The sequence below is a fragment of the Miniopterus schreibersii genome, assembly GCF_964146895.1.
Source record: "Miniopterus schreibersii genome assembly, chromosome: 8".
In the NCBI taxonomy this organism is placed as follows: domain Eukaryota; kingdom Metazoa; phylum Chordata; class Mammalia; order Chiroptera; family Miniopteridae; genus Miniopterus; species Miniopterus schreibersii.
The window spans coordinates 73,975,024-74,035,971 of NC_138109.1; the positions used below are offsets into that span (position 1 = coordinate 73,975,024).

General features: G+C 40.6%; 1 protein-coding gene across 2 annotated transcripts; it reads left to right on the forward strand.

The window, feature by feature from the left end:
- Window positions 1–33,934: 33,934 nt before the first annotated feature.
- Window positions 33,935–59,105, forward strand: EEF1E1 (eukaryotic translation elongation factor 1 epsilon 1). Of its 2 annotated transcripts, none has more exons than XM_081145021.1 (4): window positions 33,935–34,055; window positions 35,436–35,636; window positions 41,291–41,386; window positions 58,971–59,105. In XM_081145021.1, exons 1-4 carry the CDS (start codon window positions 33,969–33,971, stop codon window positions 59,091–59,093), a joined length of 507 nt encoding a protein of 168 aa, XP_081001147.1. In that variant the 5' UTR covers window positions 33,935–33,968; the 3' UTR covers window positions 59,094–59,105. The 2 variants fall into 2 exon arrangements, with proteins under 2 accessions (XP_081001147.1, XP_081001146.1); XM_081145020.1 differs by lacking the exon at window positions 58,971–59,105 and adding an exon at window positions 49,481–50,120.
- Window positions 59,106–60,948: the final 1,843 nt, after the last annotated feature.

The following is a 60,948-nucleotide window of genomic DNA, read 5'->3' on the forward strand; positions in this document are numbered from 1 at the left end:
GTGGTGGCTGTTACATGAAATCTATACATGTGTTAAAATCCGTAGGACTATACGCCAAAAAGGAGTCAGTAAAAACTTTTTTTCAGCAGCGCAGATCTCCTAGTTTCTTTTAATTATTTCTGTCTTTGTTCATTTCCTCTGCCAGTGAAGTCACATCCCAGCCTCTCCATTGGCCACTGGAGTGATATTTGTACTTTTAGGAGATGACAGAGAATAGCTAATAACCATCTTTAAGCGTTCAACACTCATCAATATCTTTAAGCGATTGAAAGAAAGTCAATCTACATTTAGCGTGTGATACGGCATCCACCCTTGGTCTCTCCCTAGCTGTAGGAGCAGTGCGAACCCAAATAAATATTTACCAACAGACAGAGACCAGCGTCTCTCTGTTCCAGAACGTGCCTCTTGTCAGTTCTCCCCAGCATAGAAGCAGGCCTGCATTTAATATACTTGTAACAATAGCAAATTGCCTCTGGGATATGATGCGAAAAGTATAAGTCAGAAATCATTTTTGCTTTATTTATTTATGCTGTCATTTACTGTCATGTGGGAAAGGCCAAAGAATCTAATTCCCTTCACTACTGGGATTATAGCAGCTTGTCTTCTTTTATGCAGATTTCACATTTGAAAGATGCTTAACTGGGCTCGCCCTGTTACCTGATGGCTGGCCTCGTCTTTCTTGGCTGCCTGCGTTCTCTCTCACATGGAGGAAAGGAAACTCAACTTAAGTCATCTTGCTGTTACTTTGTCATCTCTTTTGGTGTCTGCCTGAGATAAAAATTAAATATAGTGCTTTTTAAACGGGGTGTGTTTACGTCTGTGTCCTTCATCATATGCATTTCTAAACATAGCTCATGTTATTCAGATGTCCACAGGAGAGGGTGCCAATACTGAGGGGAAGGAAAAATCAGTAATACTGATCGTGCATTTACATTTTTGATATTTTGTTAATCATGGTATTTTTCCTGAATTCTAAATTTTTTAAATACTGCCTCGGAGTGTTATTTACCTCAATGACTGAATTTTGGGTGGGCCCTTAAATTTTGCAGCCAAGGAGAAGGTCTCACTCGCCTCACCCTGATCCCAAGTGACAGCACAAGAAAATCAAGTGAAAAGTCATAAAATTTCCTTAAGAAAAAAATGTAAAAGACTGAGAAATATAACATTGACTCTGCCATTCAGAATTATGCTTCGCAACTGCATTCGTTTCCTAGGGCTGCCCTTACAAAGTACCACAAACGGGGGTGGGGGGAGTTCTTAAAACAACAGAAACGTCGTGCCTCAGAGATCTGGAGGCTGGAAGCCTGAGACGGAGGCGTCAGCAGGGTCCTGCTCGCTCTGAAGGATTTGCAGGGAGGTCCTTCCTTGTCTCCTCCTGGCTTCTGGTGGGGGCTGACAGTCTTCGGCATTTCTCGACTCTCAGCTGCACCACTCCACTCTCTGTCTCCACCGTCACATCGTCTTCTTATAAGGACGCCAGATGTCTTAGATTGGGGCCCTGATCCACTCCAGTCTGACTCCTTTTTAACTAATGACACCGCCAGCGACCTTATTCCCAAATAAGCTCACCTTCCAAGGCTCTGGGGTTAGGACTTCAAGGTATTTTTTTGGAGGATGCAGTTCATAGCATAACACCAACCAAAACAGTTGATAGTATTTATTTTCATTCTTGGCCTGTCAGCACATCAAGTCGCTGTGTGGGATCTGTGTGGGATGTGGCGGCGTGTTGGTGACAAATGAAGGTCTCACCGGCCACTTGATGGCCCCGTTCTGCTGTCCCAAGTGCCGAGTAAGCTCCCATCACACCCACTCCTACTCCCTCAGCCCTCTCCTTGCCCGTTCCACTCACGCGCTTTCACTCTGTTCTCGCCCGCAGCCCGGTCGCCGGATCTCCCATCTCTCCCTAGGCCCGCTCCTATCCAAAAGCCCACGGGGGAGGGCCCGTGGCCTACACAGTTCCTCCCTGTTCTCCTGCAGTTAATCTGAGTCTCCTACTCAACTCAGCTGCCTAAACTTTGCTAAAGCGGAGTTTGGGAGACCTCACAGAGGTGATTCTTGGGCATCACGCCCGTTTTTCTAATGTTTTTTTTCTCGTTGCGTGGGGGATATCTCTAGACCTCCTAAGGTGAGCTACCATCACACTCAAGATTTCCTGGGGGTTGGGGGAGCAGGGAGAGAGAGGAGGGGGTTAAGATAGAAATGCAGCATTTGTCTGTCAACCCCACACACTGGGTTTTTATTCTTGGGCAGCCACCACCTTAGAGCAGTAAACCATTTGTTTAATCACTTTGCCTTTCCCTGACTGCTAGTAATGAAATGCTGCACTCTCTAAAATAATTTCCTGACTATTTGCTAAGATTCATCTCTGACATTTCATTAAATATGATCATTTAACTGTACAAGTACAAATGCATTTTTAATTTAGCTTACTGCCGATATTACAGATGTGGGGAAATGAATTCGTATTGCTCTGGGACAAATATATCATTCACATATGCATGCGACAAAAGAACAAATTATTAAAAATTACTGAAACTTCCATGAAGATTTATATTTAACTTCTCCATTTTCAATCTCCATGTCATTGTGAAAACGTATAGCTTGTCACTTTGTCAGCCATGATTCCATGAAGAATGTGTGGGCAAGTCCTGAAGGATCTTGATCAATAGCTTTCGTCTCTGTCATTGACACACTGTGGCATTAAAAGAGATGGAGACTGAGTTTCAAGTGTGAAGTTCTGAGGTTAGCAGCCTTATTACTAAAGCAGTAGGTTATTTGCCTTCCTCCTCAAAGAAAACAGAATCAGAAGTTGTGTTTTCTATCTTGTACTATAAATCCAACCGTAATACATCCTAAAGTCTTATTTATAAGAAAGTACTCAAAATGTCAATTGACATTCTTGAGTGTATTCTTGGTGTCTATTGTAATTGAATTCAAAACTGACTGATGAGAGAACAAGCTTGGTTTTTGGCCTTGAGCTAAGAAACCTAGAACTTACAAGTCATGAACAAACAATCATTGTCTCACAGGATGTCGAGGGTTTCCACAGAATGAATGTACTTCAAAATTGTGGAAAGAAATAAACTTATTTTTAATATCTTTATGGTGTAGTATAAATGAAGACAAAAGCAAAATAATATAGGTCTGAGGCAATCGTGTAGAAGAAAATTTATTCCAAAAGTGGAAGTTAGAAGCTTGTCATTTTGGGGTATTAAAAAGCTAAAAGAGCTCAAATATTCTTTACACCAATAAAATGTAAATATTAGTTTCCAAGTCATCTACTAGTTTCCAAGTCATTTACTAATTATGAGATTCGAGGTTTGGAAGGGATCTTCGAGATCATGTGAATCATATCTAATTTGATTACTTTACAAATAAGAAAAATGAAGTTCAGATAATTTGTACAAACACACAAGAACTTGGTAGACAAACCCAAACTAAAAGCCAGGACCCAATTCCTGGTCAGCACATGAGCCTCAAGAATTCCTAAAAGCCACATAGTCAGGCTCACTTTGCATATGAGGATATTGACCTTTACAACAAAAGGACCAGTATGTGGCTGAGCAATTGGCATCAACTGAGTGGCCTATGGCTCCCCCGTTCACCCTGGGCAGGGATAGGAAGGGTTAAATGATAACAGGGCCTTAGAGGAATTTGTCTCATCGCCTTGTGAAAAACACATAATCTCACAGGCCTTCTGACTCCCGGTTTAGTATTTTGTTAGTTGATGTCTGTGATGGATGATTTTATGTGTCACCTTGACTGGGCCCCGGGATGCCCAGATATTTGGTCAAATATTATTCTGGGTGTGTCTATGAGGGTAGTGGTTTCTGAATGAAATTAGCATTTAAATCAGTAGGCTGAGTAAAGCAGATTGTTCTCCCTAATGTGGGTGGGCCTCATCCAATCAGTTAAAGGCTTGAATAGACCAAGATGACTGACCCTCCCCTGATTTACAGGGAATTCCTCCTGCCTGGCTGCCTTCAAACTGGGACACTGGCTTTTTCCTGCCCTCAGACTCAAACTGAAACAGTGGCTCTTCCTTCAGCCTCAGTTCTGGAAACTAACCTATAGGCTCTTCTGAGTCTCCAGCTTACCAACTGCAGATTTCAGAATTTACCAGCCTTTGCAATCACAAGAGCCAATGCCTTATAATTAAAATCTTTCTCTCCTTCTCAATATATATTGGTTCTGTTTCTCTATAGAACCCTAATACAATGTCCCTGGCATATTTAAATTTCACATCAACTATAATTGCTTTTTTAATTTGTCAGTTCTCCTTTCATAAGAAACTTTAACTCAAGAAAACATTATAGAAACCTAAAGCCCCCAAAAAGAGTTTGCAGAAATACAAAAACCTGCATGCCAGAGCTATTGGATTATATTTCTAAAATTGATGCATGTAAAAATTCTCTGTGTTTCAATAAAAAGGCTATCTTTCTCAGGCCTCAGTTTAGTGTGAAACCTACCGAACCAATCATGTTCTTTAACCAACAAAGGGGTTTTGAAATATCACAGAGTGATCACACCACTTGGGAGCTTACTGCTTCACTCACTCACATTCAATTTGGGTTTTCTCTCTTCTAATGAACAAAATGCCTTTCTCCCTTGCCAAGCTGTGAAGGGGGCTGTTTCCAGGCACAGTGTGTTAAGGTACAATTGGAGAGTCACAATTGCCCCAAAGTTCTCTTCTTTTTGAGTGGCTTGCTACTTGGTAACACAACTGGGCCAGCCAGTAAGAGCCTTAATTCATGTGCTCCAGGCTTGTACGATGCCACCACCTACAAATGTTATTGTTCTGCTTCTGTTACAAGAGATGGCACTGAATGAGGCTATTTGCTGTGAGGGCCTTCACTGCCCATTAGCAATGAAGGGGAACAAATGTTGTGGAAGAGTCCCAGGGTGCAAAGGTCGAAGCAAGATTATCAGTCACAAAGATTTTTTTTTCTAAACCACAGGAGCAAACATGTCATTTTTCAAAAGCTGAACCATAATCTGCTCATTCAAAGAGATCTTTGAATGCAATGTGTCAGAACATTAAGAGAACAAGTCTGCCTCTTCAAGACTCAGCAAACAGCTTACTCAAAACTTAATATTTTATTTTATTGTTAGTGTATCTTTGAATCTTAATTGCCTTAAATTGAGTGACTTAGAGAGGAAGGACCATGTACTTTTAATTCTGTTTTTAGGGCATTGCAATGCTATTTCACATACACACAAGTACCTGATGGTAGTGAAATCGAGGATAGCGCAGGTGAGGATGACAATTGATTAAGATAATGATGATGATGATGATGATGATGATGATGATGATGGCAAGAATCGCAGTGATTAACCATAAATTCTTGTCCTTCAATAACTTCTGCATCACATATGTCATTTTTTATGGCTTTCAAATTTCTTTCCTCCTCAGCGACACCAACTTTCACTAAGAGGCTTTCACCTGCTCTTCAAGATGATTTGGTGGGATGAAAGAAAATGAGAGGAACTCTTGCTTTGTCACAAGGGAACTCAGCAGTAACACACATCAAGTGAGAAAAAAGAGAAGTCACAGGAAAAAAACTAAATCACAATAAGCCTCAGATGACCTCCTCTGAGTAGGAGGACTTATTAAAATAGACCAGAAAATAAATGCAAGAAAGTTTTGCCAATAAATATTTGAAACTTGAGCATGTGTAAGGAGATGCTGGAGGCAGAAATGCCATCTGATAACAGTGGCTGGTCTGAAAGGCAGGGTTAGGCCACCTCTACCCGCCAGGCGGGCCCGAGCTGATTAGTGGTGATGGGTAACTGAATAATTGCTCTAATCCCGTCAGTGAGCCCTCTACCTTGTCCCAGCAAAGGAGCGATGGCCTAGCCAGTTTTGGAGACCAGACACCCCTAAATCTGTCATCTCTAACCAAGATGCAGTTGTTGTGATGGAAGCATTATTTCCACTGCTGCTCATCAGGAGAAATGGCAGAGAATTCAACAGAAACCTCAAAGCTGGAGGTAGATAGGACCTCATCAAGTGGCTCCCGAGCTTGCATCTGTAGATTAACTTGATGTGATGACAGTTAGTGGAGACATATATAGCAAGAAGGGCAAAAATACATCCCCCAGAATTGGGTTGTGGATTCAGCTCTCCCAGGGAGCAGGGGTAATTAGATCAGCGTGTCATCAAAACTTCTCATGTCAACTATGGAACACACTCTCTCTAAATCAGATCTGCTTAAAGCTATGAGCGACAGGAACTTCCTTCCAGCCGATACCTACTCATTGGAGATGCCAGCGTACCTTAGAGAGCTACATGGTGAGATGGTTTATTGGAGTCATTTCTTGTGCATTTGTTTTGCTACAAAATAAAACGTAAATGATAAAACTTTTTAACCCTGAGGAAATTGATTTTCTATGACTTTCCCTAATTCTCAAGCATTTCTGCCTCACTACTCAGAATTTTTAAGGAAGCCAAAGTAACTTATTCTGCGTCTGAGCAACCAGTTACCCTAACTGTCCACCCAATGGCAAGGAATTTTCATGGCAGAAAAGCATTGCATGAAAATCTCTGTAATGTGCTAGGATTTCAGGAGCTCCTGGAGCTGAATCTAAGTAATCCTTTTAGTGTAACATCACGGTCCATTCACCAATGTGCAGGCTTTTCTTTATTGCAGAACTTAGCATATTTCATTAGAGATCATTTTTTTTTTTTAATATATCTTTATTGATTTCAGAGAGAGGAAAGGAGAGGGAGAGAGATAGAAGCATCAATGATGAGAGAGTCATTGATCAGCTGCCTCCTGCACGCCCCTGACTGGGGGTCAAGCCCGCAACCCGGGCATGTGCCCTGACCTGGAATTGAACCCCAATCCCCTGGATCTTAGGTCGATGCTCAACCGCTGAGCCACGCCCGGCTGGGCTAGAAATCATTATTTTTGTGTCTGTTTCCCCACATAAACTTGAGCTTCTAGAGGGGCTGGAACCAGAGCACTCACCCTTTAATCCCAGTACTTGGCAATTAGTAGATGCTGAATAACTGTTGCATAATCAATTTTTCTTTAAAGCCTGAATAATTACTTAGGTTAGCATAATGCCAAATAATCATTTTAACTAAAATTCTGTTTCTGGACTAATTTTTGTGTTATGTTGATACCATTCCTTTACTCTTTTCTTCTCTTTTTTGCCTCTCTCTCTCCCTACTTTTTCCATCCTTCGTTCATTCTGTATCACTCACTATGAGGCTTATGTAATATTTTCCTTAAGGAAAGAGTATATCAGATAAGAAAGTGAAAAGAAATGGATATTTGTTGAGGGGCTACCATGTGTTTTAAGGGATGCTAATTTTTTTTTTTAAATATATCAGAGAGAGGAAAGGAGGAGAGAGAGAAACATCAATGATGAGAGAGTCATTGATCGAGCCCACAACCGGGCACGTGCCCTGACCGGGAATCGAACCCCAATCACCTGGATCCTAGGTTGACGCTCAACCGCTGAGCCACGCCCGGCCGGGCAGGATGCTAATTTTTTATACATTGTCCCATTGTACCCTCATGAACATATGGAAAGGCAACTAATATCTCAATTCAGGACCCGGGGTTCAGAAAGTTAGGAAATTTGCCTTCATCTATTCTAACTCCAAATCGCATAAACTGCCAGGAAAAAATGGGAACATTTTTCAGGGAGGTCACATACTAAAAAGTCGCAGTGGATTTCTTCATTATTCACATATTGTATAATAACAATAATAATAATTAATAATAATAATCTACACACACACACACACAGCACCTCTGCCCTTCTCTCCAGGGATCAGATGAAGAGTCTAGTGCCTTTTATAGAGGGAGGAAGGGAAAAGTGAAGGAAGGAGTACAATATATCTGAAAATTAGTTAGCAAAACACTTTTAATTGTAGACATGACACATTAGAGCATAAATGTGTCGTGTTAAAATACGACATTTTTAAAATACTGTTAAAGCTGCTTTTATGAGTGTTACACCCAGTGGGAAGTGGATACTGCATCAGGAATGAAGAAAAGTCATTTTCAAAAGGAAACGTGATGGTACATTCAGAGCTTTAGTCCAAGCATGAGACTAAAGCCAGGTGAGCTTGCCCGGGGATTGTGGGGTCACTGGCTGCAATACAAGAGTGCTCCCCAGTTGAGCGAGCTAGGCCTCACACACACACACCCCCACTGGAGCACTGTTCAACCATCTGACAGTTATCTCAGGGAAAAGGTAGTTAAAAGCATAAGCTTTAGTAAAGTAACTGCATTTTCTCTTCAGCACACAAAGGCAGCCTGGAGGCCCCCTACAGCCCAGAAACAAAAAAGAAACAAAACTTTGTGCTTCTAGGTAAACCCAAACATTTTCATCAGTGCCCAGCTCTCCTACTTTTTTTTTTTTTAATATATCTTTATTGACTTCAGAGAGAGGAAAGGAGAGGGAGAGAGAGAGACAGAAACATGACACTGTCACAAAGAAAAGGCACAAAGTCGTAAGCCACTTCCACAAAAATTCTGATGAACTGATTGCAAGATATTCTGTCTTTTAAAGGTAGCAGTTGGCTTTATTCATCTGTGGGTGATAACTCTAAATAAATTTCACTCGTATGTAAAAAGATATTAATGCATCTTCTGCACAGGCATTGAGAGGCTGAAGCTGAGCCAGGGAGGCAAGAACCTGGCAAATTAGGACCTTCACTTACAATTCTTAGGCCATGACCTTGTAGGCTTGGTTTGTTTGTTTTTTAATCTGTAAGACAAATATTCATAAACTGCTTCAAATAGCTTGGGGATGATGAATAAATAAATTAAATATCTAAATATTAGGAAAATGGAAAGGAAGGTCTCTAGGAGAAAACATGCTTCTCCGTAACATGGGAAAGAAGGTAACTTGTGAGCCGTGTTTCCCTTTCACAAACTTCGCTGTAGACTTCCCTCTTCTTTCTCCAGCCTCATCTTGCTGCTCCCAGCTCCGCCTACACACACCTCACCCTTCCCTTTCCATTTCTTAAATAAGCCTGCCATTAGGCCCCTTCACATGCTATTATCTGCCCGGAACATGAGCAACTCCTCCCTTCTTTCCATCCCCAGCTCTCAAAAATCTCTCTACCCTTGGCCTGGGCAGCTTTTTCCTGCACCACCTGCAGTTGCAGTGTGAGAGCAGCTTTCCCCAGGGACCAGAGCCTGGGCTCAGCACCCTTGACTTACAACCTCCACCCCCATACTGGGTACTTCCTCTGTCACAGTGCTCATTGCACTTTGTTCTAATTCTATGTTTAATTGTTTGGCTCCTTGAACAGACTCTAAGGAGAGAAAGTACTGAGAGAACCATGGCCCAAGGAGCTCTGGGGTCAGTTCAAAGAGATCTCCACGGTGAGGGACCACAGAATTCTGCACTAGGCACTAGGAGGATGCCTTGGGACCATGCAGGACCCGCCATTCTTCAGCAGATCCCTGTTGAGGTGCAAAGTGACCAGGAAGGAATGGACATATCAGCTCCAAGAGGATCCATATGATGAAAGCACGGTTGCCCAGATGATATGAACCGAATCTGGGCTACAACAAACATTCTGACTCATTCAGATGCCATCTTCAGGAGTGTGAGCAGGGAGAGAAAGACCCTGAAAGGGAAGGTTTGAGTACACCCAGTTTATCCAAATAGGACTGTTTTAAAAAGAAAGAGATCTTTATCTTTAGTTGTCAAATTTAAATGTCTTCTGGCATCAGTGAGAATGGGGAACCAAAAGTAGTGCACGTACAAGTTAAAAACAATAAAGAAAACCACTTTTCGGTCTTACACGTCTCCATTGTAGTGTATGGGTGTGACCCTACTTCACCAATGGGAAAGTATCACCCAACACCTCTGACCGAACTACTGTGTGTGAACATCACAGGTGTGTAAGATCAATTAAATAGCACTTTCAAGAAATACCCAACATCCTTAACAAGAGATTCTTTCATTGTGATCGACTCGTGTGATTTATTTAGAATTACACCAAGGGTGCCACTGACCTGTTGCTACTATCTCTCGGTACCAGCACCCCACGCGGTAAATGAACTGGAGGCGGGGGAGGGGGGAGTACCTGGTACAAGATCACACAATAGCGCCTGGACTTTAAGCCCAGTTCCGTCCAACTACAAAGCCCATGCACGTTCCAGGAGGTTCTGTCTTCAAGGCATGTAGTGAAAAATAATTTTTAAAACCTTTAATACAAGATGTAAAGTTCTAGAAATATGGAGTGTCATCCGTATCAGTAAACCCCGTGGTTTTCTAAAAAAAGATAAAAGTTCTGATTTGAGGAATCAAAAGCTTAGCTCTGGTATGCGCTGCCTTGAACAAGTGGTTTAACCCTTTTAAGCTCAGTGTCTCCTCTGTGGGAGGATGAGAGGAATAATACTGACGTCGAAGGAAGTGCTTGAGGTACAGCAAAATATTAACTAAATCTTGCATTTACCTCTTCCTTTCCTAGGAGAGCAAGGAGGGAAAGGGCGTCTCTTTGGAGAGAGTGGAGGTGGACCGTGGCCTGCGAATGGCCTCTTCCGTCTGTCTGCAGTGCCCTGTGAGGTTGTTGGACGTGGCTGGTGTTTCCACGGGAAGGACACTTTTCCATGCCTTCCCTCTGGCCCCTCTGCAGTATTTCCCCCACCACTGGTCTCCCCTGAAGCCCTCAGAGCAGGCCAGAACCTGGCTGCAGGCCCCTGGAGCTAGAACAACAGAAGAAGCCCTTGTCCCCGTGCCTCCGAGTCGTCCATGGCAGGCATGTGGCTGCTCGCAGTAGCCTCCTGCTCCGCGACAACCAGAATGTGGGCCCGGAGGACAACCAAGCAGCACGGGAGAGAGCGGCCCCCGGGACGCTGATGTCTTCATTGATTAAACCTCGGTTAGCAGTGAAGTGATTTTATTTGGTCTCTGTTCGCTGTTGGGAGCCTAGTTTCCCAAACTTCACAGTCAGTCAAGCTGACCTGGTGATAAAGATCCAGTTGCCCGGGTGACCTGGACCAAGCTCAGGCTGTAACAAGTGCACGGCCTGTTCCTCAGGACGGCGGGCGCTGCCTGCGGGCCAGAATCCTGCTGGCTGGGGCTAACAGCAAAGAAACAGAAAGTCTTTCAAACTTAAAAAGAAAAGTTGCTCTTATGTTTAATCAAGACATCGCAATTCTTTAAATAAAATGAATCATCACCCATGAGAATAAAAAGGAGTATAAGTCAAATGTTATGTTACATCTACTATTTTCAGGGGGTTTTAATGCAAGTCTCAACGCATAGCTATTGCCTTGCCACTTAATAAATGTTTTAGAATAAAAATTAGAAGCAGTTCAAAGAAATTAAGTATAAATAAAACTCTCAGGGGTTAGAATCGGGGCCTTTGTTAAGAATTAAGGAGGAAATTTTCCCAAAAAGTGTATTTGAATTTGAGGGATATTTGATAAATAATTTATTTATTTATACTAGAAAATAAATAGAGTAACAATGAGAAAATTTCCTACGAAATATGCAGGGCAGGTAGCACTTGGCCAATGAGGAAACTGAGGCTGAGAGAACTTAAGACATTTCCCCAAAGTCACACAGGACAAAAATACAGGTGCTCCTGGTTCCTCCTGAAAACCAATTCTATCCAACCAGGGGCTGCTCTTAATGGACTGTATTTGCCCCAAATTCATAAGTTAAAGCTCTGTCCCCTAATGTGATGGTACTTGAAGGTAGGGTCTTTGGGGGGAAATTAAGTTTAAATAAAGTCATAAGGGTAGAGCTCCCAGGATGGAATTATTAACCAGAACTCTCTCTCTCTCTTCCCCTCCCTCCCTCCCTCCCTCTTAGATACAGCAAATAGGGAGCCTTTTGCAAGCCAGGGGGAAGGTCCTCCTTACCAGTAAGTAACCAAATCTACCGGCATCTTCATCTGGACTTCAGCCTCCAGAACTGTGAGAAATAAATGTCTGTGATTTAAGCCACCTAGTCTATGGTATTTTGTTATAACAGCCTGAGCAGACTAAAACAGCCTCCACATTTGCTTTAATTTATTTGAGTTTCTTATTACCGCCTGAAATAGCACCATATTTCATAGAATCTAAAACACTGTACATTGTGGCTCACACCAGTGTTTTATGGGTGCCACTAAGAGGAGAAGTACCACAAGGACACAGAGCTTCCTTATCTCACAGAAATAACTTTATATTCATTAATAGAGCTTTTTAAGACCTATTAGGCATAGATTTTATCACGTATCCTCCTGCACATACATTTTTAAAAAGTGAAATAAGTCGGTTAAAATATTTCTAAAACTTTTTCACACAGTCCCACTCTTTTGAATCTTTTTTTTTTTTTTTTTTGAGGCAGAGCCACCTTATGTTTGCTTTGCCACCCAATGCCATTTTTGGTGCCTTAAGATCATTGGTCATGCAGCATTTCTTAAAATAAATCCATAGGCGACCTTAAACCCACCAGGGCTGGGCTCCCGCCCAGCTTTGCGTCCCGTGGTGTGGGCTTATTTGGATCCCACCTTCCAGGGGGGGCTGCATTCTTCTGATTTGTCACTGCCCCAATTCCCACCCCATGACCATTTGTTCATAGAGGCTAAAAGAGTGATATATGCAGCCTCTAGGGTTCTCTTCCAAGCTCTTGACACCCATTGTGAAGTCTTTGATGTCACATTTCAGAAAGTGACCACTACAGACCAGTGGCTCTAAGACGCAGCTTAGTATCAGAGACCTTTAAAAAATTATCTGCATGTGGAATCAATGAAATGCAGCTTTTAGTGGATTTGCTATTTGCTCCACTACAATGTGAGATCAAGGATTGCGCCTAATTGTTTACAGCTATGTCTCCAGCCCCAGAACAATCCCGGCATGTTCTGTGCTCAATAAACATTTACTGGAGACATGATTGAGTTAATTCATTCATGAATTCCATTAAGTTGCCAGTTTAAGAGAGGTTTCTTCTTTTCAGCTAAACTTGTTCTCTTTTTTGAAAAGCGGTATTTATAGCACGATCTTTTCAAAGAGAAATAAAGAAAAAACAAACAACTCTATGTTAAAAGTTATAGTTCATTGAGTTGTATTCCTTTTATTTGTGTATACGTTCTAAAGCTTCTAATATGACATTATGTTATTAATTTTATAATAGAGTGTGATGTCTACACATTATTTTAATTCATGTTGCTTTATTTTTATGTAGTAAAAGGTTAAAACCATCCATACTGCATAACAAAAGCACAATTTCAATTATTTTTGTATTAGCTCTATTTTCAGTACTTTAACTTGTAGAGCATCCTAGTACAGGTTTCTAAAAATGCATATCTACAGCCTGAGGATAAATGGAAGGAGACCAAGTTACTTGGGGATCAATCAAAACCTCTTTGGGAAACCCAGGCTTGGGCCCTGGCTCCTGTGGGCTTGAGCAGATCTCTCTGCCTCCCGGGTCCTGTGGTCTTCAGGGGGGCTCCCTGGACACCCAGAAGTTCTCTATGAGCTCAAGGTGCTGAAGAAAATTGCAAGCTTTTGGCAAGCTGATAGCATGCTACTCAAAGAGGCACAGAGAAGCTAAGAAAACTGGGGGAAATATTCCAGTCAAATAATCAGCCTCCCAGACTAGTCAACTTCAGTCTAGATAGTGAGGGGTAGGAAAGGGTGCTACAGGCTGAATTGTGCCCCCCACACCTAATTCATATGTTGAAGCCCTAACCCCATTCTCTAGAATATGACTATATCTGGAAATAGGGCCATTAGGGAAGTGATTGAATTAAGATGAGGCCATTAGGGTGTGTCCTAATTCAATATGACTAGTGTCCTCATAAGAAGAGGAAATCTGGACACACCCGAGAAACACCAGGAATGCACATTTGCACAAAGGGGTGGCCTTGTGAGGACACAAGAAGACGGCCATCCACCAGCTGAGCCAAGAAACCTCAGAAGGAACCCATCCTACCTGACTCCTTGACCTTGAACTTCCAGCCTCCAGAACTGTGCGAAAACAAATTTCTGTTGCTTAAGCCACCCAGTCTGTGACATGTTGTGATGGCAGCCCTAGCAAACTAATGTGGAGATACGTGGTTAGTGACCCTGAGTCAGCAGGACTCTTCTTTTTACACAACTTTAACTCATAAAGTGTTGTCTGTTCCTGTGTCGTCTGAGAGCGTGACAGGAAGTGGTGGCATAAATGCCTTATACCTACAGATAATTCCAAAATTCTCATTAGCTCTTGCTCTCAGCCTTCCCCACGCCAACCTGCATGATTTGCAAAACTCTGCGGCCCAGAGACTGATTCGAATTCCAAGTCCAACTGGGAGTCTGTGCAGGTCCAAACAGATGGAGAGCAGGCACAGAAAAGGGAGCTGGAAGTAAGTCTAGAAAATATATCGCCCAGTTAATCGGCCCCTTAGAGACAGTCCTAAGTTAGTTGTACTAACAAGACAGAAATGGAAGCTTATAGCGCAGGGAAAAGAAACAGGCGGATGGCCAGCCTGACACTCTCCGTTTGCTAAGCACAGATCGATTCCTTATCTCACGCACAGCGTCCTCCTCAGCAGCGTGGGTTTGATGGCCTCTTGCCTACAGGTAATTCTCCATCAAAATTAAATCTGTCAGCTAGTTCTCAGTTTTATAAACTAAGAAGGCAGGGGAGAGAGGAGGTGGGCGCAGGCTGCCGTGTGGGAGGGAGGCTCTTTCCCAGGGCTGCTAAGGCCCATCCAAACTGCTCCCAGCACGGGCCTTGAAATGCGCCTGCATTCACGGTGCCACAGTGACATCAGCTGGTCAGTCCCCAAACAGCACCCAAGCGAGGCCAAGCGGCTTGAAAACATCCAGAAGTCAAGGACAGCCAAGAAGCACCGGGTACAAGTATTGTTTAGCACCTGCACATAAGCTAGATTTTTGAAGTGTCTTTTTAGAGTAATGTATAATATTAACAGCTGGTGAAGTAAGCTTTTAGAAATGGGAATTTAAACCTTCCAGTGACAACAAGTATGGTGACAAGTATGATAAACCCGAATAAAGTACGTACATTTTATAGATCCTGGTTAGATTCTAATTTTTAAAATATAAGGCGGAAACTAAGCACAGTGTGAGATGGCTTCTCATACAATATTAAGACAGAAAATGACTTTTTTCCAAGAGTTACACAGCTGTGCCACTTAGCCCAGACCGAATGTGAAATACAAGAAAATTAACAATACAAGGGTGCAAGCATAAGAAAATATAGTTGAGTCCATCTTAGACGTCATTTCAAAAATTATGTTTTTTATTGATTTTAGAGAAAGAGGAAGGGAGAGAGAGAAACATAGATAGGTCGTCTCCCGCACGCCCCCTTACTGGGGATCCAACCCAACCTGGGCACATGCCCTGACCCGGAGTCAAACCGGTGACCCTTTGGTGCATGGGACGATTTCCAATCAACCGAGTCACACCAGCCAGGGCAATGGTTAAACCCCTTTTACTGGATTACCAGATATAGGACTTTCAGTAGGAATGTTGGCACCATGCCAGTGGCTTCTTAGCTGTGGTTTGCACTTATTTTTAGTGGTACAGGAGATCCTGTGGTTGAAGCAGAGCAAGACTCCAGGGCTAGAGGGTTAAGAGGGAGATAGAAGAAGAATCTAGAACATCACGCCTACAATTCATGGTGGGGAGCAGAGTGGAGATCAAGAAACATTCCTGGGATCCACAAAGCGCAGCTTGAAAACAGCTGTAAAACCTAACGGTGTTCTGAGGGGAAGAAATCAGACGACAAAGTTTTAAACAAGTTAACTTAGGAAATCAGGAAATGATTTATTTCATAACTCTTTTTAAAGGTAAAGGAAACATATTAGTAAAGAAAGAATAGGTAGTTTGGTTAAAACTGAAAAGGCCGCCAGGCCGGGCGTGGCTCAGCGGTTGAGCGTCGACCTGGGATCCAGGCAATCGGGGTTCGATTCCCGGTCAGGGCACATGCCCGGGTTGCAGGCTCGATCAATGACTCTCTCATCATTGATGTTTCTATCTGTCTTTCCCTCTCCCTTCCTCTCTCTGAAATCAATAAAGATATATTTTAAAAAATAAAAATAAAACTGAAAAGGCCTATAAATGTAGATATTGGAGTGTTGTATCATCCTAGAAACAACCAATTATCCAACCATTCGCTGATTTTCTCATGTGTAGAGGAGCTAAGCTCTTATTTGTAGCTATTTGCTCACTCTGCATGTCAGCCACAAGTCAACAGTTGTCCTGTTCTGTGTGCCCTCTTCATTCAGAGTCAGGCTGAAGAGGCGCCCCTGTCCCGGGCACAGTAATCTGTGGCAGAGAAAAGAGCTAAGACCAGACCACTATTGGCTCTTCAAGCTTCTGCTCACCTTTCATTGACCAAAATAAGTCCAACATCAATGGGGCAGGGTGGGGGAAAAGCAGGTTTACAGTTATTTGTATGGAAAATAATACTATAATTAATAAACAAGAGTACAGGAATAAACTCTGTGCTTCCCATACTCACAACTGTAAACTTACTTTCGCCCCACCTTGTATAATCCTCCCACAGGGAGACTGCGAACCACAGGGCTACAGACAGGGGTGTATGATGCTCTTAGAGAGAGGGCAGAAGACAATTAGGAACAACAACACAACCTGCCGCCCCGCCGATGCCCAAAGTCTTGCACAAAGTAGATGCTCAATCAATGCTTCGAAGCAGTGTGTGAATGACTTATTGTTGACATGACCTCACACAAAATATGCATCGATTCATCTTTTCTGGTACAGTTTTGTTCCTTGGAGTGTTACATAGTAACTCCCCTTTTCTACCACAAATGTCCTACTAGGGTTGAATCTCACAAACCTAATGTTAAGCAAAAGAAGCCAAGTGTCAATAAGTACTTACTATGAGGTGAATGGGTAAAGAAATTATATTCATACCATGGAATACTACTCAGCAGTACAAAGGAATGACCCCATTAATACACACAACAGCATAAATGAGCCTCAAAATGATTATGGGGAATGAAAGACAAAAAAAGAGTACATTATGTGTGATGCCATTTATATAGAATTCTGAAAATGCAAACATATCTGTGATGACAGAAAGGGGGGACCTGAGGAGAGGAGAAGTAGAAGTGGGAGAGAGGCTACATAAGGAATTTTGGGGAAGAAGTGGGTACTTTCATTACCTTGATTGTGGTGATGGTTTTGTGGGTGTCAAAACTCATCAAATTGTACACTCCAAATATATGCAATTTATTGCATGTCAATTATACCTCAATAAAAGTTGAAAAAATTCTCTTAAAAGAGTACTTCCCTCCCTGGCTCAGTGGTGAGAGTGTTGGGCCGAGGACTGAAGGGTCCCAGGTTCGATTCTGGCCCAGGGCCCGCCATACCTAAGTTGCAGGCTTGATCCTCAGCCCTGGTTGGGGCGAGGGAGGGAGGCAACCAATCCATGTGTCTCTCTCACATCGATGTTTCTCTCTCCCTTCCACTCTCTCTGAAAAGCAATGGAAAAAATAACCTCGTGAGAGGATTTTTTTAAAAAGAGTATTTTCCATAAGATTATGTTTAGATAATGTTTAACAAGAAGAACTGGTCTATGGTGGTTGGGATAGGCCATGCCTAGCAGGACTACAGAGGGTGCAGGAAATGCTGCTTCTCTATCTGGATGCAAGTTAGAGTCACACAGGTGTGTCGGTGGGTCATTTCACTGAGCTGTCTATTTACGATGAGCGCACTTTTCTGTAGGCAGATTAGGCTGCGATAAAGCATTTTTAATTGTGCTGCTATTTTTAGAACAAATGTCAACCATTTAAAAAATACCAAAGAAAGCCATCCTCATAAAGAATTTACTTGTGACAGAAAATAACAGTTATGTGACTACATTCATTTATCACTTGCTTTTGAAATGTGAGGGCTGTCGGTGGACTTTTTTCCTGCAAGATCCCCTGACTGAGGCCAGACCACAGAGCCTTGCAGGCGAGACCCTGGGAGTGAGCAGTCCTGGGACCGGGGGGGAAATGCAACTACATGCTGCCAAGATCTGTCCCCTCCAACGTGCAAATGCTAATGTTTCTGCTCTCCTTTGCGTCCCTGATTTATATTACTGTTACCTGCACTCTCTTCTTATGCAGGAACACGGGGAAGCCACAAACGATGCACATGCACTCAGACAACTCAAAAAGCATGCCAGCTATGTTTAACTCCACAGACAGGATGATACCATTACTACAAACAACTGAGATGGATAAGAAATGAAAACTCCTAGACATTTTTATGAACCCATCATTTTTACCATTTAATATATTTTAAAAATGTATTCCTACTGAGTGATTATTTTAATGAAGAAATATAATGTAGTCAATGACTTGATGGTTGAAGTGGATTAAATTTCCCTTGCTGGCAAAAATGATCTTAAATTAAAATGAATTGAAGGTTTGTCATTTTCGTCAACCCTTCCATCCCCACTCCCCAAAAATAGAAAATCAATCTGAGTTTCAAATAACTTTGATCTTTTTGTTTATTTTATAAACTATTACCTGACCTCTATGGACTAGAACTAAATTACAGGGTCTCAAATTGTGTACTTAAGTAATTTTGAAAGAGAACTTTTCAAAATGCCATTGATCTGTTGTAGAAAGAGATCGTGCACAAAACTTTAAGCTTCCCGTTCCCATCTAACAAAAGAAAGATGAAAATAACCATTCCCATACAGGATCATCACTTAAAATACAAAAAAGACAAAAATAACCGAAAATCCAATTTCACATCAAGTATCCACTACTTACCAGGGGCTGCACTATGGGCCACACAGGTAAATAGAAACCAGATTTTGGTATCTGGAAAGTGAGGTGATGCCCTGACAAAATCCCGGAACATATGCCAGTTCCCAGGATCAAGTAGCAGGTAGAAGTCCCCGGGGGCCTTCAAAAGAATGTTGACGGTGGCCCCTAGGAAGCTGCAGGTGAGAGCTCAAAGGAGAATGAAGAACATGTTCTGCGAAGCTAGAGAAGGGGATTCTCCTGATGTAGTAGAAGAAAATTTAGTAACACTGTTGCTCTGGGAACATGGAAATAGAAAATGCACTTCTGAAGGGAATAATCTAGCCAAGGAGGCTTCCAAACAGTGCGCTCCAAGTGCCGCCTGCCTCTGTTGGCTGTTTATAGTGAAACGTGAGTAGAGAAATAAAGGAAACTGAAGAACTGCTAAATATAAAGGAACCGGGACTTACTAGGTGCACAAATCAAACTTTTCCTCATTCCCAGTCTTTCCTGATCGCAAACAATGTAACATTAGAAAATACCATCTGGACAAAAGATAGAATCCAAGGCGTGATCAGGGAAAGCTGTCTAAGGGTGGAACCAAGGGGGTGACTGTAAAGCCTTCTGTTAAGATCTCAGAAGGCGGCACCCCTTCCAAACAGAAAACAGTCTCTCTGAGGATCTTAAAGCTATGGCCCCTCAGCCGCCTTACAGGGAACCTAAGCTGCAGAAGATTGCTCAGGAGATTGCAGGTGTTGCTTTTGTCTAACGGAATGGGTTACAGAGCAATGCACAATGAAATCGGTGAATTCCTTAAATAACTCTATCAGTGTGAATTGAGAGGGAGAGACAGGACAACATGAAACAATATCTTTGAATGCTATAATGTCTACGGTTAGGAACTAGACTGAGAAATTACTCAGCTCCGAACGAGGGCCACCTTTTGTAAAAAAAGAAGCTCATTTCAGAAGATGGAGCCCAGAGCCACGGCAACTCGTTCCCAGGATGGGGACCGAGCCCTCCCCAGGGGACAGGCTGCCCGGGCCCAGGGCTTTCAGAACTGTTGGGGGTCATAAGTGCCAGGAGCCCTCGCCTTCCCGGGACTGGTATGTCTACAGTGGCTCCCCTTGCCTGCCCCATCGTGTGTGCTGGGGACGCGGGGTCCAGATAACTCATCTCTTGAGTTCACAGGTCTTTCAGTCAAAGGGAACTGTTTCCCAGGAGTCGTTCCAGGGAACAGTGTTCAGAACACCTCATCCTGACCTCGACCCTTAACAAAGTCCCGTGCTGGGCAAGGAAACGAAGTAAGAGAGCAGAAATGGGCGTGGGGCCTGCCATCGTCACTTCTCCATGGGCATCTAGAGAGGGAGCGGTATCGGTGAAGGGACTGTATCCCGCGGAGAAATGGGTGTTGGCCACAGCAAAGCTGAGGGCGGAGATGGGGAGCCAGCGGCCAGGAGACAGGTCAGCAAGGGCACAGATTAAAATCTTCTCCTTCAGTTGATACCAAGAACATGCCCTTCAAGACAGGAAGGCTTGTGTCGCCTCTAAGATGGAATCGTGGGGACTTCAGACATCATTCAATCAAGCAGTTCCTAAAAAAGAAATTCAAAAGAAATTGTATAGTTGTTGAAACTGGGTGATCAGTAATAGGGATTCATTATATTAGTCTCTCTGGTTGTGTGAATGTTTGAGATTTTCACAATAAATATTTTAAAATAAATATTGCATTGAAATGTAATATACAAAACAGATTAAATGCATGCCGTTTAAATGCTGCCAACGTATTCTTTCAAAATGCTGCATACTTGCTAAAAAACATTTCCAAGGAATTCTTGGCAGATCATCTGCCATTGCTTACATACTTATAACGACAAGGAGCATACTAATTTTGAGGCAGTCAGAGTTGGATGGCTCTGCTTGTGCGAAAATAATGTTGATATTCATCCAAAAGATGACCCCTTCTAACTTCAAGCGAGAATCGTACAATTCCTCCACCAAGAAAGTATATTTATCCTTTCTATTTTCTTCAGTGCGTTTTCCCAAATAACTGGCAAAGTTAGGTGTTCTGTATCACAACTAATACGTGCTACAAAGTCTGCTGGAGAGATGCTAGGGGCTATGTTTCCATCCTCTGAGTTAAAAAGATGTGAACAAAATATTTAAGTTAAATTAAGACACCTACAGGCAAAACCTGACAAAGTGTTGCGCGCTGTGCTACATAATAGATTGAGATCTTTTTAATATCATGGAACTCTCCACTCTCACCTACCTGTCAGCTCCACATCATCTGTTATTAACTTAACACCAGAGAGCCTGGAAAGAGCTGCAAGCTAGTGAGCACGCACAAATCAGGAGCAAGGACAGGCAAACCTCCTTGGAGATTCTTGTTCACAGACTTTAGGGGAATTTGAAAAATGCCCCTCAATTTGGAGGATGCTTGATATAAAAATCAAATAAAGTATGGAACAGGAGTTTCTGGTGCCTAATGTAAATGCAGAAACCAGGGCACCTATGGAATTCCAAGCAACATCTCCTTCCTAGTTACACGGACCCATGCCCAGCATGAGCTGGTTCTGAGACAGGGACATCTGAGTGTCCCTCAGCAGAATGTGTTGGAGGGAAAATGCATTTAGTTTGCAGACTGATTTTTTGCAGTAGTGCTCCCTCACTGTAAGGATGTTTTACACTGAGGAATTATGTAAAACGTGCTTGTCCCATGTTAGCCAAAGTCCAGTCCCAAGCAAGTGTTCTTCACCCCAATACATGTCCAAATGACACTCTACTCTCAAAAATGTTTTAAAGCAAAATGAAGCTTTAATGTCAGATACGTGAAAGAGACCATCCTCTACTAAATTTCTTGATCAGATTCCATTTACTGAGGTGGGTACTCACATATATCCATATCTGTTGAAAACCAACAATAAAATCTAACATTTGGCACTGACCGCATTATGAAAGCAACTGACTCAGTGCTCACCAAACCTGTTCCTTCCTCTTCTGGTATCCATCAGGATTCTTGCAGAAAATAGAATGCAACTCTGATCACTCAAGAAACTATAATGAGAGAACTAATTTCAGAGGCATGGGAAGGATTAAGAAAATCTATAAGGGATGCTAAGGCATCCAGGGACTAGCAAGAAGAAAGTTATTACCACCCCTAGGTTTTCAACTCCTCTCAGATAACATTGCCTGCCTTGGTCATCCCAAGCATGTGAGGTGGACTCCTCTCAGTTAATAGGTTGGATGTCTTGACTAATGACACCTCTTCATACATCAAGAGGGTTTGAAAGAAAGTTTATCACTCACACCCCAGGAACTTCAGGGGAGCAAGCCTGCCTGGAAAGGCAGAGCAAAGAGCAGAGAGTGGGTTTGACCTCATCATGCCAGGGGGGTCAGGCCGGAGAAGGGTTCCCATGCCCGGGCCAGGACTGCGAGGTGCAAACCTCCTGTCGGTGTCAAGAACTCGGAGGTGCGTGGGGTTTCCTTACGTAAAGTAACGGAAGTGATGTGATAGAAAGGAGGGTGGTGGAAGCCTCAATGTTATCAACTATCAAACATCAACAATGGAGTCTGACTCCTTAAAACAGTGAAATGCAGGAAGTACTCTAGCTCTCCAATTTCCCGCCTGTGCCCCCACACTGAACCCATCTGGAAGTAAGAGGCCCTGGGTGACGTCATCCAGAGGGTGATGTCAGGCTTCTGGGGTCCAGAGCAGAGCCAAACAGATTGGAGAACTGAACTTGGGGACAAAGGCAAAATAACCAGCAGATAGACAGATTCTGTGACTCAGCCTCCCTTCAGTCATGGCTGAATTCTAGGCAATGGCATGTGGACAGAAGTGAGGTGCAACGTTTTCAGACCAGCCCATCACGCTTGGCATGACCTTCAGCGCTCTCCCTCTTCCTCCATCTGCAGTTCAGATCAAAAGGGTCCAGAGTAGGACTTTGAGGCCTTGGAGGATGTGGCCACTAAGCTTTGGCCTGGGCCCTTAAATGACTGTGTCTATCAGAGACCCACACTGAACAGTGACACGAGCGAGAAGTCAATTTTTATGCTTGAAACTTCCGAGGTTGCAGAATTACTTGTTATGTAAACAACTGTAACCAATATATGCATGAATAGTGTTGGGAAAGGAAAAGTCTAAAATGAGCTGAAGTTAGCAAAAGATTCTAAGAATAATTTTTTTAAAGCCAGTAAAAACTACTTATTAGCAGAGAAGGGCCAAAGTTACCAGACCTTTGTCTCACGTTTTGCCCTGTGTTTTCTGGCTGTTTTGTGGAGGTGTGCTCTACTGAATGGAAGAAAGGGGAGGAAAATAGCTTTGGGGTAAGAATCCAACAGTATCTGTGATAGATGGGGACGGGTGCACCCCATGTTGGAAGGACACCAGCATGTGGGGTGTGACAAAATAAATTGGCAGTTTAGAGAGATCTTTAGAGCTGCAGGATGGAGGACAGATGGGAAGGAAGAAGCAAAATGGATATCAGGATCCTATCCAGAAGACCAGACTGCTAAAGAATTTCAGATGGTCCATGATCGTGTGTGTGCTAAGACGTGAGCGATGACAATGGGGAGAAGTGCACATCAAGGGTAGCTACTGAGGGGTAGGCAGTCTGGGCCCAAATATAAATCCATTGTAAAGACTTTCAGCCAGTCTTCCCATGGAGCTTAAATCAACTCTCTGTTGCCTACATATGGGACGTGAAAGAGAGGGAAGAGTCCAGGGGGCACCTAGACTTGTGACTGGACGTCATTAGGTGAGGTGGGGACTAGGAGAGAAAGGGCAGATCTGGGGAAAGGGCAGAAGAGGAAATATAGAGCTCAGCTCAGCCAGGCTGAGGTTGAGGCGTCTAAGAGACCTTGGGATAAAGACCTCTTGATGCAGGTCGCAGGCCTTTCTGATCCAGCATCTGTTACCTGTCCAGCCTCGCCTCTCACCTTTTCACCCCACGCAGCTCCCACAAAGAATCGTGTTGTGCTCATGTCATCGCCTTTGCACATGCAATTCCCGCAACTCAGAGCCCTCCCAACACCACTCTCAAGTCTCTTCTTTCAAGACACTGTAAACTGGACAGACAGTTGCTCCCCAATGTGTCCCTCGTACTCAGTTCGGTGCCTGGCTCATGGTAATGGCTTAATGCGCACGGGGGTAAATGCAGGACACAGGTGGATGTGAGACGTGTCTGTGACATAGAAACAAAAGTACACCTAGCACCTTTCTTATCACACTGTTGATGTTGCTTAAACATGAGTTTAACCCCAACATATGCTGAACTAGAAAGTTAAGCTCTCCTGAAGTTGAAGGTTTTCAAATAGGCCCTGCTAAGAGCAATCTGATACATAACAGCTTCCGGCATGTGCAGCTCATTTTAACAGACGCCCATATGACACACAGAAAGCTGTCGGGCCTGCTCCAAAGAGCAGTCAGTCAGTTCATGTTCCACTTGCCGAAATAATTTCATTTGACATTGAATTTGTATCCTAAGGAACTGTGGATTTAAAATTTAACTATGATAACAGCAGATTGGAGGAGTGTTCCGTTTGACAAAATCAAACCATCAAGTTATGTTTATTATGAGTAAGGCTGTCTTGATAAGGATATCTCTAAATCAAATATACAGGTCATCTAAAAATACACTTATTATTTTAATTAATGCCTTTCCCTCTTTCTTATGCCTCCTGCTGAGTGAAGAAAAGCATGTGTCCGCTCAGCGTAATGACAGAGAAAGGAGACGGTAGGATGTCACGAGTGTGTGCGCTTGAGAGCCAGGAAGCAGAGCTGAAATCTCAGATTCTCCACCTATTAAAGGGGGTCTCAACCCGCTGCACATTAGAATCACCCTGGGGTTTCTTTCTTTTTATTTTTTATTTTTAATGTTTTATTTATTTATTCAGAGAGAGGAAGGGAGAGGAAGAGAGAGATAGAAACATTAATGATGAGAGAAAGTCATTGATCTGCTGCCTCCTGCGCGCCCCCTGCTGGGGATCGAGACAGCGTTCCGGGCATGTGCCCTGACCGGGAATGGAACCGCCATCTCCTGGTTCGTGGGTCAATGTTCAACCACTGAGCCACACTGGATGGGCTGGGGATTTCTTTTTTTTAATACCAATGCTTGGTCCCACCCCAGACAAAATAAATCAGAATCTCCAGGAGTATTGCATGACATCTGCATTTCTAAATCCCACAGGTGATTCATGCATATATCTATTAGCTATGTGAATTAGGGCAGGTAATTTAATGTCCCTGATACACAAAATGAAGTGTAGTAGATATTTGCCACTGTCATGACTGACCATTCACCTTTTTAAAAATTTAACAGCTTTCTGCTTGAATTAGGCTTGAAAATATTCATACATTGCAATTGCTCGATATGTCCTTATAACTCTCTAAATGTATAGGTTCCACTTTCCCTCTCTCTTTTCTTTTTTCTTTGCAATCTGCTTATTGAAACAGATTATTGGTTCTATACTGCTTTCTGTGGTCTAGAATTTGCTGCTTGCCTCTTCAAGGTGTCACTTAACATGTCCCTCGTTCACACTTGTATTTGCTGTAAATTGGTGCTTAGAACAAAAAACTTGTCCAGATTCAGGTTCAATGGCAAGACTACTGCATAGGTGATGAGGTATGCCTCTCTCAGAAGCACGTGATATCTATTAGTCTCTACCTTTGTGACATGAGCAATTATTAATAATAATTGCCTAGATCCATTATTTCACTGATGGATGCGAAACAGTGATATTTGTTTTTTGGTCTTCATTTACCAGCTGGAGCACTTCTATAAAGAGAAACCTTACCCTCACCAGTGTGTCATTTCCCTGAGACAGAGTATCTATAGGATAACCACGAAAAATGTTTCCTTATTTGTTCCCTTTATTTATCACTTTTCAAAGTAAGGAATTGGATCTCTAGACTCCTCCAAAGGTAACTGATAAAGGACATTTTTATTTTTTTCTTGTTTTTGTATCTTAGTATTATTGTGAACTCATAAGTTTAAACATATTTAAAGTATTTTAATCCACTGCAATTCTCATTGACCCTCAAATGATTCTGTCCTATCCTTTGACACTCCTCAGTACTCATTGTTAACGTCTCTCATTTCTACTATGACAGGATGACAGGCTCATCTTTGGGACATGTCCTGTCCCAGATCTGGAATCGGCCAGTTCTCCAGAGAACACATTCATGGAGTTGCCCTTGTTTCTAAGATTTTTAAGTAAACAGAACTAGGTAGGAAATACTTTTTATTTTCTGCCAGATAAAAATCATCATGGGTTTACATTGATATTTTCATTCAAATTCAGAACTAACTGAGAGGTTTTGATTTAAATTCATCTATCTTACACCTGCTTCTCTTTTCTGCCATACCCCAAACCCTAGTTTCCAGCAACACCTCTTTTCCCCCTTGCTTTGTGCCACAGCACGAATGCCTCACTACACGGCACAAGTTTTCTGCCTTTCCTGGAGCCAGAGAAACAATGCCAACGCTAACACCGCTAATATGGCAACCAAACCAAAAATGCACGTTTTTCATACATGTTTGTCCTTAGAGTATATCTCACAAAGATGGTGTAATTAAATTATTGTGTTATAAAGTCTCTGAAAAGAATTCTGCACTATGTGATCATGTCATCAACTTGATGTACATTTGGTTTTATTTTGCTTTCAGTTCTTTAGGGATTTCTTGTTTAATTTAATATGCTTATAATTATGTAAAACTATATACCTGGTTCCAAAGTCAAATCTATATGAAAAGGTAGAGTCACAAAATTCTGGTTTCTATTTCTGTCCCATTCATACTATCTCCTTCCTCACCGGTAATCATTTTTTAAACGTTTTGGTTTATATTTCAATTTTTTAAATAAAAGCAAAAATTGATATATATTTGTACCACCCCAACTTTACCAGTAAATGATTGCATGCCATAAACACTTTCTCCACCATGCTTTTTTCACTTAACCATATGTCCTGGAGGTCATTCTATGCCACTAAGTAGGTATGTTCCTCATTCCTCTTTAGAGCTGCATAGTACTCCATGCGAATGTACCACGATTTATTCAACCAGGCCCTTATTTAAGAACATTTGGGTGGTTGCAATTTTTGCTGTCATAAACAGGATAGTATTTAATAGCCTTATACATACATTTTTTTCAGCAGTATTTCATGAAGGAGACTCCTGGAAGTAGGATTTCGGGGCCAAATGGTAAATGCGTGTGTAATTGTGCCAGGCATCACCCAGTTCCTCTGATATGGATTAGGGATTGTAGCATTCTGCTGTCACCTGAAATGTCTGAGAGTGCTTATTGCTTCACAGTAGCCTGCCAGTCCGTTCGATGGCAAATGGTATCCATATGATTATAATTTGCACTCCTCTTATAATAAGTAAATTTTAGCATATTTTTATAGCATTAATGGCCATTTGTATAATTTTTTTGTAAAATGTCTATTCATATTTCTACCCATTTTACTATATAGTCTTTTTTTTGTTCTCTCTTCTTAGTTCTTTTATACTTTAAGGATATTAAACGTTTATGATATAAGTTGCAAGTGTTTCTCAGTTTTTCATATGTTCTTTTTACTTTGTGTGTGACTTTTTTTCCATGCAAAAGTTTCTTTATTGCCTGGCCGGTGTGGCTCAGAGGCTGAGCACCGACCTAGGATCCGGGAGATCGAGGTTAGATCCCGGTCAGGGCTCAGGCCCTGGTGGCGGGCTCGAACCCCAGCAGGGGGCGTGCAGGAGGCAGCCGATCAGTGACTCTCATCATTGATGTCCCTCTCTCTCCCTCTCCGCTCCTCTCTCTGAAATCAATAAAAACTGTCTTTAAAAGTTTCTTTATTGTTATACAGTCAAATGTATGGATCTTCTCCCTTATTGCATTTGGATTCAGAACAATAATTAGGAATATTTCCCCCATTGCCAAGGTATAGAGGAATTTACCCATGTTTTCTTCCGGTACTTGTAAGCTTTTATTTTTTACTTAATCTCTAATGTATTTGGAATTTTTCAATGTGTATGATGGAGGCTATTGAACACCATTTATTTACAAGTCCATCTTTCTCCCCATTAATTTGAGATGTGCCTTTGTTGCATATTAACAAATGCAACTGGGTCTATATCTGAATTTTCCATTCTGTTCCATTGATGTGTCTGTTCATATGTCAGTACCACTCTGTTTTGATTATAGGGGATTTATAATAATTTTTTAATATCTCGAAGGGCTCTCCCAACCTACACCTTCTATTGCTCTTTTTTAACCCACTGGATTTTTATGGCTTTTCTTGCTTGTCTTTTCTTCCAAATGAACCGTTTATTGTCTTCAGCTCTAGATTCACTCACACACACACACACACACACACACACACACACAACATGTGGCTTTTTATTAAAATTTGCTAATTTATAAATTAACTTAGAGAGGATTGAATCCATGTGGCATGTCTCCCCATTTGTTCAAATAAACTTTCATCCTTTTGTAATATTTATGCATATAATGAACACTTCTTATGTCTACACATAGATTTTGAAATATTTAATATTAATGGGATCTTCTGTCTAATTATAACTTTTATTGATTTTTGAATGTTGATATTATAATCTGCTACTTTGATAAACTCTCTTATTGTTTGTAGTTTTTCCATTGGTTCTTTTGGGTTTTCAAGATATAAAGTCATGTTATGTACAAACAGAGATATCTGACCTCTCATTTCCATTTGTGTGCCCCTAACCACTTTCTCTCCTCTAAGGGCATTGGCTAAATGTCCTGACGAAATGATATGAAATGGTACTATGGTGCGCACTCTCACCCTGTGCCTCACCCTCACAGGAAAGCCTCTAATGTTCTCTCATTATAATAAAAAACAAAACACTACCTTTCAGACTTTGGGACACACACACACACACACACACACACACACACACACACACGGCTATTTTATTGTGTTCTTAGTGTGAGTATTAAATAATGTCAAATGACTTTTCTGAGCCTGTAGAGATGATTATATAATTTTTTTCTCCTTAGCTGAATTAATATGATGGATTATACTAATAGATTGCCTAATGCTGAGCCACCCTAGCATTCTTAAAATAAATTCCACTTATTCATGATGTATTGTTTTTTTAATGTGCTATTGGATTCTATTTGCTAATAATTTATTTAGGGTCTTTGCATTTATGTTTAGAACTGAGAATGTTCTGTAGTTTCCTTGTTTGGAGAAATCTTTGACAGGGTTAGGGATCGATGTTTTATTCTCTTTGTAAAACAAATTTCTAAGATTTTCTTGCTCTTCTATGCTCTGGAATAGCTTTACCAGCTTTGAGATGAACTGATCTCCAAGTTTGATAGACTCTCCTTGTGAATGCATCTGGAGTTGGTACTTTTTGTGGGAAAGCTCTTTTACTACTCCATTTCTTCCATAGCAATTACTAGTCTACTTGAGAATTTCTGTCCCACTGGCATCAATTTTACTGTCTTCCTTAAAAATGAAATAGCCAGTTGTTTACCAGCAAAATTAGTTTATTTGGGAAGAGCAGAGGGCTTGGAACTTGGGAATTGCAAAGTACTGCGAAACCATGCCCAAGTCTGGAGAACAAAGGAGAGGGGCTTGCTTTCATAGAGGAAGGAAGGAGGGGTGGGGGCGTCTAATGAGAGTCCAGTAGAGGAGAGAGAGTTGGGGGTCATTGTGGCTTCTCATTGACTGCGCTGTTGCTGGGCCAGGAGAAAACCTCCCTCCTCCTGCCGGGGCAGTAAAGCAAGCTCCCTCCTGCAGAGGCCTGTGCATGGGAGCCCCCCTCAGGCCTTCCCCACTCCATTTCAAAAGAGGCTTCATTCATTCATTTTCACATTAAGTTGCATTTTTTAAAAGAAGAAAAATTCAGAAATTTTTTCCTGGAAAGTTTCACCTAAGTTTACACATTTACTTGCAGAAACTTGTACAAAATAGTTCTCATGATTTTTTAAATTCTGTGTGTTAAGTAGATTTTCCCCTTGCCTCTTCTAATTTTGTGTACTTATGCTTTCTCCCTTTTTCATTTTCTCACTACATACAGTAGCTTGTGGTTTATTTTGCGAATTTTTCAACTTTTGTCATTTGAATGCATTTGTAGTTCTTCTCTTTTGTTGTTATTCTTACACATTTCTTTTCTCTTTATTACTTCTTACCTGCTGCTTTCTTTTTACTTGTTTTAAAATCCTTTATCTAGATTTTAGTTTTATTTTAAGTTATTTTTCATGTTTGTCAATACAATAAGTATTTCACAGTATAAATTTTCCTCTGATAACTGTCTCTCAGGTTTAAGTTATCCTGCAGTTTCAGCCTGTGTTTCCTCTTTAATCCAGGAGTTGTTTATTAGAACATTTTTATGTTTTTAAAAGGGCCTTTTCAAATTTTTACTTTATTATTAGTTTCTGATTTTATTTCAAATTCTTTAGAATTTATTTACTTTTAAAATGTATTTTCTTTGTAATCTAAGTTACAATCAGTTTTCATGAAGCCATGTGCACTCGAAATGAAGGTATGGTAGGCTGACAACGGCCCCCAAACACATTGGGTGCAAATTTCTAGAACCTGGAAATATTACTTCATAATGAAAAAGGGTCTCTCAGATATGAGTAAGTTAGGATTTGTAGATGGGGAGATTACTCAGTTGGGCCCTAAGCGCGATCACAGTGTCTTTGTAAGAGAGAGGCTGAGGGACACTTGACACACAAAGAAGTCTGTGCAAACAAGGAACAGAGGGATCTGAAGATGCTGGCCTTGAGCGCTGGAGGGAGGCGGCCCTGCTGCTCCTTGATTTGGGCCCAGTGAAACTGATTTTGCACTTCTAGCCTCTGGAAAACGAGAGAATAAATTTCCTTTGTTTAAAGCACCAAGATTGCGGGAATTTGTCACAGCAATCCTGGGAAACTAACACAGAAGGTGCTTTCTCTATTTATTAGGTTTCAGACATTCATAAATAAATGTTCTATATTATTGATTTTCCTGTCTAGATTTTCTATATTCCTCTTGTATTTTTTGTGTTTTTTGTCCATTGGCTCTGTCTTAGATTGAAAGAGATATATTAAAGGCTTCTATTATTACTGGATTTCTATTTCTCCTAGCATCCCCCTGTTGTATCCGCTTTAGTGTAAATTTTGTAATGTTATTGGCAAATATTAATCACTATTTTATCTTCACCCCAAAGTGCCTTTTGTATTCTTTGGTGTGTGCTCTTATGAACAACATAATGTGAATTTTGTTTTGTTAGCCAATTCAAAAATTCTCCTATGCATATGTATTCATATAGTCTATATTCTTGGCCTCAGTTCTTTCATATTGATTCATGCTATGTAAATTATATATACTCATACAAACATATAGTCATCCACTTATGTACTCTGTTTTGTTTGCATTCTCTCTTTTGACATTTAAGGAAGTTCATATTTTTGTTCTAAGGTTACCTTGAAAATTATGCTTTTATATTTTAAGGTTTTATAAGCTTAATCCCCTCTTCTTTTGGATAGTGCTTATCACTTACCTATTATAAACAATATTGGAATTAGCTAGTATGCTTTTTTCTCCTTCCCTCCTGCTCCTTCAGCATCTAATTCAAAATAATAGCTTTTCTACTAATTAAAACCAATAGGGCCATCAGCAAGCTGTTTTCATTTCTATATGCTCTTCATCTTATGGCCCCAATATTTGACAGTTATACAAATACTTAGTTTAAATTTGCCTCTTTTTATGTGGTATCACCTTTCCTTTTCATCTCAGAAGTGCTGCAGTTGTCACCAATTTTTTTTCCTAGTCATAAACACCCACAACAAAAGTAAGAATAGCAGTGAAGAAAAGGAAATTCAGGGTTAAAAACCTTCAGGACTTGAAGGGGGAAAAGAAGCTTGAAACTACATTAAAGCAAAGTTTCTTTTTAATTAAAAAATCTATTTGCAATAATTCAAATCCAAAACATAAATTAAAAAGCAATATTCCTCCCTGGCCAGTTTGGCTCAGTGGTTACAGCATTGGGTCGCAGACGGAAGGGTCACGGGTTTGATTCCCAATCAAGGGCAAGTACCTTGGTTGCTGGGCTCAATCCCCACTGGGTCCCAAGTGGAAGGGAACCAATCAATGTGTGTCTCTCACATCGATGTTTCTCTCCCGCCACCCCCTTCCATGCTCTCTAAAAATCACTGGAAAAATATCCTTGGCTGAAAATTTAAAAAAGAAGTGTTATCCCACCCATTTATCCAATATTACCCCAAAAGTTATCTCTTTTATCCTTTAGGTGAATATCCATTTAGAGATTTTATGCTGGAACTCAAATTTCAGTTTAGGTCATTTAGCCTTATTTTAAACATATGTCCCACTGGAATAAAATAACTGAAAAAAATTTAAATGTCTTACTACAATCAAAAACTGTACCTAAATGCTGAAAATAGATATGTGATTTTTCTCAGAGGACTGGCCTATTTGGAAGTGGTAAGGTGGTTACTCAATTTTCTGTAAATGGAAAATAAACATAATTAATGCACAATCTAATTACACTAAAATTTCCTTTGTATTTTAAAAATGTATCTTTATTATTGAAAGTATTACAGATGTCCCCTTTGATTCCCATTGACCCCCTCCACCCTGCACCTCCCCCCACCACCTCCAGGCCTTCACCAAACTATTGTCTGTGTCCCCTGGTTATTCAAATACGCATATAAATTCTTTGGTTAACCTTCTCTCCCCCGCCCCTTTCCCTCTGAGATATTTCAGTCTGTAACATGCTCCTATGTCTCTGGATCTATTTTGTTCATCAGTTTATTTTGCTCATTATAGTCCCCATATGAGTGAGATCATGTCACACTTGCCTTTCTCTGACTGCCTCATTTCCCTTAGCGTAATACCCTCCAGGTCCCTCCATGCTGCTTCAAAGGAGGTATCTGATAAGGGGTTAATATCCAAAACATATAAAGAACTCATACAACTTAACAAAAGGAAGACAAACAATCCAATTAAAAAACAGTCAAAAGACCTAAATAGACACTTCTCCAAAGAGAACATACAGGTGGCCAAGTAAGATATGAAAAAAATGCGCAAAGTCACCAATCATCAGAGATGCAAATTAAAACGACAATGAGGTATCACCTCACACCTGCCAGAATGGATCCACCAACAAATCAACAAAGGACAAGTGCTGGCGAGAATATGGGGTAAAGGGAACCCTAGTGCACTGCTGGCGGGAACGCAGACTGGTGCAGCCACGACCGAAAATACTATGGAATTTCATCAAAAAATTAAAAATGGAACTGCCATTTTCTTTGTATTTTTTTAGGCTGATTTGGTCAAATTCTCTTTTTCTTACATTTCGTCTGCTGCCAGTATTCTGGGGTAGGAAAGATGTCACACAGTGCAACATTCCCCGCTTAGCTTCTATATTTCTCACTTAGTGATGAAGCCTTGTAGTGTTTCGTTTCCATTTCTCTCAGACTAATAGGCATTCTGTGACGCAGAAATTTTTTTTTTAGAAATATTTTGTAACTATTCAAGCCTTCAACATAAATCTCCCATTTTCAACTTTGAAATATACAAGGTTGAAATATACATGAAGGGAAAACGTCATGTGTATTGCTTACCTACATAACAAAAGCTACATAAGTCATCTCACTATTGCTCTGGTATTGCTAATAAAGATCCTTAAAACTACTAATGGTTGATTTGGGGGGGGGGGGGGAGCTATAGAAGTCACTTGATACTAATATAACCAGTGCTCTATAAATAATCTTTAAATTTATATTCTGCTACTATTGAGCTGTAGATTTACAGAAGAAAAATTAAAATAATTTAATTAAAACACAATTTAAATCCCCATAAATTACGCTGTACGTTGGAAACCCCTAACAGAGAGTGAACTCTTTGCTATTCCACTTGATTGTTCAGATTCAGATTCGTGAGCCAAACTAAGGTAAATTTCGGTTTCAATTATATATAGAAAGCGTCAGCATGCCAAATCGGTTACCCAGTTAACTCGGGCAGTCAAAGCAACAGCCTGCTGCCTAGAAGACGCAGAGCACCGCGGAAAGCAAAGCCGGGCTCTGCAGTGCACCCCAGGAGCTCCGGGACCTCAGGACACCGCCCCCCACGGCCCCGGGTCTCACGCCACGCCCCTCCCTCCCCTTGGCCCCACCCCCTGCGCGCAGCGTGCCTTCCGCCCCCTCTGTCCAGCCAATAGCCGAAGAGCTTTGTGGGAGTGGGCCTTCCCTCCCCGCCAATGAGGGAGATTCTTGCTGTCCTGGTCCCGCCCCTGCCGGGAGCTCTGGCAGAAAGATGGCGGCGGCCGCTGAGTTGACACTGCTGGAGAAGTCCCTGGGGCTGAGTAAAGGGAACAAGTACAGCGCGCAGGGCGAGCGCCAGGTGAGAAGCGGAGGCGGCGCGGAGGGGCGGAGGTGGACGGGAGCGGGGCCCGCTGAGCCTCAGCTGGGAGGAGCGCTGGCCGGCCGAGGCGGACGGAGCGAGGACGCGGCCCCTCACCTCCCCACGTGTCGGCGCCGCGGGGCTGGCTCTGCCTGCAGCCCCGGCTGCCGGAAGCGGGCGAGGGGATGGCCTCCGGTCGGGCTCGGCCCGAACCTTTTCTTTTGGTAAATGTTGTAACCCTGTTCCGGGAAAGCGGAGAGAGTCCTCCAGGAGGCCGTAGATAAACCAACCCGGAGGCCCCGCGCTTGCGTTCAGCGACGGCGGTGACAGAGCGCCTTTCATTCATCGCTGCGCAGCTACCCCGCGGAGCGAACTGGGCGCCTCGCGCTGAGCACCGCGCTGGGCCCGGGGGTGCGGCGCGGTGGTTACGGTGGCACGCCGGCCGCCTGCCCTCGGGAAGCTCGCCCTTTTTAGCCGAGTGGCAAACATTGCATCTCTTTTCATTGCAATACTGAATAGAGCGACGCTGGAGCGTAGCGCGTTTAGGGGACACAATGGGTCTTGGCCCAATCTGGAAGATTCAGGGAAGGCTTTTCTGAGGCCTTGGGTTTCCGTGTCAGTGTGCAACATGCAGAGAAGGAGGGGGGTGGTTAAACTGTAGGAGGCTGGCTGCTGGGGTTCGGGACCCAGACTTCCCAGCGCACGTCTGTCTTCCAGTTCCTCCCACCCCAGCCTCTTCTCAGGCACCCCCAGGCCCACTGCCCTCCCTCCACCAAAGCCTCAAGGTGTGGCTGGCGAATGAAAATCCTGTGCTCTTGTTTTTTAAGTTGCGTTTGTTCTTTTTAAGTGGCTTTATCTCCGACAGGCAGCGTCTCTCCCTGGCTGATAGGGCCCCCTGTCCCCCCTTACACTGCTGGATGTTACTTGAGCTGCTGTTTTCTGCTCTGGTGCCCTGGGCTCGGGACTAGGGAGCCTCGCTTAATGTCTGGGCCTCACTCCTCTCAGGGAAAACCCACTGGCAGCCGAGATCTCTCTCCAAACCCTGCGCCTGCTGCCCATGGGAGCTGGGCCAGCCCCTCTCGCCACCCAACTCTTCTTACCAATCTGGAGGTGGTTTCTGCCCTTCCTTGTTAAAAGTCTCTTCAGCTAGTCTTCATTTGGTAATTCAGGGTGACTGTTCCCCATTTTAGTTTTATTTCCGGTTTGGTTCTGGGAGGAGGTACAAGAAGGATCCACCTACTCCTCTGCCATCTGGAAAAACTCCTTAAACTAAAATCTTAAGAGTATTTGAAAAGCAGTTGAGGGATTTAAAGACCACTTAGAATTTCAGTCGTGATGGTATTTGTTTTAAAAATTTACCTGAACTTTTTTCTTTTTAAGATTCCAGTTCTTCAAACCAACAGCGGTCCATGTCTAACAGGATTGGCTACTATAGCAGCTCATCTAGTCAAGGAAGCCAACAAAGACTATTTGCTCGGGAGCACTGCGGAAGAAAAAGCAATAGTTCAGCAATGGTTAGAATACAGAGTAACTCGAGTAGATGGGAACTCCAGTAAAGACGATATCCGCATTCTGTTGAAGGTACTGTGACTTCTCTTTATAGGCTGAAACGAATGAACTGTTACCAGCAGGAATCTCTTCCCTGAGTTATCCGTAGGGGAAGCTATTGACCTTCCTGTTTCCTTCTCAGGGTAGTTTTACCTGTTGTTACCTTTGCCTGAACAGACTGCCAGCTTCCCCCTTCAGGTCTCAGCTTTGACACCCCTTCCTCAGACAGGTCCTTGATTACTTCTCTCTCAGACAGATGCCATTCCTTGTTCAATATGCTTTTCCTTCATAATACCACACCCTGTACTTTTCCTTCATACCACTATCATAGTCAAGAATTAAAACTTTGTAAGATTTTTTTTTTAATGTGATGGCTTAATGTTTACTTTCCCACTAGGCGATCCTGATTCCTTAATCAATAAAGTACTTTTTCAAAGACAAGGGGAATCAGAATCTTTGGGGATTGTAGTTTGAAAAAAAATGTCAGATTGATATGACAATTTCCCTCCCTTGAGACTTAATGCATTAGGATTTATATTTTCGTTTTAAAGAAATCATATTAAAATAAAATAATCTATTGATATAAAATATAAACTGAATATGGCTCCAGAGTCACCAAGAATAAAAAACATTCCAACTGAAATTATTTTTGTTAATTATTTTTATACAAATAAAGCAAATTTTAAAAAATTTTTTGAAAGCTTAAAACTTAAAGGAGCCTCAGAGGTCATCCAGACAACCACATAGCATTGCAGGAACCCCTTCTGTTTCCTAATTTTATTTCCATTATCACACAAATTGATCATGTAAGTTGTGCAAGGAGGTCTTATAGTACTGAAAGTTTTTCATTTATCACTCTGAGGAAATGGTTTAAACTATGTTCCTGATAGATACTGTCAATAGAACTGGTAGAAAATAAATTTTAGGCCTTGTTCCTTTATAGGCCTGTCGTGGTGACTGTTCATTCTAAATATCCACACTGACACTTTCCTCTGTCCCCTGCCATGCTCGGCTGCATTTCCAGACAGGAGCAAGCATGTCTTTCCTCTAAGTGAATGTGAGATTTCAGGCAAATAAAAAATAAATATAACTATCTCTTACTATTTTCCAGAAAAGGGATAGTAATAAAGTATTTAATTCTGAAAGGTAGGAACAGGATTTCATTGAATTGGAGTAATTCCACCAAAATGTTGTGTCTGGGATATGTAAATATTATCTGAAATTTCAATCAGGACAATGTGACTGGAACTGTTACCATTTTTGAAATGTATGAGGAGCTGGGCGATTTGGGGTATTGTCCTTGCTCTGCCACAGTTTCTGTACTTACCGTGACGTGTCAGATACGGTTCTAGGAACTAGTGGTACAGTGACCCATTAGACACAGTCCCTCCCCTCACAGAACTTGGACCGCAGGGGACAAATAAATGGATAATGGGCTGCAGTGTGATTTTTGGCCATATGAGCACAGGTGAGAAAGGGTTGTGTTCTGTTTTGCTTTGCTTTTTGCTGTTTTATGATAGGTAGTGTTTTCATTTTAAAGGCAATAGATATCTATTATAGAAATTAGGAAATATAAATAAGCAATAAAAAATTTCAAACATTTGTAGGTCTATCCACGAGAGAACTGTTTGGTAACATTTATGTTCGGTCATCAAATATTTGTGTTCCTTCCAAGCTTTTTCTTTTCATATATATGTGTGTTTTATTTTTAAAATTAGTTATTATTGGCCTGGCTGGCATGGCTAAGTTTTTGAGCATTGGCCAGAGCACCAAAGGGTCATTGGTTCGATTCTCAGTCAAGGGAACGTACTTGGGATGCAGGTTCCCCCGCCCTGATCCGGGCTATGCGTGGGAGGCAACCAGTTGATGTGGCTCTCTCACATCCATGTTTCTTTCCCTTCCCCCCTCCCTTCCAGTCTCTCTAAAATCAATGGGGAAAATATCCTTGGGTGAGGTTAGCAACAACCAAAACACACTAATTTGTTTTATTTTCTTTACTGACTGTGCTGTGAGCATCTTTACATGTCCATAAATATTCACTTACACTATCTTTTTGATAACCTGTTAGTATTCCATCATATATTTGTACCAAAATTTAAATAGTCTTTCCCCTTGTAGTTACTAGATTATTGCTAAATATCTTAACACATTTCCATTTGTTTCCTTAAGCTGATTCCTATAGGGGAAATTGCTGAGCTAAAACTATGCACACTTTTAAGGCTATGTAGCTCATTTGGCCTCCAGAAAAGTATATTATTATAGTTTGGTAGTATATGAGAGTAACTTCTTCCACAAGCCCTTGCTGACATGAACATTACCCTTTTTTTCCATCACCACCACAATTTCATTACCAAAACAAGTAAACCAAAAAGTGATTTGTTTACTTTGTGTTTTTCTTCTTAAAATTATTAATGCTATGACATTTTTTTCATAATGCTTATGAGCATTTCATTATTTTTAAAAATTTGCCTATATGTATTCTTTGCCCGTATGGACTGGATATTTATCTTTATTTTAATTTTAAAAATTCTTGCTATTAGGGTATTATGAAGGGGTCTAATTCTTACTCTCCAAAGTTAAATTTCTTTGCTAAAAACCACGATTCTGAGTTTAAGTGGCTCATAATTAAGGTAAATATGTAATTTCAAAAAGCAGGCATTGCAGAACACTAACATTTGTTGAATCTAGATGGAGGATATATAGTTGTTTATTATAAACTTTTTCAATATTATTAGATGGTTAGGAAGAAAAAAAAATCAGGTGGAACTCTGTGGGGGAACATATTTTTTAAAGTTTAATTATAGCATTGGAAAGACTTGTTAAAAAAGGAAATAAACAGCCCTGGCCAGTGTGGCTCAGTTGTTTGAGTGTTGTCCTGTGTCCCAAAAGGTCGCCAGTTGGATTCTTGGTCAGAGCTCATGCCCAGGTTGCAGGTTTGATCCCCAGTCAGGGTGTGTGCAGGAAGCAACTGATTGATGTTTCTCTCTCCCTCTCCCTTCCTTTCTCTCTAAAAATATCAATAAAAACATAGTTTTAAAAAAGATCTTAAAAAAAGGAAATAAACTAGACATTAGTGCCACTAACCAGAAAAATACTACCTAATTGTAGTTTTTTGTCCTTTGTTATAAGATTATAACCTTGAGAGTCTGTATAACTAAAACAGATAAAGATTGTATTTTAAGAATATATATACTATATTAAGGAGTGTTAAATTATTGTTTCAGACCTTAGTTTAAAATGAAGATATATTTAAATGAAGATATATTTATTTTATTTTAATACTTTATCAATGTTTCATTTGAAGATGTTTGGAGAAAAACTATCTCCATTCAACAGATTACTATAGAATTTAAGTGGTAGTTCTCATGTTTTACCCTTCCTTCCCAAATTTTACTTTGATTCTTCAGCATTCATGTTCACATTCCTTTATGCCCTCATCTGTATCACCCCTGGCAGTTCATATTCTTATACCATTTTGAAATTACTGTCTCTAAATGAAGGTGTGGGCAGATTTAAAGAGATTAAATTAAATTCAGCAAACATTTACTGATTACTGCACCATATAATGCGCCATGCATTTGGAATGTGATTTAAGAAAACAAAATGCTCTCTACAATTTAAGGAATTTTTCCAGAATAAATGCTGTTGAGTACAGAGGAGCCTATGTGAATATTTGATAATACTTCATATAATCTATTTATTTATAAACCTGTCTCTAAAGGTTGTATGAATATTTTGTCTTATTTAATTTAAAGGTAATTTAATGTGAATTTCTGTGCCATTAAATTTGAAAGGGGCCAAAAGTATTCATATAATATTTTTTATCTAGATTTTTTTCTTTGCTCAGGAAATTGATTTATTTACTCTGGTCTGTCAGAAATATTTCAAATTTAGATTAGGACCTTTTAAGATTTTTAAAAATCATTTGTTTAACATGTTACTTTAAATATTTTTTTCTTCAAAAGTGTGATTGGCTATTTAGGGAGCTAAGTGCTTATTAGTTTGTTTTTTTATAATGATTTTAAATGAACTATTTTTTTTGCATATACTTAACATTTTAAAAATTGATGGTAATTGTCTGGAGAACAAATGAAACAGGACTTTTTGTAGCTTTAAATGTTGTTTAAAACTGGAGTCTTTAAGGTATTAGAAAAACTAGGTATCCAGTTGCAAAAGAATGAAGTTGGACCCTTACCTTACAATATATAAAAATTAACTCAAAGTGGAAATTCCTAAATGTAGACCTAAAATTATAAAACTTATAAAATTATAAGAAAACATAGGGAAAAATATCATATCATTTGGTTTGATGATGATTTCTTGGGTATCATACCAAAAGCACAGGCAACGAAAATGAAAATTTTGTTCATCAACAGACATAATCAACAGGCAGCCCATAGAATAGGAGAAAATATTTACAAATTATCTGATAAAGGGTTAATATCCAGAATATATAAAGAACTATAACCCAACCAAGAAAAAACTAAGAACTCAATTAAAATATGAACAAAAGGACCTGAGAGACATTTCTTCAGAGAAGACATACAAACCTGATAAGCATATGAAAAGATGCTCAACATTAATAATCGTTAGGGAAATGTAAATCAAAACCACAAGGAGATACCACCTCACCGCCATTAGGTTGGCTACTACCAAAGAAACAGAAAATAACAATGTTGATGAGAGGGTGCAGAAATTAGAATCTTGTACATTGTTGGGCATGTAAAGTGGTACAGCTGCTATGAAACAAGTGCAGTAATTCCTCAAAAGATTAAAAATAGAATTGCCATATGATCCAGTAATTCCACTTATAGATATATACGCAAATGGTCTCAAACAGGTATATGTACACCCATGTTCATAGCAATATTACTCACAATAGCCAAGCAGTGGGAAGAACCTGTCCCCATGGACAGATGAATGGATAAGCAAAGTGTGGTATATACATACAACAGAATATTATTCAGCCTTAAAAAGGAGGAAATTCTGATGCATGCTTCACATGGATGAACCTCGAAGAACTTACGCTAAGTGAGATAAGCTAGTTGCATATGACAGATACTCTGTGATTCCACTTACATGCAGTATCCAAAGTAATCAAATTCGTAGAAACAGCATAATGGTAGTTGCCAGGGCCTGGAGTGAGGGTGAAATAGTGAGTTTGTTTAATAGAGTTTTTGTTTTGCAAGATGAAAAAGTTCTGAATATTGGTTGCACAACAGTGTAAATACCCTTAACACTGAATTACATAGTTAAAAATGGTTAAGATGGTAAAGCTTACGTTACATGTGTTCTACCGCAATTATATAAATATGCAACAAACCAATAAATTATAATTCTCTTAAGAGTTAGAAATCATTGAGGAGTTTTTTAAATGCTCCCCTCCACCCCCCAAAAAATATTGGGAGTCTGAAATGATCAGTTTTAATATCTTTTTTAATATTTTCTTACTTCTTTAAAATAAGACTAACGTTTGCCCTATTTTTTTTAAATGAGGTGATTAGTATATGATATGTAATTTTGAATAAATCTGAATCTATTAATGTCAAAGATAATTTATTAAACTAAATGTCAGTACTTTGTTTTCTAATAGTCTTCTGAATGTTTTCAAGTCAAATGATACAGTAGTTAGTTAACTTTAGTATTACTGTTTTTTAAATAAACATTTTATTTGTTTTTTTCCCTAGGATCTTAATTCATATCTTGAAGATAAAGTCTATCTTACAGGATATAACTTCACGTTAGCAGATATCCTATTATACTACGGTCTCCATCGCTTCATAGTGAGTATTTGAATAATTATTGGCATTTTTCTATAATGTTCAGATTATTATTTTTATTTGTCTTAAATTTAATCAAATTTCAGTTTTCAGCTTATCAAATAAAAATGAGAGGAATAATTTTTATACAAGGACCGTTATGCAAATATTCCTTCTATGTGTCCATCAGATAGTTGTCTCCTATTCCTGGACCTGCCTGATTCCTGTTGCCCCTGCTCTTTGCAACTACTTCTCTTGCCACACTTTGGACTTGATTGTCATCATCACCTGGACCCCACCTCTCTGTCTTAATTCCAATACCCCATCTTCTGTGTGACTTCTTATCCTTAGCTCTTAATCTCTTACTCCCTAAATCCCATCATTATCTGAAGCAACCCCTTCCCTTTTTCTAATCTATATACTTTCTTCCCCACCGAACCTAGATCCCCTTTTGTGTAACCTCGACTACATTCTTTTATTACAGCATCTTCAACTTCTTTGTTCCACTGTACACTCACCACCCTTTCCCTGTAAATCTTCAACTCTTGGTTAGTCTAAATAAATGCCTTCAATACTATATCCAGGCTGACTTCTGGTATAGAAATTACAACACTAAGATTGGTACCGCTATAAATTTATACTGTTCAATTTCAACTGGGCTGTCATACTGATCAGCTCTTTTATTCCTCCCGGGCGCAATTTTAGACTGTTAGCCCTTTGCTCAAGCCCCACCCTTCCGCCTCCCCCTTTATCTTAGGTTATTATCACAGAGCCTGCCTCCCTTATTCAGCTAGAAAATAGAGGCTTGTCTTTGAATATACTCACCTTCTAGCCCTGCCTAAGTGCACATCCTCACTCAACTTGTCTCCTTTTTCTGGACTCAGAAAGAATCATCTCGATGTTTTCTTAGGCTAATCCATTCATTTGGCCTGTTACCTCAATTGCCCCTCTACCTTTTCCCTTTCTGGACCTTGCCCCAAATTTCATTTCTTTTCTTTCTCATATCTTCGATTTTTCACTCTATCTGGTCAATCTCTTTAAATTGTTTCCCATCTTAAATTTATTTACAAATAGTTATGTGGCACTAACTATATAGGCACTGTTCTGTGTGCTTTATAAATGTTAACTCATTAATCCTATAGCAGCCCTGTGAGATAGGTACTATTATTCCCATTTTACAGATGAAGTGACTGAGGCATAGAGAGGTCCAATGTCTTCTTTGAGGTCATCCAAGTAAGTGGCAAAACCAGGTCTGGAAATCAGGCAGTTTGGCTCAGAGTTTGTACTTTCTTATATTTCTCTACCTAAAACCTCCTCCCAACATCCATCTTCCCTGCGGAAAAAAAGAACTTGTGCATTCCTCTGTACCCTTCACCTCACGCATTCAGTCAGTAAGGTCCCGTTTCCACCTCATGGATGCCTGTCCCGTGTGTCTCTTGCTGTGATCCTTGGTGACATTGCCCTAGTTCCAGAATTCATTGTCTTCTGTTAGGGCTATTGAAATGGCCTCCTGCCACCAATCTCATCTCTTGCAATCCATCTTGATTGTTACTGGGGCACTTTTTCTCACAAATGTGTCTTTTTCTTCCTCCAAATAGGTAGCTCCTCTCTCCCTGGGGTAGGAGGCCCTTCTGCCTGGGGCCCTGCCTCCCTTGCTGGTCTCCTCCCCCCACACACCTCTCAGCTAGAATGTGCTCCCGGGAGGCTCTTCAGTCCTTGCTCTTTCTGCGCAGTGTCCTTGTGCTGCTCCTCTCTTGCTGCTTGGCCCAGCCCTTCACCCAGATCATTTGTATTTCATCAAGCGACACTCAGTTCTGGCACTAATTTCCTGGTGAAGTCCTTTCGGGCTCCTAAAGCATATTCAAGTGCTCTTCCTCCTTTTCTTTCTGTACTTCGCAAACTACCTCAGTCCTGGCTTGTTTCATTTTTTACTGTAAGTCTTCTTGGAAAATTTCTGTCTTTAAATTAGAAACTGCTTGAGTTAGAGATTGCAGCAATTCATATTTGTCTAACATAATTCCTTGTACACATATATAGTCTGTCCTCTCCTCCATAAACATTGAAGAACATAATTCACATATCTCTTATGTTTTTTAGAGTTTTATATATTTTTTCTTACTGTACTTCACAGTACTGAGAGAGATAAGACTAGTTGAATTGTCTTCCTGTTACAGAGAAGGAAACTAAAGCTTAGGAACATCATGTGCTTTATACAGAGACACAGAGCTCAGGTTTTGGAAGGGTCAAGACAAACTCCATGTTCTGACTCAAGTGTCAATGTGTGGGGAAGCCCTTCAGAAATGACAGTGCCATAGTAACATATGATAGTTGTTCTTTGTCCCCACTCAAGCTATAATTCCTCCATTTGGATTTATATGCCTTATTAAGCATTATTTCTCTAAGATCCTAAATGATTATGTTAGGTTCTATAACATTATTATTGTAATGGCCTAGTATTACCCTTAATTCAGCATAGTACTCCCAATTATTGCAAGTTTACTTAATAAGAGCTTACTGTGTGTTCCCATTATATGGTACTGGAGGGACATAAAAGTGTAAAACTATTTTCAAGCAACTTTTGATCTCATCGAAGAGGTAAGACTGTTTTATAAGAAAGCAGTTAGTGAATAAGAGAAAATGGAATCTAGTGCTAATTTCTGACCAGAATATTATGTGATCAGTTAAAGAGATATATAGAGAAAAGTGGAATGTAGAATCGTGAAATTATCAGGAAAGTATCTGTTGAATTTGGATGGCTTTGGCTCTCCAAGGGACTTTTTATTGTTTTAGAAAGCTTATGATAAGTTTGACTAAATATTGCGTATAAGTAGGATGACCATATGGTTTCTTATCCTAAGCAATGCTTTTGTCAGTGATAGTGGGGCTATTAATAATTACGCTTGTACAACAGGAGTAAAGTGGAATGAGTGTTCCCCATACTTAAAAGGAATAAGACTCGATTTTAAGCGAAATAAGGAGATCGAAGAGAATCATGTCCTATTTCCTTCCCTCTGTATCTCTCCCAGCTCTTGACACAATGCCTTGTGCAGCTAAAAGCTAGTTGAGATTAGCAGTATTTAGCAACCTCTTCCTCTTTATATTTCCTATTTTAAGTAATATTTCCTATTTTAACTTTATAGTGAAAGTATAGTCTTTAATTATATACTTCAATAGAATTAAATCTAAAGTATTTAAATATGAGGACAGTTTAAGTAGAGGTGAAATAGTTTGAATGCACCAGCCTCTTTCCATCCCATTCTGATTAAAAATATTTTTGTAGTCTTTTGTTTTGTTTTTGACCTCATTTCGAAGTGCAGAAAGCCTCCAGGCAAAGAGGACTTGCTGCTCAAGTACCTGCCTTTCTCCTGGTGTAAACCCAGGAGCCTCTCAGCCTGGGGAAGTCCACAACTTGATTTGAGTGAGACTCTGCTGCTGTGAGCAAAGCTACCTTGTAGAGGGCAACAAGGGTGGTTTATATCTAAAAACAACACACTTCCTGACATTTTAAAAACATATTTAAATGTGCCATTACTGAATTTTAAAGTTAATATTAGAGAAATGTCATCTCTAATCCTATGTGATGCCTCTCAGCAGGCTAATGAAGGCCTGTCAGGACCCCCTCGAGGTCTAGCTTTGGTTAGCATCAAGCTGTCATTAAGACGGAGAGCATTTCTCCATCTAATTAAAAAAAAAAAAAAGATGCTAGTGACATGTAACTCTTGCGAAGTATATATTTACATGTTTCTCTCTTGCGAACCAAGTATATATTTACATGTTTCTCTCTTCTGGCTTATGCAGGTCATGCAGTAGGGAAAGGAAGCACCCTGAGAAGGAGGGCACTTGTGTGGGATTTCTTTGCCAGCAGAGCAAACAAGGTCATAATTCCATAGTGCAAGATATTTACAGCCCAGCTGCAGAGTTATTTAATCATGGGTCTGTGTGCCTTCTAGGGTGTTTGGTTTTCACTCAGATGAGAGGTGTTTCATTCAGTGCTACATGATAAACTAGGGTTACAGTCAAAATATTTAATGATCGGTACCTATTTATAGTTCTATTTTGAAATGTGTATCCTCTTTATTTGTAGTGACTAGTATATTATGATTAAAGATATTGTGCTTATCTTTTTAAAAACATAATCGAGTGGAATAATACGTAAGTTAACCATCCTTTTGGGTTCATAACCAAAGCATCTCTCCCACCCTGGCCCAAATACAGGCAGAGTACATGGGAGAAATAAATACTTTCTCAAGGAACAGGCCTTGCAGATTAACACCTGTACTGTGAGAATTACACTGTGGTGTTAAATGTCATCCTGTTGAGTTAGGTGTAAATATACCCAGATGAGAAAAAAATGATTACTAGGTATTAAATTCTGGCAGAGTAGATGTAAAGTTCAGATTGGCTGCCTGCTCACATTCATCAGACAGTTTCCCGTGCTCTGTGCTTTGGCGGTATATTTATTTTTGCCCTCATTCTTTCATTTATTTGTTCATGTTATTAAATACTTAAAATGTAATCAGTGCAGTGTACAAAACAGCAGTCAGGGAACCTTCAAGTCATCAAATAGTCCTATATTTTGTTTCACTGTGAGCCCAGTTTTAGTTGTTGCCAACTCACTCTAATTCTAAGATCTGATCTATCTGAATTCCCTTTGAGGAATAATACCTTGTTCCTCCTTTGTTAAACTGCCAGTTAGTGTGGCTGCTTATGATCACACCAGTGACTCATTGCTTTCTTAAACTGATCTCACTAGTAGATTGCAGTCCCCTTGAACAGACTGTTACTCAAGATTATTACAATCCTTTGTAACGTTATGTGCTGCTTGAGTATAAGATTGTTATCAACTAAAATCCGTCTGTTTTGAAGTTCAGTACACTGATGGAGATATGTCGTTCCTTTAGAAAGAAAGGAAAAAGAAATAGCTGCAGAGCAGTCCAGGCCCGCTGGCCATAAAGCATGTCTCAAAGGCAGCATGGTGCCAGTTGGAAAGGTAGCAAACCAGCGTTTCTGCCTGATCTGGAATGAGTCCCTTCAAGTGTTTCTCACATGTCTTCATGGAAAATCAGTGACTAAGAATATTATCTGTTTGGCTTTAAAGTTCAAACTAGTTATAGAGTGCCAATAGCAATAAAAAAGGAATGGTTAAGTAGAGCCAAGCATCACTGTAGATACACTGGCATGTAGACCAATAAGAAGCAGGAAGTGGTAACTAGAACAATTGCATTGTTTCCTGTTGTATAAAGTGGAGGGGTGGGGGGGCAAACTAGTCCACTAGAAAGGGATGAGGGAAAACCAATGTTGTAAGTGAAATAGTTGATGGGGATCCCATCCAAAGATTTTAAGAAAACTTAATTTTGGTGCAGAGAAAATCCGTTGTTTATTTACAGTAAGTTCAGAAGTAGAGTCCACCAAAAAAGTAGCAGAGGTAACACATTGAGGGCAATCAGTTTTCTCAGACTCAGGGACTAGCTCCAAACTTTAAATTAAAAGGAGGTTAAGTGGTAACTTGATCGTTTTGGAAAAGCTCTGTGTATTTCTAGCAAAGTTTCCTGAGGAAAAATGAACACATTACATTCTCTAAAATACAACATCTAGTGAAAAATTATTAGAATAAATTGGGAAATGTTAGACAAAGTTTAAGGAGGTCTTGGAATAAAAATTATTCTATACTGTGTGTCTGTTATAATCCTTACCTAGAGACGCTAAGTGTGAAAGTTTAAGTTGAAGAATATTGATTTTGCTGTGTGTTACATGTTGTTGTAAATTTAAATAATGAGCCCTGTAGCAGCATATGCTGGTCCTCTTGATAGCAGATGCTGTTCTAAATGTAAGTAGTGACTATATATTCCCCTTTTTACCGTTTCTAAATTTGCGTAGCAACTCGAATGTAGATCAGGCAGCATTAGTGCTTTATTGTTTGGAAATGCTTTCTTCTCCGGGCATTTGGATTCATTCTGAAAAATAACATCTCAACAAAATGGCTGAGGGGAGACTTTTTAAAAGAAAAAGTTCTGGAGAGATTAAATTGCAAGAGAGTGGTCAGATTTGAATGAACATAAAATCAAGTTGGGGTAAAACTTGTTTTTCTGTTTGCTTTAACTATCAGTAAAGAGGTTTGCTGGAGTTGATTTTAAATTTTATTTATTTAGGTGACATCACCCCCATTTCCTATTCAGTTTGCAGCTATGCTTACTAGTGGTTGAGCTTTTAAAAAAATCTTTTATTTTCTTTCTAAATCAGTGGTGAAGTTCACATATGGTAAATAAAAAGAACCAAAAAATCTCTTTTGTAAACCGTTTAACGTTTTGAATTATATATTTAGTTTATTCCATGATGGTTGTTTAAGTGCCTCCTGTGGACAGCACACCGGACAGGAATAACGTAATTCTCTACATGTGAAACCATGACTTCTTGTTTAATAAAAGTACCTTTTGCTTAAAAAAAGACATTCTTGACCAGTTTTTTTGACAAATGTGTTAATTTTTTTATCTCCATGCCATGGATTAACTATATTGTAGGTGAAACAGTTATAGTAGCATATGTCTCATAACTAGATGCAACCTTAAGCCCCCTAAACAAGATGAGTATAATTTGCTAGAGCAGCTTATATGTGGGACTTAAACCCAAACTTAAATTTTTATGTAACAGAAGCAGTGAGCCTCTCACTGCTAATAATTTAACTAAACTGGGTCAACAGAGATAGTTGAGACCACCAAAGATAATGTTCCAGTAGTATCCTGATGTCATAAAGGCATCAGGAAGACAGGATAACTTGCGTCAATTTCTCTTTTTATATTTTTAGCCTTGCAGTAAATATAAAATGGAAATTGGAGTTCACTTAAACATTTATTGAAAAATACTATTTGTCTACCTTTTTATTGCTAATATTATTTTGTATTCTGTAATAATAATTGCATACAAGAGTGATTTATCCTTCAGTTTTGACCCAGTAACTTAGAATTATTTGCCTAAAAGTACAAATATATATATGCTAAATTCTGAGCAGACATATACAGCCATCTCAATAGAAGTGCCTTCCAACAAGCAGACTGCTAATGGGTTTGAACCACACAAGGGTGACTGAAGTGTTTTCTTTGTTTAAGCATTCCTGTCAGATTTATAGACTTAAAATATCTGTTAAATGCTGACTTAACAACAACAGATGTAACTGCACTTCTTTTACATGGGTCATGGCTGTGAGTTACTGTCCTATTGGCTTTCTCTTTACCTGACAACTCTTCATGATTCCAATCTAAGATTTGTCTTAGAGAAAAGTCTGTAAGTCTACTACTTTGGATTTTGAGCCCAGTGAAATGATTGGCACCAACTGTTTTTATTGTATCTTTCTCCAAACAAATCTCTGCACAGTCTTGTAGCTTGATAGTAAATTATGTGAACTGTTACATCCACTGAAGAGAGAGTTAAGCTTCATTGGAAATTTAGAAGGTGTATTGTTCATCTGAGGCATTTTTGCCACTGGAAATAGCCCTTCCTTCTTTGTAGTAAGCAATAATCACTTAAAATTAAATGGGTCGTTGTCTTCTTAAGTTTTCCCCTAAAGATCAATAGAAAGGAAGCAGTAGTCTACATATACATGCACCAACCATCTATAAATAGCTATATATACATGAATTTACATAGTATTCCCTTGTTAAGTATGTTAGATGCCAATAAACCTTTCTCTTTGTTAGGTTTGCTGGAAATATTAGAGAAAGAGCCATTCTTAGTCTTTTGGGAGCTATTCTCTTTCTTTCTTTCCCTCCCTCCCTCCCTCCCTCTTTCTTTTCTCTCTCTCCCTCTCTCTCTATCTCTCTCTCTCTCTCTCATTTTCCTTTCCGATAAAGTAAAAAAAACTGGGCTTCCAGATCCTGAGTTAATGTAACATTGGCATTTGTTGAAAACTTGAGATTTCCCTAGAAAGCGCATATGGTATTGTACTGAACATAAAAGCATTAAACAAATGGCTTTTCCAAGTGACTGAAATTTTTTACTCCTATCTGAATATGGTGGCTTTAGGACTATTTTTTTTTCTTCCCAATTTCTATCTCGTACTCAGATGATATTAATAGTTGTGTTTATGTAATGTCTGTGTTGTGTGTGTGTTTTTAATCTGTTTAGGTTGACCTGACAGTTCAAGAAAAGGAGAAATATCTTAATGTGTCTCGCTGGTTTTGTCACATTCAGCATTACCCAGGCATCAGGCAACATCTGTCTAGTGTTGTCTTCATCAAGAACAGACTATATGCCAATTCCCACTAGAAGCTGCCCATGCCGTACAGAAGCGAGGTTAAAAATATTTTAAATGGAAGGTGTACTCTGGACCAGAGGACTAATGTAAATTGATACACAGTCGTTCTGTGTTTGCTGAAGTTGATAGAATTTTTAAAGTATAAACGTGTGTCTGAATGTTTGTTTTTCAGTTGAAAACTTGCATTTTTTTATGTAAAAATTCAACTGCTGTCAAAACTTGAGTTAAGATGAAGTTATAAATTACTTTGTTTCTATAGATGAAATTTATTTTAATGAAAGTTGCAAATCAGTGGCTTAATTTTTTTAAAAATAGTCCTTCTAATGATTGACCTATTTGGCTATTTATTGACATATCTTTTCATATTTTAAAATTCATTTTCCCTTACAAATATTTACTGTAGTTTGTTTATTAAGATCTATAAAACATTGTGCCAAGGATAGAGAACGGGAAGACAGATGTGTTTTCAAATATTTATGTGAATCAGTAAATGTGATTGAAAAAATCTTTTTTGTTTGTTTCTTTCTTTTCTGTAGTCAGTATTCATTGGAGTGAAACTAACTACTGACTGCCCTAGAGGAAACTAGAATAAGATACATTCTCTTCAGTTAATGGTTCTTTTTTTTTTTTGCTGTTGGATTTAGTGGAAAATGCAGTGGATAAAAAAAGATGGGAAATTCCTGCCATCCCACTAATTGTGGACTTGATAACTACTAGATGTTTCTAAATTAAAAGCCAACTGTCACAGAAAGGCTGCTGTTGAAGCCCTATATGTAAAGAACAAAGAGACACTTTAACAAATCTATACAATGTGTAACTTACTGGCTGAGTAAATAAGTAATCAATTATTGAGAGCTAAAGAGCTTATATTTCCAAATAATAAGAAAAATAGAGCCTTCTAGCACTTTACTGTTTAATGCTACTTAATACTTTAGTTTCGATGCTGAACCTAAATACTAGTATACGATTCAAAGATCAACTGGAAAGAGCATAGACAGGAAATAGGACAGCCCTTTGGTTGAGTCCTGCTTTCATTATTTACTAGCTGTGTGACCTTAAGCAAATCAATTAATCTTATTAGTCTGTAAAAATAAAATACAAAATTAAAGATAACTCTAAGTTATGAGAATTAAAGGACAGAATGTATGTGAAAAAGCCTAACATGTATCCCATGGCTGTCAGTAAAGTTCCTCTTTTTTTTTTTCAATATGTTTTTATTGATTTCAGAGAGAGGACGGAAAAGGGAGAGAGAAACATCAATGATGAGAGAGTCATTGATCGGCTGCCTCCTACACACCCCCTACTGGGGATCGAGCCCACAACCTGGGCATGTGCCCCAACCCGGAATCAAACTGACCTCCTGGTTCGTGGATCGATGCTCAACCACTGAGCCACACTGCCAGGCAAGACCTCCATTTTTGTCCTTCATGTTACTGAGTCAAGAGATTTACTAGGCCAGTGAGTAAGTACATTGTAATAGATCAAGACTTTTATAGGATTGGATTTCACAATTCATTGCCCTTGGAAGCATTTTTAATTTTATAAAATGGCCTTTAAATTAGAAACTGTAAACTTGTGTTTGCATTTTCAGAGACTATTCTTGGGAGTTAGTGTGTGTGTGCCCTAGAAGCAGCCCAGTCTATGACTTCTCATGCTCCTGCTAAGTCTGCTCTAAACACTCCACATGATGCCTCACTGCTCCAAATCATTCCTGTCCTCACGCTTCTCTTCTCCCCTTGGACTGCAGGTCAGCAGGACAGACAGGGTAGATGAGAGGGGCTACGCAGCCTTTCCAGTCCAACCTTTTCATTTTTTCCCCCTCAGTTTAGGTCTGCTGTGGGGAAAGGGTAGGAGGACACCTCTACTTCTTTGTCAAATGTCCCCTCTTTGCACTTCTGCCTTGTGAGCCTTAACCCTGATTCCTTATATCCAGTAGCCAGCTCTTTATTGAAGTGCACAGCATTGCTTCAACAGATGTTCCCTTGTGTTACCATGTGCCAAGACTCCCTCTACCTGCTTAGATCTTACTGGATGAGGGGATGGCATAAATATACAGGCCTGACTCCTGGCAAAGGTTAGGTACTGTTCTCAGAATGTAAATCGAAACAACTCATTTTGTCATAGAAATGCTGCTGTGCATCACAGTCATTTCTGTCAGTACTTTTCTGCCTGAAGTGCCCTTTGCACTTTCTCATGTTTTCCTGCTAACCAAGTCTATTCCGACCAGCCCATCCCTCCCTACCCTTGTTCCTGGTACTGATGGCATTGCACTATTTATGATTACATGTCTCTTCCACCAAACTCTTAAATCCCTGAAAGCAGAGATTCCTTTTTCCCTTGCATATCCAGCCCTCAAAACAATGACTGGCGCACAGCAGCAGATGCTCAATATATGCTTGTGGAAAAAATGGAGTATTCTTTCAAGTCCACTTGTGCTGACCAAGAGAAGTAACTGAATTGGAATTAGGTACAGCTGAATAGAGCACAAAGCACGTTAAAGCAGTTGGGTTCTCTCACGTAAAAGAAGGTAATACAGTCCACAGTTGGTGCGCACCCAGTTTCCACCTTTCTTCCTCATAGTGAACAAGTAGTTTTCTTCCTCAAGTTCAATTTATGGTCCAAGATGGCTATCAGAGCCCCAGACATCAAATCCATGATTAAGGTCCAGAGAGAGGAAGAGAGGAAGGGCAAAAAGACTCCCCTTCCAACGGAGTCCTGGAAGTCCTGTTCAGCAATATCTGTCTACATCTCTAGCGTCCCAGCCGGAACAGAGTCCAGAAGTGTCCTTTACCCCGCACACCAGCCAGAATCAAGTCTGCTCTGCCAATAAGGAAGAAGGGGAAAAGGGACACTGGGGAGGCAGCTAGCTGGCTCTGGTGCGGTAATTAGTATTTAAATGGGAAAATGCCTTCTGAATGCCAAATAGTCAACTTGTAAAATAATTTTTACTATAAATTATTGACATTCCATGGGTTATCAATTTTCAGAGAATTAGAATACAATAAATGCTTTTCGCTGACGACAATTTTCATGATTCAGAAGCTATTTCAGGATCCCCCAATATTCAGCTACCAGGAAGATCTGTTAATGTGCATTTTTAATAATAACAACAATAATAGCTAACATTTACTGGCATTTAGTATGTATCAGGGAGCGTTTTAACTGAATTCACTTTAATTTGTATCCCCTTTTTGCAGATAATGAAACTTGCCTAAGGTCACACAACCAGTATCAAGGGGCTGGGATTCAGACAAGTGTCTGGCTCAAACTTAACCTGTAAACCACTTGATTGGTGTGCCAGTCAAGTTCTGCTTAGTCAGTTGTAAAGTTAGTTTTTAACCAACCTGAGGAAAAAAGCTGCCCTGGATATTGGATAAAATGTGTGTGTGTGTGTGTGTGTGTGTGTGTATCGTCAAGAATAAATGAGATGGCCCTGGCTGGTGTTGCTTGGTTGGGCATCACTGGTTTGATTCACAGTCATGGTACATGCCCAGGTTGTGGGCTCAGTCCCTAGGAGGGGGCGTGCAGGAGGCAGCTGATCAATACTCTCATCATTGATGCTCCTCTCTCTCTCCCTTTCTCTGAAATCAGTAAAAAAATATTTGGGGGAAAAAGAATAAGTTACACAACTCTACTAAAACCCACTGACTTGTACACTAAATGGGTAAATTTTATGTGTATTATAGCAAAAAGCAGTGTTTGTAAACAGGAATGTGTGGGGGCGGGAGAAGTAGAGTCAAATACCTCAACCTCACCCTGTATTAATTATGAGACCTTGGATAAGTCACTGCATGTGAAATTCCTCTTATGAAATAGAGGTAAAGGTTACTGATCTCACAGTGTTTTAATTTGCAGTGCCAGTGGATAAACATTACCTAGCACAGTGCCTAGCACACAGTAAGTGATCAACGAAGGATCAAATTTTTAAGGTCATATTTTTAAACTAATTCTTTAGTTTTTTCCCAGGCACCTGCTCCGTGTAAGCCTATCAGATAAGACAAGTTGGCAGAGCATCTTGCGATTTTTGGTAAAGCATGAGTTTACCAATTTGCTTACCGGTTTAAAAAAATCTCTGGTCCTGCTCTAGCCAGTTTGGCTCAGTGGCTAGAGCATCAGCCTGCAGACTGAGGGTACCGGGTTTGATTTCGGCCAAGGGCACGTACCTCGGTTGCAGGCTCGATCCCTGGCCTGTCGGGAGGCAACCAATTGATGTGTCTCTCTCACATCAGTGTTCCTCTCTCTGCCTCCCCCCCCCCCCCACTCTCTGAAAAGCAATGGAGAAAATATCCTCAGGTGAGGATTTAAAAAAAAAAATTTCTGGTCCTCACATCTTGCAAGCTGTTGAAAATGGACTATACTATTTTTCTTTCTTTTTTCTAAAATATCAATGAGACTAAAACAAAATGGGTCCATCTTTGTCCATGTTACTCCTGCAAAGTGGATGCCCTTTTCCAAGCATTCCCAGAAGTCGGCAGTGCTGATCATTCAGTAATACTTCAAATATTTATTTAGCACCTGCTCTGTATCAGACACTGTGCCAGGCCCTGGGAATAACACAATTACATCTTTGCCCTTGTAGAGTTTACAGTCCAGTGGTCTGTGAACAAATTTCTGAAATGGCATATAAAGCATTCTTTGGGAGATTGCCCCCCACTCAACTTTTTTTTTTTTAACCCTCACCTGAGGGTATTTTTTCCATTGCTTTTCAGAGTGGAAGGGGGAGAGAAAGAGAGAACATTGATATGAAAGAGACACATCAACTGGTTGCCTCTCGCACGTGCCCCAACAGGGGCCAAGCCTGCAACCAAGGTACGTGCCCTTGGCTGGAATTGAACCTGGGACCCTTCAGCCTGTAGGCCGACACTGTTACCACAGCGCCAAACCGGCCAGGGCTCAACCTTTTTTTAAAGTAAATATATATAATCAGATGCCATTTACTGAGTGTCTACTATGTTCTGGGCTCTACCAGACACTTGACAACAATCAGGTTATCTCATGTTAATTTAGGAGCTAGGGCAGAAGCAGGGACTAACCCACATGCTAACCAACATCTCAATTAGACCATGGCTGGAGAGAATGAGAATTGTACAGTTGAGTTAGAGGACATAGTCTGTCCCCATGAACAGACAAAAAATTCCAAATAAGAAAAGATCTATGAATTTTTCCTTACTTAAAATAAATACTGCTTTTAAAGCAAATAGAAATAATAGAACTGCAGACAATATCAAAAGGCCATTTGTCTTTAGGCACAGTTACACCCAAAGCATCCAAGATGTCATGACATATTTTGTGGAATTCTGTGATTGTAAATCTCAAGTAGCCGCTGTCACAATACAGTAAAAAAAGGTGACATAACTTCAAGAATGACATAATCATCCATCCATGTCCAGACTTCCCAATTAAACTCTACCCCATCTCCCTGCAGATTCAGTCATAAGGTTATTGCACTGAGATTTTTAACAGACGTGAGCATTCTCATTTTTACTTCCTGTTAAACAGGTATTCCATTGCTCCACCCCATCGTACCTGAAGCCAGTAAATAGGCCTGTTAGGTTTCCTGCAGGGGTGAAAAAGGGAGGTAGTAATGGAATAAATGGGAAGATCACCCATGGCCAGTGCATCATTTCACAGCCTTGCTGAAAGTCTTTCCAGAATAGCTTCAAGATGTGGTGATAAAAATTTAAGCAGGTATTATTAGGAAAGAATAAAACTGTATTATAATCAGGTACATATGTACACCACACCAAAAGGTTAAATACACAAGTAATTTGTTTATTGACAAGTAGTCAATTTAGAATTGTAAATTGTGTTAAAATTATAATTGCGTAAGTGGTAAGTAGCCAAATTAGAATTGTTAAGTATAGCTTTTCCATTTATGTATTTTTGGTAACATTTGACTTTATTCCTTTGAAAAAAATTAGATGTTACATGACCTTTAATATTAATCTAGCTTTGGCAGAGATGTGGTGGTTTAATGGATTAGAGCATTTAGCTTTTTACCCCAGAGAGCAATATTTCTTCTTTCTCTCCATAATTAGATAATCTGCTCCTACCCATTACCAGGGCACTAAATTTCAAATTCTCCATACACCTGAGCAGGCTGCTACATATCTGGCCATCTTAATTTTAGTCTTGATTTATTGAAGCTGATCTAACTCTTCCTGGAGCTCTAGGTGCATTTTATTGCAAAAGCAATGGGGAGAAAGTTGCCATCATATATCTCTCTTGCCGGGCAGAGCTTTTAGATACACGAGGGGCTCTATATCCCACTGCTCCGTGCCTTGTATGCTGGATTTATAATACTGTGAAGCCCAGCTCTAGGGTTACATACAGGCATATCAGAGATGAGATGGGGAATTTGATTTTGCAATAATGATTACTTGTTGCTGGAGCCCACATTCCCGCAGGCTCTGCCTTTATTCCCCATACTGCTGGTGAATAAAACTAATTCCAACTGCTACCTAATCTAGCAAAACTCATCTTTCACTTAGGAGGCCAAAAAAAAGGTAGACAGGAAGTCAGGAGATTTTGAGATGTTGGTAATTTTTGTTATTATGTCTCAAGGATTTCTGCTCCTATTAGCACAATTCCTTTAGGAATATTTTAATCTTTTAAACTTTCATTTCTTTGTGGGGAAAATGAAAGCTTTGCATCTCTTCCAGCCTGGTGAGTTGATGTGATGGCTCATTCGTGCTGTCTCTTCCACTTCAAAGAGGCTGGGCCCCTAGGGCTGGCCAATTGTATTATGGATTCTGCAGATTTGGCTTGCCATTCCTGCTGGGTGTCATCTGTCCTCACAGTCTTGCAGTGGATAATTTCTGTCCTCTCTAACATCATCTGTTTGAGAAATTTGTGCCTGGCAGGCCTGTCTATCCAAGTTAAACTTGAAATAAAGTAGCCACACAACTAATTAGACAAGACATAGCTCTAAACAATAAGGCCATAGGCATTCTTTGACCAATACCACAAACTTTCAGCCATTTGATTACAAATTCTAAAGTGTCTTTGGTGCAGTCCATGAACTAGTCTCTTCATGTAATATAGGTTATCCTTCCTCCACTGCCCCTTTTTCCTGACCTACAACACACACAAATACACACACACCCTCAGCTCCTTATTTTAAAAGGTCTTAAAGGTTTTTAACCCTCTGATTGGCCTCACCAGCCTTGCAGTTCCAGCCTGTTTTCAGCATTTGCCTCAAGCCCTGTTGCTTGGGTGAAAGAATTCTAGAGTTAACTATCATTGTCAGGAGTTGGAGAAAGAGGTAACGGGGATTGTACGAACCAAAGCAGCGCTGCTCAGACTTGAGCATGCATGGTCATCACCTGGGGCTTCTCAAAACAGATCGCTGGGCCCAGTTTCAGTTTCTGATTTGGATTCAAGAGGTCTGATGCAGAGACCACAGCGTGAGAACCACTGCACTACATCTGTCCGAATCTTGGGCGACAGGCAGCTGCTCTCATCCAAGAGCTCGTGGGTTTGTCTTTTTGCACAGCTGAGTGAAGTTTCCTGAAGGAATGACCAACGAGGTGGAGCACTCTGCCTTCTCAGTGGTCGGCCCTATCACAGAGCAGTTTCCCTCCACAGCAGCTCTCTCAGTAAGACACGACGTGCTCTCCAAGTGATGTAGCTACGCCAGGAGCATCTCTAGGGGAACCAGAGAATTCAGACAGGAAGGCTCAGTACAGGACTTTAAAGTGACTGCCACCTAGAGGATGCCGATGCACAGCCTCCCCCTTCACACCAAATGGTCTCTCAGGCTAGGCTGCCGGATGCATTTCCAAAACCTCATGGGATTAACATGCGTAATATTGACTGTCTTACCCCAAAAGACCCTCTAATCTTTTCCCCTCCTTTGCTTTCATCAGTTTCTTCCACTTTTAATTTTTTAACTCACTTCAAAAATAGGTTAGACAAAAAGGGATAAACAATAATATAGAAAATGTTCTAGAGGAAATCTCATGAAATGCATTTGATAAAAAAACAATTTAGGAGTCTCCTCCCTCAATTATGCTTATCCTTGATAGGCTTATACTATAATGAATTTCAAAGTTTGTTCTCAATATGCATATAATTGAATACTCATTTTATTTTCTAATTTTCATAAGATTCAACAGAGAATTAGCAAATAACTTATCCTGAAGTCAGAACTTCTACTAAATTCACATTATTTTCATGATTTAAGTGTCAATTCTTACAAGTACAATAACTGAAAAAATCCCTTTACAATTTCATGGTTTTAAAGTGTCTGGTATTGAGAATCTCTGAAAAATGATCATGTATAGAGTGCTATGAAAATGAGAACAGCTAATCTTAAAACCATAGGAAAAGTATACTTAGTGTGTGATTCCATTTATGTAATATTTCTGTAATGAAAAAATTTTGGAAATGATACAATATAGGTTGCCAGGGGCTGGGAGGGGAGGAGAGAGGAGGGTAGGTGTGGTTAAAAAGGCACCATGGGGGATCCGTATGGTTTTGAAATTGTTCAATATCTTGAATGTGATGATGAACACATAAACCTACACATGTGATTACATTGTACAGAACTAAACACACACACAATGGACACAAGTAAAACTGGGGAAACCTGAATAAGACTGGTGGATTATATCAATATCAGTATCCTGGTTGTGACATTGACATTTGCAAAATGTCCCCATTGGAGGGAAACTAGACAGAGTACACAAGGAATGTCTCTGTATATGACTGTGAGAATCTACAGTGATCTCAATTAAAGTTTTATTTAGAAAATACAAAAAAGTCTTGTCAATCCAGAAACAACAAGAGATAATACAAGACCTTTTTAGCCTCAGAACTCTGAGGGTCTATGGGTCAGAAACGAAGGAGCTGCCCCAACCCCAGCTGAAGGTGCAGGCAGAACAGCACTGCCAACGCGGCGCTTCTCCGACTCCCTCCTCGCTGTGTGAGCTGCAATTTAAAGATTTCTGGAAAGGGAGGGAAAGAAATAGAGGCATACTCTGGACCTGACCATCCCAGAAAACAACACAGTTCAATAGTGTACAGAGCAATGCAATCAAGCGGCTAAAACGTGTACAGGCTACCAGCAATGGAATTGCAGAAAAGGGATTGTATAGTGAGTGATTTCATACGGTCCCCGATGGTGCACTGTCCACTCCACACGGGAAGGAGAGGGTGGGCAGCCGTGCTCACCAAGGAATCTCAGCTCCTAGCACTGCGCTGGACACACAGAAAGTGCTCAACACATGTTTGTTCGCTGCGTTTGGATGAAAAAATGAAAAGCCCACATGGCCTATTATAATATGCTTCTCTTTTCCTTCCCTACAAATCTCTCTTACTTTCTCTCACCCGCCACCTACACTTAAACACACACACAAGCGCCCAAGGCTGTTTCTGCCACATCCAGGTTGGGCAGCCATTGAACCTGTCTGTGCCTCAGCCCTGCTCGCCTGTGATGCGAGGGTAACACCACCTCGCTCAGAGGACCGCCGTGAGACTTGAATGAACTGTGTGCACAGCCCTTACAACAGGATCCGGCATGTCGTGAGTGCCATGTCAGCGTTTGCTCAGCTGCCACATAATTCTGACACTGATTATCAGAGTTAGCTCAGACCTCGCAGGTGAAGGGCGCCAGCCTCCACAACACGGCCCTTACTTTAGACACTAGCCACCAGCTCCAGGGTTCCCAGGCCACCTATGCTACTGACATACTGTCTACAAATTCTGGGAGTTCCCACTCCCCCTAGGGTTCCATATGTCACTAGGTTGTCTCTGGGAGGGCCCCAAACACGAAGCTTCTTTGTCCTCAGTACTCCTTACCTGGCAGCATATCAGTGCATGATTACCATCCAGGAAGCTCACTGGAGATCAGCGTCCAGGAGGTTTTTATTGGGGTTTCAGTATACAGACATGATGACTGAATCATTGGCTACATGATTAAACTCAGTCTCCAGCCCCGCTCTCCTTCCCACTTGGGAAATTTCAAGGATTTAGAGGTTATCTCCCAGGAACCAGGGACAAAGATCAGCCAAATTCTTTATTATACAACATAAAGAAATTTAGTAAATTGAATAGGCAGAAAGGGGGCAAGAAAACATCAGGAATGGGGGTTGTCTAAAAATAAAGAGGCAGAAGTAAGCCTGGCACAGTAGAAAGACCCCTTCTCTGATTGAGCTTCGCTATATTGGAATGTACCAGCCTTGAAGTTGAAAGACCAGGGCTTTGACCATGGCTCTAATAGTCAAAAACTATGGTGCCACCTTGTGGGAGTACAGGGATCATTGTCAGTCCATTTAAATCCTTTCTATGAGAGGGGCAATAATTTAAATAGGTACACACACAACTTAGTGGATTAAAACAAAAATATATTTTCTCTCAAATACTGTGGATTGATTGGGCAGTTTTCTGGCTTCCCTGCAATTCATGTGTCCGCATTCAGCTGGCTGATGGCTGAGCTGAAAGCTCCAAGGCGGCCTCCTTTACACATGGGGGACCTTGGTGCTGACAGCTAGGGTGCCCCAGCTCTCACCTACAAAGCGTCTTGCTACAGGCGATGTCTCATCGCCTAGTCCTTCTCTACACGATGTTCTCACTGCAGCAGGGTAGCCTAGACTTCCTGACGAGAGAAAAGCAGAAACTGCCAGTGGTGTGAAGGCACAGCACTTTTCCCACCGTGTTCTATTGGTGACAGCAAGTCACAAGGCCCATCCAAATTCAAGGGGAGGGGAAACAAAGCCCATATTTTGATGGGAGGAGCCGCATACTGCCTGTGTGTACAGGGAGGGAAGGGATCATTGCAGCCATCTTCAGACTCTACCTTATTCTCTGGCTTCCAGTTTACTCATCTGAAAAATGGATATTTTATGATCTACTTCAACTAGATTCATGAGATTCAGAGACATACGACATACGATATGTGGCAGCATTTTATAAATTGTGAAGTGCTAAACAAGTACAATATGTTACAGTGGCGGGTGGTAAAGGCAGATTGGAAGAATGAGGGCAGACTATACAGGACTATAAAAGGAAACAGAGGAAGGGTCTGTAATGATAACATTTATTGAGCATTTACTACGTGCCAGGCATTGTACTAAGTGCTTTACAGGTATCCTCTTCTTTAAGTCACCACAACAACCTTAAAAGATGCAAATTTCATCGCCATTTTACAGAAAAGGAACTGCGGGCGAGTGGCAGAGCCGGAATTGGGGCCCAGCCCTGCTGGAGCCTCAGCCTCTGCACCCAGAGCTCTTCTGTCACTTGTATCTAGTCCATCAGCCGCTGGCCGGCGCAGGCGGCAGCCCCCGGGGCTGCTGAAGCAGAGCTTTGGGGGGCGGAACCCGGCATCTGCCCTTTTACA

Bases quoted from the DNA above. Each gene is read 5' to 3' on its own strand.
- EEF1E1 (XM_081145020.1), top strand. From the start codon at position 33,969: ATGGCGGCGGCCGCTGAGTTGACACTGCTGGAGAAGTCCCTGGGGCTG. The intron at 34,056-35,435 runs GTGAGAAGCGGA...TTTCTTTTTAAG, and splicing joins GCGCGCAGGGCGAGCGCCAG to ATTCCAGTTCTTCAAACCAA. The intron at 35,637-41,290 runs GTACTGTGACTT...TTTTTTCCCTAG, and splicing joins ATATCCGCATTCTGTTGAAG to GATCTTAATTCATATCTTGA.